Source organism: Salvia hispanica, chromosome 1, assembly GCF_029641045.1.
Source record: "Salvia hispanica isolate PSC_SH4W2 chromosome 1, Shi_PSC_v1, whole genome shotgun sequence".
NCBI classification, from domain to species: domain Eukaryota; kingdom Viridiplantae; phylum Streptophyta; class Magnoliopsida; order Lamiales; family Lamiaceae; genus Salvia; species Salvia hispanica.
Window position 1 is genome coordinate 24124041 of NC_142692.1, and position 71190 is coordinate 24195230.

The 71190-nt window shown below is 35.4% G+C and overlaps 7 protein-coding genes, 1 long non-coding RNA gene and 1 other non-coding gene across 14 annotated transcripts in view; 4 read left to right on the forward strand and 5 right to left on the reverse strand.

The window, feature by feature from the left end:
* LOC125220098 (trihelix transcription factor PTL-like) overlaps nt 1-2 on the forward strand; it is a 2106-nt gene extending 2104 nt beyond the window's left edge. For both annotated transcript variants that reach the window (XM_048122233.2, XM_089058050.1), the window contains one exon: nt 1-2. This exon is cut by the window's left edge and continues 1094 nt beyond it. The gene's annotated coding sequence lies outside the window, so the exon portion shown is untranslated.
* Nucleotides 3-5384: 5382 nt separating this feature from the next.
* LOC125221716 (fructose-bisphosphate aldolase 6, cytosolic-like) lies at nt 5385-7946 on the reverse strand. The gene is made up of 3 exons (XM_048123929.2): nt 7786-7946; nt 6605-6832; nt 5385-6491 (listed from the first exon to the last, which is right to left on the reverse strand). Exons 1-3 carry the CDS (start codon nt 7811-7813, stop codon nt 5671-5673), a joined length of 1077 nt encoding a protein of 358 aa, XP_047979886.1. The 5' UTR covers nt 7814-7946; the 3' UTR covers nt 5385-5670.
* Nucleotides 7947-18650: 10704 nt separating this feature from the next.
* LOC125223520 (D-mannose binding lectin protein with Apple-like carbohydrate-binding domain-containing protein) lies at nt 18651-20455 on the reverse strand. Its single transcript, XM_048126698.2, has one exon. The coding sequence runs from the start codon at nt 20227-20229 to the stop codon at nt 18793-18795; it is 1437 nt and encodes a 478-aa protein (XP_047982655.2). The 5' UTR covers nt 20230-20455; the 3' UTR covers nt 18651-18792.
* A 3044-nt stretch (nt 20456-23499) lies between these two features.
* On the reverse strand, nt 23500-23580 carry TRNAL-AAG (transfer RNA leucine (anticodon AAG)). The gene has a single exon. It is a non-coding gene; the product is annotated as a tRNA-Leu (tRNA).
* A 2213-nt stretch (nt 23581-25793) lies between these two features.
* Nucleotides 25794-28247, forward strand: LOC125219912 (Ribosomal RNA processing Brix domain protein). The gene is made up of 6 exons (XM_048122002.2): nt 25794-25982; nt 26070-26273; nt 26701-26946; nt 27030-27272; nt 27361-27426; nt 27907-28247. Exons 1-6 carry the CDS (start codon nt 25914-25916, stop codon nt 28033-28035), a joined length of 957 nt encoding a protein of 318 aa, XP_047977959.1. The 5' UTR covers nt 25794-25913; the 3' UTR covers nt 28036-28247.
* A 559-nt stretch (nt 28248-28806) lies between these two features.
* Nucleotides 28807-37846, reverse strand: LOC125219910 (serine/threonine-protein kinase CTR1-like). Of its 4 annotated transcripts, XM_048122001.2 has the most exons (17): nt 37274-37845; nt 36411-36712; nt 36189-36333; nt 35280-35383; nt 34635-34840; nt 32493-32876; nt 32304-32344; nt 31709-31777; nt 31534-31634; nt 31361-31445; nt 31171-31269; nt 30444-30512; nt 30219-30350; nt 29782-29876; nt 29301-29383; nt 29189-29215; nt 28807-28994 (listed from the first exon to the last, which is right to left on the reverse strand). In XM_048122001.2, the coding sequence occupies exons 1-16, from the start codon at nt 37655-37657 to the stop codon at nt 29190-29192; spliced, it is 2325 nt and encodes a 774-aa protein (XP_047977958.2). In that variant the 5' UTR covers nt 37658-37845; the 3' UTR covers nt 28807-28994; nt 29189. The 4 variants fall into 4 exon arrangements, with proteins under 4 accessions (XP_047977958.2, XP_088918608.1, XP_088918607.1 ...); XM_089062482.1 differs by having other exon boundaries at nt 29189-29383; nt 32493-32873; nt 37274-37846; XM_089062481.1 differs by having other exon boundaries at nt 29189-29383.
* A 7266-nt stretch (nt 37847-45112) lies between these two features.
* On the forward strand, nt 45113-45565 carry LOC125221010 (uncharacterized). The gene has a single exon (XM_048123135.1). It carries the CDS (start codon nt 45113-45115, stop codon nt 45563-45565), a length of 453 nt encoding a protein of 150 aa, XP_047979092.1.
* Nucleotides 45566-46615: 1050 nt separating this feature from the next.
* Nucleotides 46616-50298, forward strand: LOC125218859 (uncharacterized). Its single transcript, XR_007176038.2, has 3 exons — nt 46616-46885; nt 47096-47179; nt 48754-50298. It is a non-coding gene; the product is annotated as an uncharacterized LOC125218859 (long non-coding RNA).
* LOC125218860 (protein ROS1A-like) lies at nt 48331-58266 on the reverse strand. 2 transcript variants are annotated; one of them, XM_089062485.1, is made up of 21 exons: nt 58088-58266; nt 57980-57990; nt 56817-57668; nt 54667-56349; nt 54180-54581; nt 53338-53428; nt 51872-53252; nt 51694-51773; nt 51479-51563; nt 51311-51402; nt 51173-51241; nt 51039-51075; nt 50872-50954; nt 50070-50648; nt 49822-49858; nt 49685-49742; nt 49382-49521; nt 49140-49205; nt 48933-49047; nt 48805-48843; nt 48331-48671 (listed from the first exon to the last, which is right to left on the reverse strand). In XM_089062485.1, the coding sequence occupies exons 3-21, from the start codon at nt 57547-57549 to the stop codon at nt 48553-48555; spliced, it is 5889 nt and encodes a 1962-aa protein (XP_088918611.1). In that variant the 5' UTR covers nt 57550-57668; nt 57980-57990; nt 58088-58266; the 3' UTR covers nt 48331-48552. The 2 variants fall into 2 exon arrangements, with proteins under 2 accessions (XP_088918611.1, XP_088918610.1); XM_089062484.1 differs by lacking the exon at nt 57980-57990.
* Nucleotides 58267-71190: the final 12924 nt, after the last annotated feature.

Here is a 71190-nt window from a genome sequence, read left to right on the forward strand (position 1 = left end):
TATGTTTTCACTGTGTGACAGCTGCATATTAAGATGAATTTTAGGATTTATTTCTGTTTATGTACGGTGGATGGGATGCATGAAAACATTAATCTTTTTTCTTTTTTCTTTTTTCTAACTTTCGGTTACATTAAAAGCTGAGTCCTATACAAATTGAGTGATGGGGTGTTCATAGTATTATATAAAATTAATGTTAAACTTGGAAAAGAATTTTTAAGAAATCAAGCTTTTACTAATATTTTGTTTCATTATATTGTTATTATGTTTTGTTCCAAGTTCTAAGAAATTAATTACTATTGTACTATACTTTTTAGAAGAACTAGCCGTACAAAAATTTTTATTTTTGAGCACGATGCGTAAAATGTTTAAGTATTGAGTTATTTAATTCATCTTCCTGATCTTATGGCATGCAATCAACTAAATAACATACATATTTTTCGACTTCAAAGTGTCCTTATGCTGGAGGCATTCATATCAAGGAATAAAGAAAATTGAGTACTACTAATAGGCACGGTATTTTATTTTGGAACCGTGTCATGTAGAATTAATCCTAGATTATGAGTCACCGTCTATTACAAAGAGTTTATAATTTTGGATCAATTTAATCTGTATAACCAAACGCGCCATATATATTAATTGATTTTGCTTCAAAAATATATCATTTGATGGTAGATATACTAAAGAAAATGTTGTGAACTTGTGATCAAAATATAGTGGTTTGGGTTTCAAAATAGTTCGCATATTACATGCAAATTAAGTGTACTTTAGTAGAGGAAGATTTTTCTCAAATGTATTGCAACTGTATGTTTATATCATTCATGTAATCTGAAACAATATATGTACTTTAAAAGGCTTCTACGTACAATGCGACTTATTTCATGGAATGGATTTGCGCTCTCCATCCCATTGTTTGTACTAAGAATCTAACACTGGATTTAATAAGTGAAACTGATAAAGGGAGATTGCTACAATGTTTTCAAGAATTCACAAGAAATAGTAAATACAGTCTTTTATGAGTAAAAAGGTACAAAGATGTCTAATCTAACTAGTGTACCCAAATTTGATAGTTTCTCAAAAGTACCCAAAATAAAAACAATTTAATACAGGTGAAAAAGGCCCAAAATTATTTTAAAAACTACTCCTATTTCTCATGGAGTATATGGATTAATTTGTTTGTCCATCGTAAACAATTACTAATTACTAGCAGCTAGCCTTAACTAAATTCTCTCTGAACTCATAAGACTAGTTTCTCTTAAAATCCAATACCATGAAATACAGCACACTAGTTAAGTCATAACTTGGGACAAGTGTACGTGTATGATGTATCCTGTGTGCTTTGATGGGCATTCTACTGAATTTGATCATATATATTGGCATATTGCATTTAAACTGACATAGCTAATAATCAGGAATTCCTACACCACACATCAAGATATCGAAAATGCATACTTGACTGCACAAAAGTTGAGACGCAATCACTTGTGTTGGAATGTATTAAAAAATAACAACAATTTAGGACATAAAAGAAAGCTAAATTAAGTACTCCACAAATTAACTTAATCTTTTATTTTTAGGACTCTTCCATTTGCGTTCTCTAATTTTAATTGGGACACCAACAATAAGGACGTTTTTTGAAGCGTTGGTGATATATTTAGAAACACAAATTAGCGTCCTTGATTGAATTAAAAAATGTCCTTAACGGGTTTTTTGTTGTTGTAGTGCTTCATCAAACCTACTTGGTTTTTCATGTATAACTGGAGTATGTATAAGTACATTTCACAATATTCTTCAAACGAGATTAATGGCACAAATCTTATTCCAGTAATTTCATGCCTAAACATAAATACTGATACTCGAAATTATTCATATATATACAACTATATTCATTATTTGAATAGGATAAATTATTATCGTGCTGTATAGTCTGACTCTTTCTCGGTCATGTGACACTTTAAATGGACATGTTCTTATGCTAATTCAATCTTATGGGAACTTCCATTTCAATTTTTTTTTTTGTAAGTAAGAGTATATAATATCTCCAAAACAGAAGTTTCATTTAAAGAATGCAGTTGCTGATCAGTGCTGACTTTTTCTTCTGATGTTTTAGTACTTCACCAGCTCATTCAGATGAACAGTTTAGACTTTAGAGAGAGAAAAGATCAGTTTCTGGTGTACAACATGCACCTCTGATAATCTTGCTTCCTCGTTTTTCTTTCATTTAATATGGTCTGAAATAAATGTATTATACATATATACTTTGTTGCACACGCATAAATGTGTGTTTGTGCGTGTGATGGGAGGCTACGAATTGAGTTTGATTGAAATGACACCACATTTGGCATCGTTGATAAGAACATAAATTTAAATCAGGGAAAAAGGTTGGATTTCATCAACCTTTTCCAGATATTGTGTTTCTCCAATTAAAAAAATTGATTCTAATGGAATATTTATATCAATATGAATTAATTTTGATTTTTCAGTCGGCTTTCATAGCTGCAGCATATATTCATTTATACCAGCACACCATATAAAATGTAAGTAAAATTTCAAATTCAAATACATTAGAGATTTAATTAGCGTTACATGATTATCGAATCTTGTGACTCATCATCTATTTGACCAATGTTCTACAGTTAAATTTCACAAGCACGCGAGAATCTTAATCCTTATCGCTAATTAATAGGTTTAATTAGTACTTACTACTAATTAATTACATGAACAATATAGTTAGTTCTTGGCAACATGAATTTATAATATATCTAGTGTACTTTCTTCTGTACTAGGGTTGTCTTTTCATCCCAAAAATTGGTATTTTGTCCAATATTATTCCCTTCAAAAAAAGATACTGAGAAATCAGATCCTTTTTTATGAACAATTTGAACAGATTTAATAAGCTAATTACTGTGTCCTTTTTAATATCCTTACTAAATTCTCATGGCAGAAATGACTGTTCCATTTCATTTTCATGAGAATAACAGTTTTGCTTTTTCTTTTATTCCAATTTTTGAACTTTCAGGAATAACTTCATATATTATCTTCAATTATAAATAAAGAAAACGCTTTCTTGATTTTCCACATGTTTGTAAAACTCAGACTGACTACTATTTCAATTTTTGTACATCTAATTTGAAGTTTTATCGGTAAAAAAGAAATTATATAAGACGTACACCAGTATATATTTCCATTGTCATATTACTAATCTTTTATGAAAAAAATATTTTCCCAGATTATGTTAGTACTACATAAATCTACACCTATGTTGATTTTAGGTTGTTTTATTCGGTTTCCTTACCCATAAATGAAAAAACGTGTTTGTTCTTGAAAAAATAGTAAGTATTCTCATACTCCTAAAGTTTCTAAATATAAAGCAAATTCACAAACAAACTGTCGTGTATATATTGCAGCATTATTGCACTTTCTGTCGGTCACATCTCACTAACTACAAAGCAAATTATACATACAAAATCATCATTTACTAAACTTCTCATAATTAATACTAGTAGTACTTCAGTGATTGAGTTTCTCAAAATGAATAGTCGAACACCAAAGCAGTGCTTCTTTCACTTGATAAAAAAAATTTATAAGAAAATAATTAGTAAAATAGTACTGTTGTTCACAAATTTTGAAAGATTGTATTTTCGTATATATCAATGTTTATAATTTGTAATGTAACCCTAGAAAAGAATTGCAAATAAACAATATTGAAGGTCCCATCACATTTTGTTGCTTTCAAATGAGTCCAAATAATAATGGAGGGTTGATAGACAAATACCAGTGTCATAAATGGAAAAACTGAAGATGAGTCAGTTGGGAAAGAAATTTTTTTTAAAAAATCGCAGCAGCAAAAAGTGTACGGCAACAATTTAATTTTGTATGACTCCAATCTCCAAAATTTCACATATAATAAATCCTAACCTTCTGTGCAAAGGGGTTTGCCCACTGCTATACTCATCTCCAAATCCAGACAGTAAATTTCGGTAATCCATTTTCGTGAATATTATTTTCAGTGATACACCCAATGGAATTACTACATACCAAAGCAGACCAGACAGTTTAGGCATAGACAGTCAAATGAGTTTGTAGGTGTGTTAATCTCCCATCATTATTACAACTATATAACATTATTTTTTATTTTTTAGTGTGATTCCAATTTGATTTGACTAGCTACTGACATATCTGAAAAACTGTCTTGCCATTCCTAGAACTCACTCTTCTCAAATTCCCAATTTAGCAGTCTTGGTTTATTTTTTTTTATTTTGATTTAGTAACATTTGCATGGAGTGGTTGCAATCCAGCCTCTCCTCTTGTACATGTTTAGGGAAACGAATCTGCACGAAACGACTGTGGAATAGATTGGACCATGACATATGATTTTAAAGCCGGTTTTGCTTTCGTGTGACCTAAGCCATTCCGATTTTATTCAATCTACACCATAACAATTAGTTACTGCATATGTTTTCTGAATCAATTCACATGAAACATCTTTGGCATAGTCATAGTTAATTATATGAAACAAATAAGGCCGTGCATAATTGTCGATTGGGAGCCCATACTGGAATGCACAGGACATGGATGGGTCGCAACTTTTAGTAGTGTATATATATAAGCTGATAGATAGAGACAAAAAATAGAATTCTAGTCTTTATAAGCTTTCAAGGTAGTACTCTATAAAATGATATGGGCACAACAAACATAAGCTTCAAGACCCAAAGTTTCCTTCTATTATGTTATGTATGGATTTTGAACAATTGTACTGCCTCCGTCCCAAGGAATCCTTGGCCGCCACGAGATTTTATGCAATTTTATTTTGTGTTTTAGGTGGAGTGAATAAAATAAGAGAGGAATAAAATAGAGATAAAGAGGTTTCTATTTTAATAATGGATCATCTTGGATGTAACAAACTAAAAAGGAAAGTGAGTTATCTTCGGTGGTGGCACGGAGAAAGTACTAATTGGTGCATTAGAGTGGAATCCTCGGCCTAGAATCTAGATGGTAGTAGTATTATTTTGGCACATCCAGATTGACATTTTAAAAAGGGGGGAAACAAGATACATGACCAGAACAGAGTTATAGGAATTATCGCAAACATGTCAACTTTTCTTTTTTACTTTTGAATGGGCAGAATGCGTGTGAATTGTCCACCAATATTAGATATAAAATGCACCAAGAAGTTAGAGCTCAGCTGGCAAAGGTTAGGGTATGGCTGGACCAAGACTGCAGTGTTGGGCTAACTAAAATGTTGAATCAACATTGTAATGGGCCTACAGTAGAACATCAAATGGGCCACATGCATATTGCCCATTTCTACCCGATATTTTAGGAATCAAAACCAAAACAATAAATTCGGAATCAAATCATAACGACACTGGTTTGGCATCAAAGTATTTCAAAAACACTCCACAAATTCCTCTATTAACCGCAATAATGAGCAAATTAAGCTTTGCCAAACATTGGCAAAACAGTTTAAACGCAAAGAAGCAGCTGATAAAAATACAAAAGAAGCAGCAGCTGATAAAAGTACAAAAGAAGCAAACAACAATCGTCCATGCTCCTCGAAACCTTATTAAAGGAGTGTAGAAACCATGAAAATGAGTATAAAAATGCATAAAGTCAACAAACTAGTTATGCTCTCCTTTCAACCGAGAAAATCGAAGGGAAGTCATACTGAATCTAGTACTTGTAGTCCTTGACGTGGAGGCTCTCGGATGCATCCTGGCTCACATTGCTGTCACCCTGGTAGGTTCCAAGAGTGGCTTCTGAGTTGGCCTTGCACCTTGTAAGCAATGCAGCCTGAGCCTTTCCAACATTCTCCTCTTTGCCGGCCCACGCCTTCAGGGTGCTCTGCTGGAGTGCACGTCCGAACGAGAAAGAGAGGGTCCATGGCTTCTTTGTCTTGAGCTTGTTCATGGCATTTAAGTTCCGGGTGGCCTCTTCCTCACTCTGTCCACCAGACAAAAAGACAACAGCAGGAACAGCACAAGGCATTGTTCGTTGCAAAGCACGGACAGTGTACTCAGCAACCACCTCAGGGGCAACCTTGGGAGCATCAGAGCCGGGTGTAACCATGTTGGGCTTCAACAAGGTACCCTCCAACAAGACGTGGTGGTCGTTGAGGGCCTTGTAGCAAGCAGCCAGAACACGCTCTGTCACCTCAGCGCACTTGTTGATGTCGTGGGATCCATCAACAAGGATCTCTGGCTCAACAATTGGTACCAAGCCATTCTCCTGGCAGATGATGGCATAACGGGCCAGACCGTTGGCATTGTCATTGATGGCCAGCTGCGATGGCTCGTTGGGACCAATCTTAAGTACGGCTCTCCATTTAGCAAAACGAGCACCAGCAGCATAGTATTGTTGGCAACGTTGGGCAAGGCCATCAAGACCTTGAGTAGTGGTTTCACCGTTGGTTCCAGCAAGCTCAACGGTACCCTTGTCGACCTTGATACCAGGAAGAACACCTCCCTCATTCAACACATCGACAAAAGGCTTGCCTACAAGCACAGAGAAAACAAATGTAAGATCATTTATAAAATTATATTGTAACAGAAAAATACTAGTTAGAATTAGAATATGATTATTGATTATTAGGCAATAAAGCCAGTACCTGCAGCAGTTTTCTGGTACAGAGTTTCCTCAAAAAGGATCACACCACTCAGGTACTGAAGAGCACCAGGGGCACAGAAGAGAAGTTCACGAAGAGCCCTTCTGTTTGACTCAACATTCTCAACGTTGATGCTCGATAAACGCTTTCCAATTGTTCCAGTTGATTCATCAGCAGCAAGAATACCCTTTCCAGGAGTACCAATGTATGCAGCATTGGCAATTAGTTCATCTGCATATCAAGGATACATTTAAACAACGCAGTATATGAATATATGATAGTAAGTCAATAACATGAAGTAATAAGTAGCAAACATAAACTCACAACTGAATAAGATATTCCTATTCAAGCCTAGATCTCCGGATCAGATCCAAAATATATACACAATGAAAAAAATTATAAGCATGCAACTGAACTAGTAGCAACCAAAATGGGCATAGCAAAATTTAGCAGAATTACTTCAAAGAGAACACATCAGGCCTAGGAGTGTCACCAAATGTTTTCATCTCAGGAATCGCTTAACATAAAACGAGCCAACAAACAGATGAAGAGACAATCACATAACAGATTGTTTGTTAGAACTAATTAACAATTATAAAGCAAGCAAAAATCATCTGGAAAGCATCTCAAAAAAACATAACCAGGATAGCAGCCTCCATTTACATCAGCACAAACTTAGGAATGAAGAATGGAACAAGTACACAGCAACGAATATGAGATCAAAAGCAACTTTAACTAAAGAACAAATAATAAAAATTATCTGACAACTTTGGTTTATCATCAAAGCTTTGGATCGTCAAAAATCACTTGGTACAAAGCACAGTATAGCAACTAAAAACCATCAATCACCAATGAAAAGATCAAGACAATATTTTAACCAATTAGACTCGGATGCAATCGATATACGGTTTAATCCACTTCGCATCAAACACGCCATAAACAACACATGATTAACTACAACTAAACACTACATCCTATTAAACAGAGCAATATACTATCAGATTTACAGATTTAAACTCAGAAAACAGGCTAAATGAAGCGCATCATATCAGATCTGATGAATCAAGCAACAAAACAAATCAAATTAGCGTAATTCCCATAGATCCACTAATAAAAATCAAATAACAACTAAAACTACGGTTTAAAAAAGATAAAAAAGAATCCGAAGATGGCGTAAATCTTACCAGCGTACTTTCCGCGGTAGGCAGTCATGGTTGCAGCTTCAATATATTAGGAGAAGAAAAAGAGAGTGACGGAGAGTTCCAGACAGAGAAATGAGACTTTGGTAGAAGATGTGTAGAAATGGTGGCGAGTATGGTTTTTATAGCAAGGGTGGGGTTTTGGGGGTTGAATCATCGATATTTTCGCCCTGTGTTCAGCCCCTCCTTCAAGAAAACTCTTTTGTTTTCGTCTTTTACTATTTTGACCCTACCGTTCATGGATTCTGATTGTACTATTCTTGTAAATATAATTCTTTTGTTTGGAAAAATGTTATAATTTTGTTTTTGATTCAAATACACGACTATATACAATATAACATCTAAAATTATCATATCTAATAAATATAATCACTTTTTAAAATTAACTTCGTCAATTATTACTATTAAGCTAAATATAAATACTAAGTATATATCATTATTCTACAATTACTACAAGAATTAAGAGATGAGTAATTTTTTATATATTAAGAAATTTGATTAGTTTTTATAATTAAACACATAAATTTAATAATTAAAATTTAAAATTACTTTACATAATAATAATGGCCAAATAAACAAAGCCAAAAAGTTAATTTGAAGGTGGGACGGAATCACAGAGGAAGTATTATCTATATAAAAAATTAGAAATAAATATTATGCCTAAAAGAAACTCCTCTAATTATAATAGAAGAAGTATTATCTCCGTAAAAAATTGTACTTACAAAAGCAGGAGGACATCTCAAACTCTCAATCAATTTGTATCAAATGCAGATCACTCTTTTTTCACAAAAACAAGATATTGCGTCCTTATTTTGGACGGTGTGGAGTTATTCTCATGCTCTATCTTAAACAATTGGCACAAAATGTGATAATGAAGATTAGCTTTCCTAATCAAATTGGCATAAATAACAGTAAAATTGAAAATTGCCACTTTACAACTGACCCAATTCTGTGATTCGTGGTCATTTATGTAATTAAATATTAAAATGATGGGTAGATTATGATTGCATAAAGGCAGAGGTTGGTGAAAAAGGTGGGCTAACCTCACGAGGAGGTTTTAATTTTGCTAGATCCACCTACTAATCTGCTGCAAGAAGCTCATCCAAACACAATTATAATACTGACAATTATGCAATTCTTTTCGACCTTTGTAGTTTGTAATAACAATTTCACATATTGTATGATAATATGATCGTACTTCATTTATGTTTTGGGATGACAAAATTTTACCACAAATTAGAGTGATTCCAGAATAATCATAGTTTTTCAAAATAAATAAACAATTTAATTGCTCAACTAAAGTGATTCAAGAATAATAAAGTAAATAAATTACTTAAAATTCTAATTATTCATAGTGGGATAAATGATTCATTTTGCTTAGACACAAAATTATAAAATATAAAGAAAAACAGTTGGAAAAAATAGTAAAAAAATTAGTCCTACCTATTTACATTAATTTTATAATAAAATGTGAATAAAATAATCACATAAATATAATTTATTTATCAAAATTAATAAAATAAAATAAGGTATATTTAATTATAAACACAAAGCAATAGCTAAACTTGAGTATCTACTTTTATTCATTTCATTTTTATTTTTTTTGCAAACTTTTTGTCGAAAAAGGTACTAGTAATTTATCTAATTATTAAACCACTAGCTAAAGAGAAGAGAAGAAATTTTAAACCAAGTGCCACTCTTGAAAACGGGGTGTGGAGGACCATCTCCAACAATTTACACCAAACTCAAACTCATTTTTGAGTATATACGTCACACCAAAAAGTAGTTTTATTCCAATCATTTACAGCAAATTTAAAATTTACACCATTTTTAGGTTTTTGTCTCACAAAATTTTTGCAGTAACACCATATTTGGTTTTGTTTCACAAAAAACATCAAAAATGGGTTTGAGTTTGGTGTATGATTAGAAGATTTCTACACCAAAACTCATTTATGGAGTACGGTTAGAGATGGTCTAATCAAACAGCGCAACCCCCTTTATACGCACCAATAGCCACACTATTTCACATCGAAAAATCAGTGAAGTGATATTGCAGGATTTCTTAGCGATGCATTAAAAAATACTACTATTCCTTAATGAATTAGTATGTGGAGATAAAATCGTAACCAGTATGACTATAACTTATCATGAAAAGGAAAAATATTTCATTTTAAAATATTTTTTCTTATTTTTCTTAATAAACCTTTCAAGAATTACTAATATAATTGAGCGTCAGCAATTGGGACATAGTTCTCTAATATTTTAGCGCATTAATACATTTCCTAACTCCCAAGCCATGTTCAATGGCTCCATTTAGAATATATTCGAGATCTCAAATCTATATTTTTTAGTGATAAATTTATTCAGTTATTTCCAATAAGTAACCGCCGGTTTGATATAATATACGCATTATTGGGCTTAAAGTTATAAACAGCGTTTACTTATCGGCCTGCTAGCTCTAATATTTAATGGGGAAACATGATATATGCCGTAATCTTGAACATCAGAATCCATACTCACGAAGCGTATAAATTATTAATAAATTTAAAAAAGCATGCTCAACTTGTAAGTCAAATGCTGAGTAGTTATTGGTGATATAGTATATTTACAGGTGTTCTCCGTGTTTATTGCACTCGTCCCTTTGTAGTAGAGACGTTTTATTTCACTAGATCACTAGACCGATCGACTCGAAAGAAGATGCATGATCCATATTCGTGTAAACTAGCCTAAGTAAATTTAGTAGGGATTCACTCCCCACTAGACGATCACATAGGAAGCTCATCAAAATAAAATACGGCATGACACAACATATTTGCAAATTAGGTACTCCACCCATTCTATAGTAGTAGAATCATTTTGCCATTTTGGTACATTCCATAATAGTTGAGTCATTTTCCTTTTTAAAAAGTCAACACATTTCTTTTCATTTACTTTACTTTCTCTTACTCTATTCTCTTCATCCCTTTACCTTTTTTATTTCCTACTTTATTCTTCGTTTACTTAACTCACTTAGCACATTTTTTCTTAAATCGCGTGCCGAAAAGAAACGCCTCCACTACTGTGGAGCGGATGGAGTACATCATTCACACTTGAAAAGTATTGCGAAAATTTTAAAAGAAATCCCACAATAGTAGTGTAGAATAGAAAAGCCTGACTCAACAGTTTAGTCTTTCTCTTAATCAAACGTCTCGATCAAATCATTAAACAGCGTGAAAGGCAATCATTTTGAAAAAACAACTAACATACACATTAATCTCAAGAAACAATTAATATAGAATTCATGCGTCCTACGGTTCACTTATGTTTGCGTTCTCTCTTTAGAATTTAAGAACTCGTAATTTAATTATATCAATAGATTTAATTAATCGTGGTCCTTTCTTGGGCTTTGTTGAGTTGGATTATTCGCTGGCGGCGCCGGCCGGCCACTCGTGTCTTTGGAAACTCGTATCATCAGCTTCTTTGTTTTTCTTTTTTCTTCGGAATGCGTTCGAGAATTAAATAAATTAATTCAGGAATTAAACTAATTAATTCCAACATTTTGGCGTATAAACACTGTCTGGAGAAATACTCCTAATAAAACGCAATCCCAAAAAAAAAAAAAAAAAATTTGGGTCCAAGACATGTTATAACCATTAGTCCAACCATTTAATTTACTTGACCCAAAAGATTGAACCTAATACTCCTAATAAAACGCAATCCCAAAAAAAAAAAAAGAAATTAATTTGGGTCCAAGACATGTTATAACCATTAGTCCAACCATTTAATTTACTTGACCCAAAAGATTGAACCTAATACTCCTAATAAAACGCAATCCCAAAAAAAAAAAAAGAAATTAATTTGGGTCCAAGACATGTTATAACCATTAGTCCAACCATTTAATTTACTTGACCCAAAAGATTGAAATCAATATGGCCCAACACTCCACAAAATAAAATCGAAAGGCCCAACAAAACTCCTCGGCCCAACCTGATTTATTTATGTCCGATTAGTCATTAAGCAGAGGTCAAAACGTTTTGGTTTACGCAGAGCTGAATAGGAGTAAAGTCATTGGGCTGAAAACCTTTGTTCTTAAATCTATTTTATTCTTAGGTCTAAAATCTAGGAAAATCTTTTTAAAATATTTTATTTCATTAAATAATATTATTTTTAATAATATTTTTTAATTTAGGAATTAAATAATCATTAAAATATTCGTTTATCATTATCTCATCGTGCGAGGTATGCACGCACAACGAACGACCAGAATTCTTCGGCGAGAAGCTCGTCAGAACGGCGATTTCGCCGTCCAGCTTTCCCGGCGGACCGCGCGCTCTGCGCGCCACTTCCTCTTCCCTTCTTTCCCGGCGGAAAACCGCCGAGAAGAACCCTCCATCACCGTCGACCACGCAGTCACGGCCGCGCAGCTCCAGCGAGCTCCCACTGCTCTGACGGTCTTCGCGCGAACCAGCAGCCGCCGCGAACGGCGTGGCTGCTCTCGGTTGGCGACGTCAGGGCTGGGGTGATTAGTGTTTAGGGTCTAGGGTTAGGGTTTTCGGTGGAGTCTCGGCGTCTCGGCAACTCTCGGACAAGCCACCGTGCCTCGTCTCCTCCCCGCGACACAGCAGGTTCCGGCTAGGGCATGCGGTCTCGACCGGCGGCGTGCACGAGCCCATGCTCGTCAGCGCGTCGCCGCGTGATCGCTACCCCTCGGCTCCCACTCGATTCGACACCCTATTCCGACCGTACGTTGCGCGATTCGCTTCGGCGCAAGCGCCGACGAATCGCACGTCTCGTATGATCGAATAATTCAAGTTCTATTGATTCGAATGTTCTTGAGTCCAACATGCATAAAAATAAACAATAAAACACAATAACATGCTTCGTAATCAAATAACACAATCATACATGAAATTCGCGAAATTTAAATCCAAATAATCAGAGCCAAAGACTGGCTCTGATACCAATTGAAGGAACTGGCAGCGGGAGCGGTGCGACGGATTAACATAATTTAACAATTATTGATCGCACAAATAAATCACATAATAATCAGATCTATTTAGCGGATTATTTAGACAAAATCTATTCGCGTAATTCTCACATGTATCATGCTCAGAACTTGAATAAATCATACTTTAAGAATATTGAAACCTAAAACATGCTTTTCTACGGAGCAGAAATAATACCTAATTAATTCTCCAAAGAATTGAAGATGGCTAGCAGCTTCTCCACGTGACGCTTTGAATACTATACCACAGATCTTCTCTCTGGTTCCCGAACTGTACTCCGATATCAGTGTGAGCTAATCCCTTAAGTTCCTTTTGGGCCCAGACAGGGATCTATGGAAGGTTTTGGATTTGGGCTCATCCAATTTACTTTTTACTAAATAAATTGAACCCACAATTTAATATAAGCTTAATTGGAATATTACGAGCAACCACTACAGAAGGAATATTGAACTCTCCCCATCCAAATCCGAAATTATAAGTAATTCGGATTTCCGTTTTAACTTTCATTTCCCGCGCTTAAGATAAAAATGTTCATTAATTAATTAATGTCTACTATGGACTTAATTAATTAACTTCTTATTAATTCCAAGAGTGGACTTAGCATGAAACGCTTATTTATTATTCATAGAGTAATCAAACTTCAACTAGCTAGGTTACGAATAATAAAACCTTGTTTCGCGCTCCTCTTGAGGACATTATCAAATGAGACTCTCCTCGCGCACGACTCAATATAATAGCAATCCTAACACCGCTAGATATTAATCACCACTACCCAATATATCAGGCTTATTGGGTTACGAAAAACCCGCACCATTTGATAAGTCAAAGTAATGCATACTCAATACCGTATGCTCAATGCTAACCTACATTGATTAAGAAACAAATATTTATCAAGACCTCGCCTTTCAGTAGATAGCCTAAGGACAAGTCTTGCTGTTAGATCCGTTCAGTGTTATACCACACCAATGTCATCTTATTTCAGTAAGGCTTAGAAATATGCGGACTGACATTGCAACCTTTCTCGATGGATAGTCTAATTCCATCTAGGTTGTGAAATTCTTCTTTTTCTTTGTTTAGGACTGACCGTGTTACCTTAAAGTGGACGCCGCCCACAACCGGTCTACTAAAACAAAGACTTGGACCTTGTTAAGTTAACTTATACATTTAAACATGCAATTAACATCCATTAAATGTAAAACATAACAACATTATGACAAAAAATAATCTGTTTTATTCCTTGGAAAATAAAATAAGAGTTTTACAGTATTCAATCACTCGAAACGTGATTTCTAGTATACAAACTCTAACAGGCTACGTCCACGGGCAGAAACTGAGAACAAATTTTATTCAGAGTGTATTCAGACTATGGCTACAGATTGTGGCTATAGATTACAGATTAGCATGAATATTAAATGCCCTACTCCCATTAAATAGGCACACAAGAGATCCTATCATAATTAGGAAACATAATCTTATCCCAATTATGAAACATAATCTATATAGATTCAAGGCATACTAACAAATCTCCACCTTGACTTGAATTCTCTCTCGCAGATGCATCATTACAATGCCAGACGAACAAACGATCTCCCAGTGAATTTTTCGACCTTCATGTTCAGAGCAGGCATCTTGGTCGATTAACACAAAAACCCTAACAGATACGGAATTCAGAAACCCTAGTTCGAAAACCAGGCTATGATACCAGTTTGTTGTGACAGAATAGAGCAATTGTGTAATCGAGACAAACAGAAATGTAAAGAGACACGAAATTTACGTGGTTCACCAACATTGCGTTGGCTACGTCCACGGGCAGAAACGGAGAACATATTTTATTCAGAGTGTATTCAGACCATGGCTATAGATTGTGGATATAGATTACAGATTAGCAGGATTATTATGTGTCCTACTCCCATATAAATATGCACACAAGAGATCTTATCCTAATTAGGAAACATAATCCTATCCCAATTAAGAAACATAATTTATACAGATTCAAGGCATACTAGCAGTTAATTTCACCAAACTCAAATGTAAATATAGTAGTAATTGTATACTATCAAATTAAAGCGCCTTTGTGCCTGCTGCTTGTATTAGTGTTGTCATCAATTGGATTTAATCTTGTACTTGCCGGGAGATTGGTTTTCTTTGCTTGTTGCCTCTTATTTTGCGAACTGCAGAACCATCCAATGCATCATGTCGCAAAAGTAGGGAGGAAATAATTAGGCGCCAGAAGTAGGTGTTTCTATGGGATCATGCTAACTTTCCACTCACTCACGTATATATGAAACATGGGAAACTAATCTCCACTAATAAGAAGAAACGTGGGAAACCAACTAAGTAGGATTGTATATTTATTAGAATTAATTTCTGAATTTTATATTAATTACATTTACATCCCTTAGCATAAAATGATTATTCAAAACCTCCCAAAACTCCACCTTTATATATTGTATAAATTTGTCCCATATTAACTTGGTGATATTCCAAGTACTAAATTATAGTTCAAATTCTTTTTGCTCGATCAACAAAAGATACTAACACGAAAAATTTGAAAATCCTCAACTCATAACTAGACATGGTTGAATGATAATTTTTCAAACATCGTTTATTTCCACAAAACAAAATTCTCTTGATCGTCCATAAAAGTATAATTTTTTCTTTAACAAAAGAAAACAAACGTGAAATTCGTCTCGAACAAACAAGGTCCTTTCGAGTGCAATTAAACATATAGAAAAAAAGTCGAGACGTGACAGAATCTTCATTCATTAAATTTACTCCAATGAAATATTAATACAAAGTTATGTATATGCAAGTTTAACTTATTTATAACTTATTGTAAACTTTATTTTCAGATAGGTGCTTAGGAACAAGGGAGGACTAAAACAGTCAGCTTGGGAAAATGGAAACTACAACTTTGTGAACTAAAGATTATATATATTTTCTTGCTCAAAAAAAAAAAGATTATATATATTTTCCTTAAAGGCGCAAGTAATATTATTCAACAAAGATTAAAATTTAACATTACTGTTTTTTATTAGAATGAGTAGTAATATAAGATTCCATTAAATTTACTCCAATGAAATATCAATTTAAATTTATGTATTTGCAAGTTTAACTTATTTATTTATAACTAATTGTGAACTTTATTTTCATATAAAGGACCTAATTAAGGAGGGAGGAGTATTAGTGTATTACAGTCAGCTTTGGATAATGGAAACTACAATTTGTAGTTTAAAAAGTTAACATAAGAGACTCCGTACATAAAATAACATTTCCCTCCAAAAACAGCTCCAATGGCATTTCTAAAATATTTCAGACAAAAATCACTTTATATTAATAAGAGAGAACGTCTTTTTTAGTCCATTAACTTTGTCAAAGTATCATTTTAGATCCATGAATTTTGAAAATATCATTTGAAGTCCGCCAATAATGAGTTAATATCAATCGAAGTATTTTTTTACTATTTCCAAGTTTTTCTAGACGAAAATACCCTCAATATCTTGAAGGGTATGTATTTTTAATAATCTTATCATATACTAATATTTTTTATAAATATTTTTACTATATATTTTTGATGAATTTTCTTAATATAATTTTACCTTCTATATTATCACTTAATTTTGTGACATGCAAGAAAAGTTCCTTATTTAATTTTTTATTATTAAAGAATTTTAAAATATTTTTGAGGTATTACCGTATATCAATATTCAAGTATTGTCTATTGACTGCGACATTAATTTTTATGAGTATTCATACATCAAAATTATTTTCAAATTCTTTAATTATAAAACATTGAAGAAGGAACTTTACTTGCATGTCACAAAATTAAGTGATAATATTGAAGGTCAAATTATATCTAGAAAATTCGTCAAAAATATATAGGAAAAATATTTATAAACACTATGAGTATATGATAAGTTTATTAAAATATATCCCCTTTAAGGTATCGAGGGTATTTTCGTCCAGAAAAACTTGGAAATAGTAAAAAAGTACTTCGATTGATATTAACCCATAGTTGATGAACCTCAAATGATATTTTCCAAATTCACGGACTTAAAATGATACTTTGGCAAAGTTTGTGGACCAAAAAAGATGTTCCCTCTTATTAAAAATATATACTCTTAATGATATTGAGGGTATTTTCATTCAGAAAAACTTCGAAATAGTAAAAAAGTACTTCAATTGATATTAACTCATAGTTGTCAGACCTCAAATGATATTTTCAAAGTTCACGAACCTAAAATGATACTTTGGCAAAGTTCGTGGACCAAAAAAGATATTCCCTCTATTAATAAAGATGAGTAGAGATCATTAGTACTCCCTTCATTCCATAGTAGTAGAGTCATTTTGCCATTTTGATACGTTTTATAGGAGTGGAGTCATTTTCATTTATAGTAAAAGTCAACACATTTTTTTGCACTTACTTTACTTTATTTTACTTTATTCTCTCTTCACCTCTCTACATTTTTCATTTCCTATTTTATTATTCTTTTACTTAATTCACTTAACACAACTTTTTAATTCCAGTACTGAAAAAAAATGCTTCCACTGCTATGAAACAGAGGGTAGAACCTAGCTATAGAGTTGGGCAGCAATCAATTGATCATGATCCTAATTCGTTATAAAGTATAGAATTAAATTAATACATATATATGGAGTAGTATTTTAGTATAATTTGACTTCGTTTCTAGTTTACATCGACATTTTGATTATTTGATTGTACTTTACTTTTTATAGGTTGGGTGGTTAAAAAGATCTTATGAAACTTCACCAACATTTCTGTAAAGTCAGGCACGCGTACCCAAAATTTGAGAACAAAAATCTTGCTATTATAGAATAATCCATCCGCCCATAAAAATTGAGTACGTTTATCATTTTTGGCCGTTCACAAAAAATAAAACATATTTATTTATAAAAAAATTTCAACAAATAATAATTTTACACATAATTCAATTAACACCCGTTTTCACTTACTTTTTTCCTTCTCTCTTACTTTTTTTCTCTTTGGGGAGTGTTATATTGCTAACTCAAAGATTAATTGTTAACTACAACTCAATAATAGCCATTAGATATTCAAATTAAAGGCCTAGATCATCAACCACAAAATATCAATACGATCAACAAAAAATGTCAATAAGGCTATATGATTAATTCCAATAAAAATCAATAGGGGTATTAATGTCAAGTTAGTTATAGCTAACTTTTAAAAGAAATCTCAAAACTTTAAATTTATATAACATATATCAAATTAAAGATAATTTTATAAGTATTCCAACGATATACTACATGCATATGTTCCGACGCCAAAATTTGAAAATAATTTGAATTTTTTTTTGAATTTTTGTATTTTTTACGAACAGATTTATGTCAATACGCCTGACATAATATGTCAATATTATGCTTGTAAAATGTAAATATGAAAATGTGTTGACATTATTATATCTTTGTATTGATGTATTTCATATACTGTATTGGCATTGTATTAAACCCTAAATTTCTAAACCCTAAATTTGATGTATTTCATGGCAAATTGTAGACCACAAGATTTCTATGCTTATGATCTTAAATTAGTTGTAATTAGCAATTAGGGGATGAGTTAGCAATTGATCACTCCCCTCCTCTCTCTTACTTCATCAATTCTACATTAAAACTTGTGTCATACGCCAATTACTTTATTTCCAAAATTAAGTAAACTTTAGTTAGTGGAGTTTGAACCACAACGTGACGCTGTTTTCTCCCGATTTGAAAAACCAACTGTGCTAGAGTGAAAGGAGCTTTATATATTGACTATGTTTTATAGTGTCTCTATTCAGTTTATTCCACGCTAGCACCATGTAATTAAAATCCATCAACAAACAATCGGAGTGTTAAATATTCAAATATGGATAATAGGAGATGCGCCAAAATCTTGATTTTATACAAAGTGAATAATGGAAAATCAAGTGGATATTTATCCAAACAACCACTAAAACAAATAATGTTAGTCGTGTCGTCATCCCTTACGTCATCATCTCTCACATAATTGAATTGACCTAAAACTTGCTGCCCCCAAATCTTTGTAGGGCCCCACCCCCACCCCACCTTCATCCTCTCCATATCCTTTCACCCCTCTATTTCTCAACTTATACCACCACAGCCCCACAACTCCCGCTAATGCCAAAACTGCCCCAACAAGCAGCCCCACCCACGCCCCCACCTTCTTCTTCCCTGCACCCTCCCGCACCTTAAAATACCCCAGCTTTCCCTCATCCCTCACCGCCACCAGCGTCTCAATGGGATAATCTAGCATGTAGCAGAATCCAGACGAGTTACTGTACACCACTCCCCAGCACGTGCAGTTCCCTTCACACGACCCCTCGCACTCCTCAAACGACGCCGTTCTCTTGTAACCCATGAGTTCTTTATACGGCAATTCCACCCCGGTTCTTCTCAACACCCCGAACCGGTTATTCTCATACCCGCCGCAGAAGTCGCCGGATTTCTTAATATGCGGCGACACGCAGCCGCCGGAGCCGTGAATCGTCCGATTGTCGAGGCAGGAGCAGTCCTTGCCCGGTTCGCATAAACCGTATGACCCGCAAGCGCTGGGTAGGTCGCACGGTTCGGATATTGCTTGGTAATCCAGTACCCAACCCGACCCGGTCCAGTAGTAGCCTTTGAGGTTCCCATCCGGTTCGATCCTGACCCGGCGGATACCCGACACATTCTGCTGAAATGTGTTGAAGGACTGCACATCGACGGGCGGTAGTGACCCGTTTTGGTACATGCCCAAATAGCCGTCGGATTCGAGCACCATGTAAATGGGTCGACCCGGGACGACATCCGCTTTGGCCTGCAGCGCGGTGTGTTTCAAGTAAATCTGATCCGAATCGGAGAATTTGGCGAATAGGCCCATGTAATCGGGGCCCAATCGCATGGAGTAGAGCCCATTCGAAGAGATGAGCGCCATGGCGGTGGTGAAATTCTGATTCTCGACGAGTGTGTCGGAGGGGAAGTCGAAGCTCTGCCACAGCACCGCTGATGCGTCGTCGATTACGAGATTGGACGTGTTTGAGAGCCAGACGCGGTTGCCGGAGGTGTGTGTTGACCAATATACCCCTGTGTGGGGATCGGAGAGAACGAGGCTGCCGTTGAAGAGGAGGTGGGTCGGGTTGGCCCATCTGGGCGATCGGGTCGGGGCGGCCGACCAGAGGGGGACGGAGGACGCCACGTGGAGGATCGAGAGGCTGAGCTCGCCCTGGTTGACTCGGAGGAAACCCAGTGAGTAGGTGGCGGATGAATCGTTGAGCAGAGGCTGGAAATAGGAGACGTCCGGATTGGGAGAGGCTTTGAAATTGAGGCCAAGCCCAAGCGGTGGCGCATCGGCGGCACTTGAGGTCCACGCCAGAGATGTCAAAATGGCCACGAGGAGAAGCTCAATCGCTGATTCAATTTGTAGTTCCATGTCAAACTGATCATGGATATATAGTTTTGGACTGGTTGTGTATTTCCTACACAAAAATGGAGTATGTAGAGAAGCAATGGAGACGTGGTGAGTTTTATATATAGCTCTTATCTTAGCAGTAGCGCACTACTTTGATAAGATATTAAAATCATATTATTATTGTATTAGGCAGAATACAATTAAAGATGCATTGTTTTTTTATTGCATGGCGATGGCATATTACAGAGCAGATAATACTTATATAATTATATTAAATGTTAAATGTTGGAGGATTGGCAGATCCACCTAAAAATGGATAGTTTTATTGAATCAACGTAAATCTGCAAATGCAACTATAATTTCTACCAGTTTCTCCTTAAATCTGCTCCTATATTTTATTACTCCAATATGCCGCATTTTAATTATCTCCAACTTACCAATGCATTAGAATGTGCACTTATTTTTCATGAAAGGATGGTATTAAGAGCACATTTCCTATTGTACCACAACTTTGTTCAAAACTAGGCAGTATAGGTGGAAAATGAAAAGAAAAAAAATATGAATAAACTAGGAGAAAGAAATATAAAAGTATTTAAGTAATAAATTAAAATATTTTTATTATTTTTTTTTAATACGAGACTAGTTTTGGATAACGAATAAAAATGGAAGGATGAAACTATGTAGAACTCCCTCTGTTCTATATTAATAGAGACATTTATTTTCGGCACATATTAAGATAGATATTTAAGTATATAGAGATAATAAAGTAAGAAATACGAAAAGAGAATAAAGTACTCCTTCCGTCCCAATATATTAGACCCCTTTCTTTTGGGCACAAGAATTTATGAGATGTTATTTAGTAGGCTAAATGGAGTTGATAATAAAGTAAATTTTTATCATAAATAGAAATGGCTCAAGTATGTTGGGACATCCCAAAATAGTAATATGAGTTTAATATCTTGGGATGGAGGGAGTAAGAGATAGTATGAAACATTATGAGAGAGAGTGTATAGTGCTTTTCTCCCAATATAGAAATGATTATATTATGTTGGAACGTCTCAAAATGCAATACGGCTCTATTAACATGGAACGGATGGAGTATTTTGGTGGACAAATAACAAAGTAAAGATGAAATATGTACTATCCTTACTTCTCATAATAGAGGTTATACTTGGATGATGACAAAGGATTTTAGGGAATATAGTTTTATATGTTATGTGGAGAGAAAAATATAATTTAACATATTAATATGAGAAAATTCTTTAGAAAAATAATGACATCTTTTGTAGTACATACTAAAAGGAAAACATAACATCTACTTTGAGAATAACGGTGGGTAATATTATGATATTTTTATGGGATAAATTGAAAAGGAAAGTGTGACATATATTTTGTCACTGAAGGTAATACTCCCTCCGTCCTATAAGAGTATGCACTTTTGGTTGAGCACATGTTTTAATGCATAATTGATAAAATAAGAGAGATGTAAAAAGAAAAAATAATTAAAGTATTGTTAGTAGAGAATGCGTCGCGGCTTATTAAATACTCCCTCCGTCCCGCTTAAGATGACACGTTTTCCTTTTTAGTTTGTCCCAACTAAGATGACACATTTCCTTTTTTGGTAACTTTCTCTCTCCAATTAATACACTCAACCATTTTTTCTCACTCCTATTAAAATATCCATATTTCTTTATCTCTCTACTTTAATACTTACACTCACATTCTCTCTCCAATTAAACACTTTAACCAATAACTCCTAAAATCCTGTGCCGGCTAAGCAATGTGTCATTTTAGCCGGGACGGAGGGAGTATAAGAGAGTTTCCAAATTTATAAATTGCATACTTTTGTAGATCTAACTCAAAAAGGAAGGAGTGCATGCTCTTGTAGTACGGTGGAAGTATTATTTTAGTATAGTTTGTAAGACCTAGTGGGGGTAGGGGCTAGACGTTGTTTATACTATATGTAGTCGAAAGTCAACCTTGATGTCGAACAAAATTTACTACTACAACATTTAATTCGATATTATGATGTTTTCTGACTTTCATCTCATCTCCTCTCTATTAATAGTAGGGTAACAAAATGTCAACTCTTTAAGTTTCCCAACTGCTTGTATGAATAGCTACTACAAAATTAATTATGGTTGAAAACTCCATCTGTATGTGCTCATTCAGTTACAAGTGGTTATGAAATTGTACATCACAAGTTGCAGATATACTAGATGTAGAGTATTAATTATTAGGTGACGAACTCTGGGAAATCTCCTATGACCTCTCTATTGATCATTTCCCTTTTATGAAAAAAACTCATACTCCATTAGGTTTTGCTCTTACCTGCTATTACTGATTAGTCTGCTATATTTAGTTTGACATTACTTCAAAAAATTAAGTACTCTTATTTTTTAAGTATCGATCTACGGTGCTCATCTTAGAATCTAAAGGACTATTTTGATGAAAAATCATTAAACATTCAAACTCAATTATAGCTAGTCAAATCTGACCTCTCCAAGTTTTTCTATTTGCTATTTCTACTAGACTCGCTTTGTTAGTTTGAACTATGTTAATAAAGTAAATGGAGTTAGATGTGTCATCTAGATCCAACGGTGGGACACGTGAGTTGACTATTTATATGATAGTGGTCACATATAAATTTATAGTCTTATCACTTTTTGAATTCATCTACAATTAAGGAAAGTATAGGGCATAACATGATTAGTCAAAACCGAAAGAAACATGCCACATCTGAAAGCTCCATCTAACCAACTCTTTATATTTATATCATGCATTACAAGTACGTGGAATATAATACTTCATCGGTACATCACTTTACCAATTTTACATTAAAACTCGTCTTGAATTCAAAATGCATATTATTTAGGTACGAAGGGAGTAGTAATGTAAATTATCATTATTTTTTACGTAAAAAGTGCACTCGTTTTAGAAACATAATTTCAAATTGTACCTTTTCATCATGTGGTGTGAAATGAAAGAAAGGATTTAAATTCTGGACTCTAGTGTGAAATGAAAGAAAGGGTTTAAATTCCGGACTCTAAATACTCTCAATTTACATAAATATAGAGTAGTAGTATAATTCTTGTAACAAAATATGGAAGAGCTTAAGTAATTTTCAGACTATTCAATATTCCATTGTGAACAAAATATATTATGGGCCGAAAATATAACGTAATTGGGCTGACCTGCAAGTTGCAACTCATTGCAAGCCTAAATCCTTACATACAACTATTTAATAAATTTGAGTTGAAAATAAAATGTCGAAAATTTTAGAAAAATTTATGTTGAGAGTGGGATTTGAACCCATGCCCTTTCGGACCAGAACCTTAATCTGGCGCCTTAGACCAACTCGGCCATCTCAACACGACATATTCAAGCTGCTAAGTTATTTACAAGACCAAGAAATTCAACTAAGCACATCTGACATCTTCAAGTCCTGGATTAATTATGTTCTGTAGTTACTTAATTAGTAGGCTAGTATATTTTTTTAGTACGAATTAATTTATAGCAGTATTTTTAACAAAATCCCAACATCTATTTAAGCAGTAACAAACGTTGGCATGGAGCGAATAAAGATTTGAAGAAATTAATTATGCGAAAAGTTTAATTTTACAGAGGTAACAAGACTGTAGCTCCATCACCTAATGTCTGAAAATCTAACTATAGATTATATTACATGTGGATTGGAAGTAATAAACGCAATTTTTTTTTTAAATAGTAGTACTACTAAAATGTGTGTGGTGTTTTGATGAAACTGTAAAATCATGGGTGTTGGTGGTGTGTATAGATTCAATCCAAGTGAGTTTCAACAACATTCTTCATCTCTATCACTATATTTCTCCAATCCCATCAACTGAAAATTCACAACTCATATGCAAATATTTGATAAAATTAGAAGACAAGGTATATTAAATATAAAGGCACAAATATGAGAAGGTGTATGTAAAATGAGACGACACAATGAGGTCTGTTGCAAATTGCAAATATTATACCACAAAAAATTGTGAACTGTGAAACAGTGAGAAAACAAATAGTAGTGCAGATTGTGCTAATATTTTGGTGGGCCCAAATAAGGTGAGGCCGATTATGAATGTATGTAGTCAATCATTTTTAATGATGAAGTGATCGACATCCCAATTGCCCCTTTTTGGAATAATAATTATTTAATTAATTATATAACAGGGAATGTGCTTGATATTCTTTATCATATTGCATATAAAAATCAATGTATACACTATAGGGTAATTTATGTGGACATACATAATTAAATAATTAATTAATAATTAATTAATAATTAATTGATGACGATAATAATATTGATTGTATTTTTTTGTGTATATATGCATAAATAATCAAGTACTCCACTATTATAACAGCACCAGCAATGGGGGCCGATCGATCGGCCCCTCTATCGGCTCGGATAGGTCACCACTGTGGGGAGGGAGCCCATCTCCACCCCCAACGCCCCCTACCCTTGCAAGTGATCACCCAGCAGATGGCATATCAGCTCCGCATCGGCCTATGATGGGCCTCCATTGCGGGGGCTCGGGCCAATGATGGAGTCGATATCCACTTTTTTTTTATATATTTTTTAAATTTAATTCAATTTTTAATCTATTATATATACCCCATTCTCCATCAATTCACATTCATCCTTTTCCAAACTCAATTTCAATTTTATTATTATTCTCCACGGTGATATGAACTTCAGCAATTAAGGTGCCCGACATGGAGGGGAAGAAGAAGAAGACAGTCGGGGAGGCGTCTAAAGCTGGGCGGACGATGAGCACATACTCCATAGAGGAGTCAATTGCTCTTGTTCATTGTTGGACAGAGATTTCTGAGGACCCGATTGTAGCCAACAATTGCGAGGGCAGTTTTTGGGGGCATATCACGAAAAGATACGAACAAGTAAAGCCCGCAGGGGCCCCGACAGACCAGCTCGACGATCTACGCAAGCATTGGAAACGTCTGGTGTATGAGTGTGCTAAATTTCACGATTTCTACGATGGCAACGCGAGAGGGTTCAAGTACTGAGAAATATATCTGCAACTGAAGGATTGCCCCAAATTCATAGGGTTAATGGGTCGTGTGAGGACGAACCGAAACCTAAGTGCTTCTGAGCCTATGCTTCCGTTGTTTTTTATTATATTTTCTATCTTTATCTTCTTCTCTTTTGTTTTTATAATGTATTACGTTTTGTTTTATTTTATTTTTAATAAATTTATTTTTTGTCGTATATTATGTTGTCTTAAATTTACATAAATAATTACAAGTGAAATATATAAAAATAGTAATGATGTGAAAATAAGATGAGCTCTGAGATAGATTCTGAGATGGACCTGCTGATGTCACAAGAAAAAATAAAGATAGGCCCTGAGATAGGCTCTGAAGATAGGTCAGTATTGTTAATGCTCTAATATATTCATTAGAAGTTAAACCCAAATTAACTGGATATGGGCCAGAAATTTGAGCTTGAAGCATCTTCTTTTAAAAAGGGCCCAATCATTAACGCTAGATTTTTTTAAAAAAATTTAAATCTAAATTCTGTCGATTGTATAATGGAGTATTTAATTCTTGAACCCTAAAACCTTGAGCGGCCTCCTCACAATTCTCAGACCTGAAATCTCAGTGTTGGATCCGAAACGCAATCACTCTGAAGAATTTGTTGCATTGCTCTCCAAATTACAAGAGCAATGATGAGAATAAAAACCCCGAAAAATGGCAGAATCAAGAGGGAGCTTGAAAAACGCGCCCCCAAACTCGTTAGTCTTTGAATTTCCTCTTCATATGAAGCTCTGTTTGATGTAATTGTAACTTTTGCTTTGCTGAATCAAATTGGATCGTTGCAGGTGGAAACGGGGAAGAAGACGCTTATACTTCACGGAACTAAAACGAGCAGTGTTTTGAATTCAGTGTTAACAGAAATTCATCATTTGAAGAAGGATAATTCCATCAAGTACTCGAGAAGGAATGACAAAATTAGACCTTTTGAGAGTGGCGGCGAAACTTCTCTCGAGTTCTTCTCTCAAAAGACAGATTGCAGCCTCTTTTTGGTATGCTCTTATATTTTTTTTCACCCTCATATAGATTAGATTAAATTCGATTTTATGTTCTCAAGTTTTGTTCAATGATATTTAATTATTTGATATAACTTGGTCGTCTTGTCCATAGCAACTAGCTAATATCTAAATGTGACAGTTTAGTGTTGGAATATTAGTCCCTTTCTAGTCTGCTCTCTCTAATACTCAGATGTCATTCTTTCCCCTTTGGTTAAACTAATTATTTTGCGTATGAGTAAATTATGTTTATAATTTGCTTCCTTTGTTCATTTTCTGTTGGTTACTGTGACTTTTGTTTTGGATGAATTTGACTGTGGACATTTGTCTCCTATCCTTTTGTAATGGTCATACCGACTTTCGCCATACCCATAGGGCCATATATCTGGTTGTTTGTTTTAATCATGTTGCTTCTCTTCTGCAGTTTGCTTCTCACACTAAGAAGCGACCAAACAATCTCGTACTTGGACGATTCTATGACCACCATATATATGATCTTGTAGAGGTTGGCATTGAGAATTTCAGAAGCATGGGGTCTTTTTCGTATGATAAGAAGTTGGCTCCACAATTGGGGTCTAAGCCCTTTTTTGCTTTCATCGGAGAAGCTTTTGAGAGTGTCGATGAGCTCAAACACCTTAAAGAAGTCTTGCTTGATCTATTTCGTGGAGAAGTATGTCTTAATCATTAGTTCTGCTAGTTTTAATAATTGTCCTATGCTGTTATATTTACCGTTTCTGTGCTTTGCTCACCTAGGTAATCACAAACTTGAACCTGGCTGGACTAGATCGTGTTTATGTGTGCACAGCTTTGTCATCAAACAGAATATTTTTCTCTCATTTTGCTTTACGCCTTAAAAAATCTGGCACCAAAGTTCCAAGGATGGAGCTTGTTGAGGTTGGCCCCTCTATGGACATGGTTGTTCGTAGGCACCGTCAACCTGATGACAGCCTCAGAAAAGAAGCAATGAAAATGGCACCTGATTCGACAAAGAAAAAGGTTTCACTAGCTCAAACCTATCTTTGCTATCTCATAATCTCTATGCTATATGAATAAATCATTTCTTACTCTTGATTATTGCTTTCAGGAGAAGAACGTTGTCAAGGATGATATACTAGGGAAACTCGGAAAGATTTATATTCCAGACCAGAAGGTATAAAAAACATTTTCATTTTCCTTTTTAATCTTCAAAGAAACTAGCTCTGTCAAGTGACCATCTTTCTGAGTGACCAAATGTTAATCCCAATAACTAGGATTGTTAGTGAGGGGTTTTCATTTCTCATGTGCTGTATGGGATTTTAGGGTTTGTCATAATAATATTGGAGAATTGAAAAAGAAGAAAAAATCTTTAAAAAATTAAAAATCCCAAACTTGTAGTGCTGTTTCAACAGTTCTAAGCATTAAGACTTGTGTTTCTAAACTTTCTCCTGGGAGAAAATGTATTGCTGTTGTCAGAACTGTATCTTTAATACGTGCATGGTGAGCAGGTAATCCATATCTCGACTTCTGTTGGTATATCATTTTATCATTTGACAGGCCCAAATTAGTGTGCCTATTGTTCTAACTAGTGAGATTACTTGTTGAGACTTCCACTAATGTTTTGGCAATCCTTATATTTCTCTTGTTGTTGTAGGTTGGGAGTGTGCCACTTGCTGACAAATCAAAGGGAGTGAAGAGGGAGCGACGGGAAGCTAAGGCGGCGAAGGGTGACAGGGACAAACCTACTACACCGAAGAAGCAAAAGAAAGAGGATTCAGAATAATTTTGTTTTATTCTTTTACCAAGCATGCTACAGTTCTGATGAATGGGTTGTATCTTGTATGATTTGCGTGTGGAATCATTTTTGAGCCAGATATGATTTCATATAATATCAGGTTCTTAGTTAACTTTATTGTGGGATATTCCATGACTTTTTTGTACTATGTAGAGGGTTATGTTCTGATGACAAAATATGTTTTTGTTGCAGTTGTGTTACTTGATATTGTTAGCTTTTGTGACTTTTGTACGCAATGTTATCGATTCTTTTGAATTATATGGATACTCCCAACCAAAAAATTGGAGAAACAAACATCGTGAATTTCATGAAAAATGCATGCACTAAATCAGGAGCGAGGTGAGGTAGCAGAAGTATGTGTTTGTGAAACACCAGGAGCTCTACAAGACACCAGACTCTAACCCATCATCTTCGTAGAGAAGGGTGATGTTTATTGAACAAGATGGTGCTAACTGCTATTGATTCACCACTGTCATCTGCAGATGATGCACAGGATTTAGGATTTGGTTTGATGCAGCTTGAAGGAATAAGGGGCTGCATCATGTCGATGCTAGTATAAAAAATTAGTTGACCAAATAATCCCAACTTTTCACATATATTTCGATTCATCTATTGCTCCTTGTAACCCATATGAAACGAGAGTGGCTAAACGACCTTCATGTTTTTCCTTGCACAGGTGCCTGCAAAGTATAGCATTTCCGGTCCAATTGATATCCTTGTTTGTTGATATGATGATACTTTTTTGTACATATTAATCGATTGATAGCAACATATGATTTCTTATAACTAATGTTTTTCCAATTACACACACATATTTCCTTGATTTATAAACACATACATTTTCCAATGTGGCATTGCACAGCCGAAAAAGAAAATATAAATGACTTGCAAAACCTGATGCGGATTCTCATATTTTCAGATTCGTGATATTTACAGGGAGGCCTGACCTGCAAAATAAACCAAATTATTATCAGGTCACCTGAGAAAACTTTAGTGGTTCTATACTGTTTTCTTTTTCTTCTTTATATTTTTGGTTGGTGTGGGAGTGTTATGCTATCTTTGATGAAAACACTCAACACTAAAATGCTTTAGAAAGGGTTCACAGCCTTTGAATAAACCAAGAGGTTGTAGATAGACTAACCTTACTTAATATGGCCACTCTTCCAATCTGAAATCAAACAGAATGAGAAATAAAAGCGCCACTCTTCCTTGATTCACACAATTTCACGTGAGCCAAGGCATTTCAGCAGAACCTGGTTGAGTTGGTGGTGAATTCTTAATCAATGGTCTCAATGATTCCATGATACTGGAAAAGGAGGGCCTTTTCCAGGATTCCCTGCATATTTAGATAATTAAATATTAAAGTGAGTAAACATTATTCTGTTCAATTCTAGGAATGATCTACTTGTGTCAACACTAAAAAAGTAATTATTGGTCAAAAACTCTCGTGTATGAGAATGCATATACATTTTTAACAAAAGCTCATAGCACTTTGAAGTGAATAAAATGTGCATACAAGTAGTGAAAATGAATTTGAACATTGAAGTCTGAAAGAGTGGAATATAGATTGCAAACTAGAAACCAGTGAATGGAACATGTCTAGCCTAAATTCATTAACTTATTTGGATAATGAGTTGGGATACCGGAATAATCTCAGACACGCTAAATCCGCATGCCTCTATATAAACCCGAAAACATTCCCAACCAATATACTTCAACTGGGTAAAAACTCACTTGGCCAAGCAGGCCTCGATAATGGCTGCTATCTCAGGATTCACATCTCGAGGAATTTCCAACTTTTTTCCTTTAAAACCAACAGCTGCCACAACCTGTAGTGTTTAAAAAGCAAAGATATCAGCCTATAGTGTTTTAAAAGCTCACATAAATAATAGCAACAATAAACCATACGACAGTTGCATTAGGTGTTAGAACTGCAAAACAAGGTTTTATTCAAAAAGGATCAGAACCGTAAAACAAGTTGATACACAAGCAATCCCCAAGAAGAAAAATTCATCAGGAGAACAATTTAGGCAGTATCGGCAGTATGTGTGATGTCCAATTTGGGAAAAAGTACAAAACAGAATGTGGAACTATTTTTTGGATATTGCTTATGTGGATGTATTGTTTATCATGTGATTCTCTATCCCTGAATACAAACCAAGTTGACCAACCTGTGCAGGATTCAGGTTACCCCAAGGTTGCTGCAATGTTGCCAGCTCCCACAAAATAACACCAAAACTGTACACATCTGATTTTTCATTTGACGGTTCATCACGGAGCACTTCAGGTGCCATCCACTCAGGCTACAAGTGACATAAAAGAAGTTTCTTGTTAGACAATGAGATCAAAATGGTGAAAAAGGTATCTGAAGATTATATGAGAGCAACTAAACTTACAGTTCCAGCAGCAGACTTGGATGAAAGAAATGTGTTTGCTTTTAAACGGGAAAGACCAAAATCACAGACCTGATTAAGACAATGCAGGATCAAGGAGCTAAAAAAAGGAACTATAGAAAATAAAGAAGGCCATCTAATATAGTCAGCTAAATATAAGCAAGGTCATATACAATTTGAATACAACCAGATATAATCCAGAAATGCAACAGCTCTAGAGAGGAACAAAAAATAGTTTCATGTTCTGTTCGTTCATGCAAAGATGCTTGTTTTGTTAATGATGAATTAGTCAAGATCACAGATTTCTTTTGTCATTTTTACAGAGAAATATACTCAGACAGCTTAAACAGATGACAAGTTATGATCACAGAAATGCAACAGCTCTTGAGGGAACAAAAATAATTGCAAGCACTTTTATTTATGCAAAGATGCTTGGTTTTGCCATTGATGAATGATACCGGATCATGGCTTTTCTTTTGTCATTATTACAGAGAAATGTATTCAGACAGCTGCATAATGTGGGATCTGCTAATATTAATCTCTATCAACCACAAAAATAAGATTTTCCTACATCATGCAATGGAAAATAAATTACTCTTTTCCAGAACTAGAGAAATTTTAGCTTACTTGTCAGGAAACTGTACCACCAAAATAACAATAGCTTCATAAGATGAATATCTACCTCATAGACCAGACAAGGTGCATATAAATGCTGAAGATTTCCTCTTACCTTCACAGTATATTTTCTATCAACTAAAAGATTGGGAGATTTCAGGTCTCGATGAACAACTGGTGGATTGTGTTTGTGAAGATAGTTCATCCCTTTCGCCTGTACAGGAGGGTGATTCAAGAAATCAGCATGTTAATAGTACTACATAATTGGCCCCAAAAATAGCTCTGCGTAGGGCTTGGGTAAATACCACATCATAAGCCATGCTCAGACGGCGTTTTTCATCTAGTACCTCTCCTGCACCAGGTTTATGCAAAAGTCTGTACAGACTACCTCTGGAAGAAAAAGGTGAAAATAGACAGTTATATATTGCAGGGTGACTATGAGTCTATGATAAATGTTAAGGGGTGTTAGAAAGTATACCTTGATAGATATTCCGTAACTATAGACAAGTTAGGTGGTTCTGTTACAGCACCCATAAAAAGCACGATATTTGGATGCCTCAGTCGTTTCATAATTGCCACCTAACAGAAGCAATAAGATATCTAAAATAAGTAATGCAGTATAAGCCAAAGGATGATCGCAGAGGAAAACTTACCTCTCGTATAAACTCTTTGAATCGCTCTGCGTGAAAGTCTTGTTCCATGAGAATTTTTACAGCAACATCCTGAAAACGCATTGCATCTACTCTTGTAAGATTACAATATAAGGTAACTCAAAATATTTATACTACATTGATATGTGGTAAGAGGAGGCTTCTGAACTTTTTTATATTAAAAAGTCTATAACATCCAGTCTTCATCATCTAAAACTCAAGAGAACTGTCTCAAGATGCTTTTCTTTCTTAAGGCAGACTTCTTGCATGAGAGGCCAGGTCGCAAGATACCTCAGTCTCAGGGAAGTGTCTCGAGCCCCTAGACATGTATTTCAGTCAACTTGTCTCAAGATTCGAGAATCAATATTTCTCCTCATGTTAATGAAGGGGGACTGACGTAGTCCTTCCATTTATGGTCTTGGCTACTTCCCATCTAATGGATTTCTATGAAACCATTTGCAAATCCTAGTCTTCCCGAGAAAATAGTCTGGTCGGAAAGATAATTTATGTCTAATTGAGGTGGACAATGGCTCATTCAAGGTCAAGCTGACCAGAGACCTGTAACATATCAGAAAAAATAAAAAGATAGGTCACTTACACATCCATTCCACTCAGCACGATGAACTGTTCCAAATGAACCTGTAAAGAACATCAGGTATACAGATTGTCATGCTCATGCACATTATTTGAAGATCCAAGTTGCTAGTTACTCAAAAACACGACTATTAAACATTAGAGTATCGTAACCAGTATGAAAAAAAAAAAAAAAGAAAAAAAAAAACTCTACCTGCCCCAATTATCTCCTTTAAAACAAGGTCACTCCATGGAATGTTTAAATCATCCACATAGAAGGTATATTCACTTGATTCACATGGGACTAATTGACCTCCTTCACCAAACCTCGCATTTTTACTTCTTTCTATTCTTGGATTCGTGAAGGGAACAAATTGAGCAGTTTCATGCCCCATATGAGGAAGAAGCTTCAAAGGGATCGAGTGTTCGAATGTATATGAGGAGCCCATAATATTCTGAAAGTCAGATGGTCTGGAAAGCAGATGTTCTTGACCGTGAACTTTGATCCAAGAATTTGAAGCATATTGTGGTGTGATAGAAATTTTCTCCCGGTTACTTGAACTGGGCAGGCAGCTGGTTCTATCCATGTGGTTCCCTTCTGATTGTTTAGGATGCATGGAGTTGTCAGTACCTCCTTATTAACAATTATGGCTATCAAAAAATAAAACAATTTTTTTACTTAGAAGTTTCAAGTCAATGAAACCAAAGAGTAAAACTCCCTCCGCCCCACCATAAGCAGTGACGGACGAAGGATTTTGACATTGGGGGGTCCAAATTACTACTCAGTCTTATCTTTTCCGTCCATAAAAATAGTCTCATCTTTTCATTTTCATCCATCCACCAAAATAGTCTCATCTTATGAAATAAGTATTAGATAATGAACTACCGTCCACCAAAATAGTCACATCTTATGAAGTAAGTATTAGATAATGAACTAGATATGAAGTTATGTTATACTAAAAACCCATAATCTGGGGTCCAATTACTACTTCGTCTTATCTTTTCCATCCATAAAAAATAGTCTCATCTTTCCATTTTCATCCGTCAACCAAAATAGTCTCATTTTATGAAGTAAGTAGTATTAGATAATGAACTAGATACGAAAATCTGTTATACTAAAAAAAACCCAGAATATGAACTAGATATGAAAATCTATTATACTAAGAAAAACCCAGAATCTAGGGCAAGAGGGATTCGATCCCATGTACTCATGGTTCCCAGTCCACTTCCATGACCAACTGAGCAAGCAAATAATATGTAATGGATCATACGCATATATAATATATACTCGAAATGCAAATAGTTGGGGGTCCCAAGGATCCCCCATCCTATAACGTATGTCCGCCTCTGACCATAAGCAAGACGCTTCTTTTGAGCACGTAATTTAAGAAAGTGATATTTAAAGAGTTAAGTGGAGAGAGGGTAAAGTATGAGAGAGAATAAAGTAGAGTAGTGAAGGGAGAATAGAGTAGGTGAAAGAATAAAGTAAGAGAGAAGAAATATAGTATTATTTTTGCTAAAAAGGGAAATGACTCACTTATGGTGGGACACCCCAAAAAGGAACGTGACTCGCTTATGGTGGGATGGAGGGAGTAACATTTAAGCTACAAAGAAATAGTGATCGATAAGTGAAAAGGAGTGTCTCCACAGGCTTTGAACCAAAGAAAGCTACAAAAAGGGAAAGGGTGCATGAATTAGTTCTGCACCATGTTTGGAAAAAAAAAAGATAAGTAGTAAGGAAAACCTGAGAAATCAGGAAACAGCATATACGTGAACATATCTATGTAGGTCATATTTGTTTCCTAGTTAATCCAAAAACCATAACTGGATCATTCTGGGCATGACAATAAAATAGTACTCCCTCCGTTCCATAGTAATGGAGGCAAAACTTTTCGGCACGGAGATTAAGAAAAATTGTGTTAAGTGAGTTAAGTAAAGGGAGAATAAAGTGAAAAATGAAAAAAGGTAGAGAGATGAAGAGAGAAAAAAGTAAGAGAGAGTAAAGTAGATGTGGAAAAATGTGTTGACTTTTACTAAAAAAGGAAATGACTCTATTACTATGGAACATACCAAAATGGCAAAATGACTCTATTACTATGGAACGGAGGGAGTAGTACTTTAACATTTCGAGCACAAATTATTCAAAAAATAGTCTTTGGCAATCATGCCAACATTTAGAATCACATGAAAAACCTTGAGTAATTTGGTTATACAACAATATTTGGATCTGATATGGTTCTGATATATGATCCTGCTCTGAATGACCTACCCACCCAACTAGTGAAAGACAGGTAATTGACAGGAGGAAATGAACATGCACCAAAACTGGAGAAATCTCAATTTTACGGATAATCACCTGCTAACAAACCACCAAACTCAGAATTAAGAGACTGAATCTCCGAGATGAACTGTTTGGCCAGCAGCCTAAAATCAGTTGGAGGTTCCACCTGCGCCCGTGGAAAGCGTAAAGGTGATGAAATTGAGATAGTAGAAGGACCATTCAGTAAGGAATCTGGCTCATATAAGCATCCTGGTTTCTCAATCAAATCGACAAGATACTCCCTGTGCATTGGAACCAAAATTGATGGTTAGCATAGCCATGTATAAAATGTAAGAAGTACAGTATTGACCATATTTTCTATTTGTTCCTGGAAATAAAGAACAATGTAAGGCCAAAAGGGCTATGAGGGACTCCAACCAAACTCAAAATAATTTACATCTAAAAATCAATCTATGTAGACTATAGAATGTCATCTTCTTCTATCCTAGAATCAGAATAGAAGGATAAACTACTGCAATTTAAGATTAAGATATTATATTACCTATAGGCTATAGGTCCTATACTAGATTATATTTTTACTAATCTTCAATTGATGGTAGTTTCAATTGATTCAGATCAATTAACAATAATATGTTTTCATTATCTTGATTTTACACATGTTGAATAATGGAATTAGTGTACGGACAATGTGTGAGTGATGGAAACCTACATAACATATACCTGTCAAACCCAAAGCGAACAAGGCACGACGAAGCATTTTCTCTGGTACAATATTTACACCCCCTTGCAATTCGACATGGTAAGCCAATATCATCAGCTAGAACCTGGCAAACAAAGCATCTTAATTCTACATCAGGAAACAAACTTTTTCTAAAGTGCACCCTTAAGCAAAAGAGAACAATGCCATGAGAGAGTACATTCAAAAGGCTGCTTTTTGCTTAAGTTGAAAGTGTACCAAACAGAAAAGGATTAGATTCAAAGGTGGGGCGTCTGAAACTAAGATGTTTCTCTTCTCACGTTCTCTATTTTATTGGGGAAGAGACTAGAAGGATCAAGGAAAGACGAGTTGCTTTCTAAATTCTAACATTTCCAACGCTTGAAGAGCAAAAGAAGCTGCAACTGTTCCATAATTAAGGATTCCTTACAGGTACACGCAGTATAAAGAGTATTCTCAGCTTTCCTTGTTCATCTATTTTTGTATGTGATCTATTACCACAGCCAGTGAACACATCAGGATATTCCTGATAATTAGAGCCACCAGATTCATTTAAGTCTTCACTGAATCGTTTGATTGGGACAAGTTTGGCCCTCAGAACAAGTTTAATGTTCTTTTTTTCCCGAGCTGGAAGGGTGAGGATAAAAAATGGTGTATGAATGATTTTATTGCCTCACCAATGGCTGGATATCACATGTCAGTGTGGGTTTGCTGGGATTTTCTATCCTCCTACCATTAGAAGATCGGCAGCCAAGGAGACCATACCCCACCTAGAGAGAGATGTCCAACTCTATATTGTAGCAAGAACTGCTCGGATTCGCTTTATGCAACCTCCATAATGATTCAGAACTTCATCACAGTGTGTATGAACGCAATCTACCAAATAATTTCAAATAAAAGGAATAAACACATACTTTGAATAGCAGTGTGCGGTGTCGGCAAAGGCCAATCGTCAGACTGCCGATCGGGAGAACTACTGAACCCAGGCAATCTTCTAACTCATAACTGCACTCTTTCCAAGGGGTGACCAAGTTATCTTCCCCATTACACGCTGCATTCCTACAGAAAGGCAAAAGAATAAGATTAGATTAGACAAAATGTCACGCAAATGCTGGAGAAGGAGCTTCTAGGCTCACCCCATATGATTACAAACTAGCTTTGCTAGCTGTTCAACAACTTCCTTTGTGGTGATGCAACTAGAAGACAAGTTGTTAGTTCGATTCTGCAGTTCTTTCAAGCTAGGATCACCTCGTCGATCTACTGAAATAACTTCAACTGAAGAAACAAAGGCAGGATCAACGGTCCTTAACGATTCAAGGGAAGGAATGAGGCCACTTTCCCGGTGATCAGAGCACACAGTCCAAACATATGGATTCATTCCATGAATCATGTAAAATCCATCAGGTACTCGGTCAAAATATGACAAGCAACCATTTCTCTGAGAGAAACCAATGAATGCATTCAATAAGATGGAGAACTTTCTAATTACAAATTAACAAAAGATAAGAAACCTATATAATTCATACATCTTGGTATACGAAAGTGCCAAGATATTATGTTGATATCTCATCAATCAGTTTCAACATAAATATGGTTTACTTGCTCTTCTGTATCATATAACACGATTGACTGCCCTACAGAGTCTCATTGAGCAGATATATTTCAGTTTTTCATACTTGGCTACTGAAGAGAGACGGAGACCCCAAATAAGAAGCAGAACTGATTATGTGAAGATCACTATTCATCATCTAACAGGCACTCAATAAATTGATTTCCAAGGAGTAGCTGATAATAATCTTAACCTCGGCAAAAGGTGGGAATAAGTCACTGCCAGTATTGCCTCTCAACAAGTACTAATCTAATTTAATTTTCAGCTGAAGAGAAAGAGTGATGATGCAAAGAGGCATATAGATCATTTTATTTAGATTGCATAGTGTTGGTATTCTGTTTAAGATAGATAGGTCAAGGCGTTGTAATTGTTGTCTAAAGAGAGTGTTACCCAATATCGATGAGAAATGGCCTCCGCAGAGGCAGGTGAGGAAGAAGCAATGGACGCCGCTTGGTCAGGCACGGGATCCAAAAAATTAGGATCGTCAGCACATGTAGCCTCCGAGGAGAGTCGAATAGCCAAAGCCAACTGCAGCTGGTAGCTCTCCTCCGTCTGCTGAGCCCAGCTTTTCGAAGACGACCAGCCGCAGAATTCACTCAAATTACTACTAATATCGAGCGAGCTCTCACCGAAGCTACTCCCACTCTGCGCCTGATTAATTCGATCAAACTTCAAATTAGTCTTCTCGCCGGAGTAAAGAGGCCGTTGAGCCACTGGTTCGTCGGGATTCTGACTTAATAGAGCGTAATTAGATCGCCTTCCAGGCATTTCCATCGAATTGTATGCAATTCATAAAACCCGACGCGCCACCATTGTCGGAGGACTTCAATTATTTCCCTCTGTATTTCGTCACGTTTCTCTTCCTTATAATATTAGCTCAAATCGTGGAAAGAGGGAATGTTTTAGGAGTATATTTTATCATCGAATTCTCATGATATTTTAGCTGTTACGAGTGGCTAAGTTGCCAAGTTAACGACTTTCTGCATACTATCACAATATTATTAATGTTTGGTTGGTCGGCACTATTCCGAAAAAGGAAATAAATGCATTTAGTAGTGCTTCGAGAGGAAAAACAAACCATGGGCGATTTTCTGGTTTTAGTGTCTGGGTTTAAAATTATTGGTTGTTTTTGAAAAATTAAGAATCAATCAGTATTGTTTAATAGTACTAGCAGTATTTGATAAATCTATATTTAGCTTACATGAAAATCAAATTGAAAAGTATTCTACACTTTTCCTAACAATGAATTATGTAATCGTACGGATGTGTTGTTATCGGATCAACATGAGAAGGGAGAACAATCCAATCTTAACTTGATCCTAATGTATTAAGGATTGGGTTGATCCGATAACGACTCAACCTAACAAGGCCCAACCGAAATCCAATTTATTAAGAAAATTCTCAATCTGAACATGAACCGACATGCTACCTTCAAATTCGAACATAGCTCACACCCAACAGCAAGGGCAGACGTAGAAATCATCACTAATAAGGGATATTATGTAAAAATTTACATAAAATTTATATAGATTTTAAAAAACTAAAAAAAAAATTAGTTTATGTTTTTAGGGGCTTAAGCCCCTAGACCATCCTATGTGTGTCCGCCTATGCCCGACAGCACACTAAGTTACGGGTTGACATGACACAAACCCGGTTTACATAATTAATACTCTCTCCGTCCCACTTTAGGAGTCCCGATTATCATTTTTGGATGTCCCACTTTAGGAGTCCCGGTTGGAATATTCTATAAATGGTATTAGGTCCCACATTCTACTAACATTTTTCCACTCACATTTTATTATAAAAATAATATAAAAAAGTAGGACCCACATTCCACTATCTTTTTTCACCAACTTTTCTTTACATTTCTTAAAATCCGTGCCGAACTCAATCGGAACTCTTAAAGTGGGACGGAGGGAGTATATGATACTATACCGCGATTAAACCCAATTTACATGATTGGACCTAATTTTTAATATAACTTACACGATAAAAAATTGATTCAAACGTGATTTACATGAACCTAGAGGTTAAAATTAAAGTATATTTTTATTAAAAATAATAGAAATAATCAAGTTAGTTATTATATTTTGTCATGTTACCTGAACCTAAACCAAAATTATTGGACTCATAACATGTCAATTCAATAACGACACAATTCCAATAAAACTCGACCAAAATTCATTTATTGTTGGTGTTAGTGTTAGGGTAGAAAATTGTCAGTCGTGATTGAATATCCATCTATTTTTTTAAATAATATAAAAATATTTATTATTTGACGAAGATAGCATGTCAAGAAATGATGTTAATCAACCCTCTACAGATTTATGTAAATCTAGAAAAGAAGAATAAAAAGAATTTTGTTTGCCTCGAATATTTTAGATGAAATAAAAAAAAGTATGATTAATGACTCGCCGCCACACTCTAGCTTCCCCGCTCCTCTGTCACAACTCCATAGCCGGCAGGACGAGAAGAAGGTTGGGAAGCACGATGGGTATTGGCAGGAACGGGTGCGAGTAAAAGGCTGTGGTGCAGGAGGTGAAGCTTGAGGTTGTGGAGAGATAAGTAACAAAAGAAGAAAAAAGCGAATAGAAATAATTGAAAAATGAAATGATCTAAAAGAATTGAAATAAGTACTTCCTCCATCCCATTCAAGATGACCACGTTCTTGAGTGGCATGAGATTTTAGAATGAGTTGTTAGATGAAATAAAGTAGAGATAAAAAAAAGGTAGTTGAATATTTTAATAAAGAGAGATGAGAGAGAAGGTATTTCTAAAATTAAAAAATGGTCATCTTAATTGGAAAAAAAAATAAGAAAAAGTGGACAGTTGAATGAGAGGGAGGGTGGTTTGCTTCTATGTAGTTGTTTCAACTACACACATATTTATACCTAGTAACCCTACTTTTTAACTATCATATTTTACATGGGAATAATTATTATTTTTGTCTATATTTTATTTTATCAATTAATTGTTGTTAATTCTTAATATATATAGATTGTCATTATTGCAGATTGCTATCAATTAGTACTTTTTTAGTTGTTATTTAGATTATTGGATGTTTTGTTATTGTTATAGACATAGAATTTTGATTATGACTATTTCTAATGCAAAATTAAATATGATTGAAGACTAGTAATAAAAATATTGATATTCGGACAATCGAACTTAACCAATTGAAATATTAAATTTAGTTTATTTTAATAAAATAATTTCAACTCAAATTTCATTTTTCAGTTTTTGAAGAATTTAGATTGGATGGCTTGGCTTTTAAAAGGAAAAAGAAAAAACAGAACAAGAGTAAGTACAAAAGTTTCATCAATATTTCAAACTCATACAAAATCTTTAATCAATGTTTTAAATTATAACAAAAGTTTCAAGATTACATAAATAATCTATACATATATAAAATGCGAGTTTTGGAAGGTTTTGAATAACTATTTTGTGCAAGGGATGTAAATGCAATAAATAAAAACTGCAAAAGTAAATTTTGATTAAATAAATTTAGCTGTGAAAATACTTTAATGTACTAGCAGTTATAATGATTATTTTCATTAATTGCTTTTAATTCATTTCATTCGTAATACAATATTCTTTATAATTATGAAATAATTAATTGAGCCGTTTATTCTTCTATTGAAATTTATCATTTTTACACTATACAACAACACATTGGACATGTTGAATACATTGGATTACGTAATTTAATCACAGTTGATATTTGGCTACTACAGTCATAATTTCAATTAATGTGAATTACACTAAAGATAAATTTTCGATTACAGTAATTAAAAAATGAAACTGCCACCAATCAAATGTGAGTTACACATAATAAATTTCAATATGAATACTATTAAGAAAAGCCTCTATATATATGCCCTATATTATCTCACAACTCCAAATATTCACACATCATACATTATACTTCCTCCCACAGTAATCAACTTCCCCAAAATTTGGCAAAATTTCATGTATCCAAAGGTATGGTATCATTTCTAGCTTATGGAGTAATTCCTTTCCTCATCGCATTCTCTATACATGTTGCATCACTGAATTTTTTCTATAAAAAAATTGTGATTATTTATCTATTTTAAGCACTATTTTTGTGCAATTATTATGTTCCTAATATGTGATCTTATCAGCAAAAAATGAAATTTTGGGATTTACCTTTCTCGATGATCTACATCCTAACAATACTTCTGAGTCATTAAAAGACCCGTGAAAGACGAAGGACATGGGGTGTTGTGACTACAATAAAGAGTGAGTAAGGCTAAAATGGAAGATATTGACGTTGACAACGAGCTGATAGCGGCAACTACTAGCAAGAAATCTTCAAGAAACAAGGATGTAAATGGTGTAAATGGTTAAAATTGGCACGAGGGAGAAACAAGGATAGAGAATTTCTAAAAATTTGTGTAAATTTTTCTAATTGGATTTTTCTCTTTTCTCTTTGCATTAAGTAAATATATGTAACCTATAACATGTTTTCTAAATTTCCATACCTAACTAAAATATGTTTGCACACCTCAACTTTCAAATAAATAAATTTAATTAAAAGTTTTAATATCACACTTTATTCATACTCCCAAGTTATATATATTTATGATTTTATATTTCATGTCATAATACTTATCACAAAATACGAAGTTAATATAAAGAAAAATTAATGAGTCGTGCAACACCGGGTTGATACTAGGGTTTAGGGTTTAGCTAATAATAATCAATTAAGATTATGGATTGAATATGATTATACATGATTTCTAATGCTTTTTATTTATATCATAAAGTAATATGTTTTAATTACTATTTATAGGTAGATAAATGTTCTTTCATTTTTTGTGATGTATAGTTGCATTTGAAAGGTTTTAGAAATTGTTGGTGATCTTTGTCTATAAATACATGTTCTATCATTGTGGAAACCGTAAATGAGGCGGAGCAGGTGTCATATGAGAGAGTGAAAGACGAAGAACAAAAGACGTGAGTCGGAGATAGTGGAGAGAGAGTTGTGCAAAAGATGGTAAAAGGCAAAGAGCACTTTTAAATCCTTTTTGAAGATCATTCTATTTTAGTGATATTATTTCATATCTAAGTATTTTCTTCATGTTAATTTTTTTTAATTTTTTCGTCTAGGCTACAGTATTTTGTTTTTTACAAATAAAGAAATCACATAAGTTGTTGACTATCTATAATATTTTGAAGCTACAGCTTTACACATTCGTCGCCAACTTCGTCACTTCCATAATTTTCATGCAAAGAAAAATACCTAACAACGAAATGGCTAAAGGAAGCAAAGAAGACAAAAATCATAAATATCACATTTGCATTTGCACATACGCATAAATCATCAATTTAGAGATTAAGGAGAAAAATAAGGCTGAAGAAGAGTCGTGATAGATGTGGTTTGTGTTTTTTGTTTGTTTTGTTATTCATTATTTATTTTTTTATGGCGATATTATTGTCTTAATTATATTTTGTAGTGGTATATTAAATAATTATACCAATTGAATATTATTAGTAATTTAATATTAAAGTATGTTGTATTAAGGATGGTAATTTTCTTTGTTGTAAAGACCTATATAAGTGTTGTAATTAATAAATATTTCATGTTGATTTAATTTAAACTTATTTAATTTTATATCGTTAATCCATATTGTGATTATAATGTATTACATTTTATTTTTTAATCTTATGTAATGATGTTATTTTTTATTTTATGTTACTTATTCACAATGTCTAATTAATAAAACAAAAATATTTTATGTCGCGCATAGCGCGTGGGCTAAAACTAGTGATATTAAATGGCTAAAATGAAGACTAAGAAATTAGGATACAATGTAGTACTATTAATTTAAAACATTAATAAACCTTTTGTGCTCCTCCGTCCTACGTCTTGAGCACTCATTTTGAAAAATAATACTCCATCCGCTCTAAAAAAGTTGAGTCATATACCTTTTTAGTCCGTCCCAACAGAGTCGAGTCATTTCCTTTTTTAACAAAAGACAAAACATCTAATCACTCTTTTTCTATTCCATCATTTACTTTACTCTCTCTTATCTTTCATACATTTTTTCATCTCTCATATTTATTTAATATAAATTCTTAACCTCCGTACCCAAAAGTTTTGTCTCAACTTTTATGGGACGGAGATAGTAAATAGTTAAAGCAGGGAGAGAGTAAGTAAGAGAGATAATAATGTTAAATGAAGAGTAAAGTAAATATCTCTTACTTTACTCTCTCTCCATTTTAACTATTCCCTCCGTCCCAACTAAGTTGAGTTACAACTTTTGGGCATGGAGATTAAGAATTGTGTTGAAAAGGAAGAAAGATAAAGAGAGAGTAAAGTAAATGATGAAATAAAGTAAAAATAATTAGATATTTTATATTTTGTCAAAAAAGGAAATGATTCAACTTAATTCCAACTCAGAGCCGATGGCTAGCAGCTGATTCAATTTATCTTGGGCAACTCTACCAGGAATGAGAAAAAAAGTTGAAAATATTTGTGATTAAGAATGTCATACTATAGCCGAGTTTGAATATATCATGTTATGTATGCTTGTAGCTAGAGGTGCCCACGGTTTAGGAACCAGCAGTTACGGTTCGGAACCACCGGTTCCGGTTTTGGAAATTGTTGAACCGGAACCGAACCGCGAGGGTGTTTCGCGGTTACGGTTTCGGTTTCGGTTTCGAACCGATAGTTTTTCGACGGTTTTTTACGGTTCCGAACCACCGGTTTTTTGCGGTTCCGGCTTGGTTTCACAGTTTTCTAGCGGTTTTTCGCGGTTCCGGTTTGGAACCGCCTGGAACCGGCGGTCCCGGCACGGTTTCGATTCAAAAATTTTTGAACCTGAACCGAACCACGGTTTAAAAATTGACGGTTTCAGTTCGGATAAATTCTCACGGTTTTGGTTCGGAACCGTAACCGGTGGTTACAGTTTTAGTTTTAACCGCCGGTTCGGTAAACCTTGGGCAGGTCTACTCGTAGCCCAAATTTAGTGATCACCTCATTATGTTTGTCTATGTAGAGGTTGTTAGAGCATCCTTAACGCTGTTGGGCCGGGCCGCAACTCGCGAGTCCCGGCCCGAATTTAGCGTTGGAGGGCGGAGAGTCACGGCTCGGGACGGTCCCGAGGACGCAGTTCCTGGGCCGCTCCCGAGTCCCATCCCGACCTAGGGTTAAATGTTACGGGCCGTGCCGCAAAGAGTCCCAGCCCGGTGTTATTTGGGGTTCGGGCCGGACCGGGACTCGACTTCATAATTTTTATTTTTTTAAAAAAATGTGAAAATTTATATATAAATACCACTCTTCCATCCGTTTTCATATTACTTCAACTTCATTTCTCTCACTCTTACACTAAAATTCAAAAAATGCCTCCTCGCCGTGAAGGTCAACGAGCAATCGAAGCTCAAATGGCTCAAATGTTAGAGACGGCGGTGCCCGCAATCCAAGAAGAAATCAACAACGAGGTGGAACGCTATCAAGCTGCTATTCAAGCGCGGAACGAGCAACACGTCCGAGTACCACATACTCGGATGTATATCCATCGAGACCGTGAACAAGCTGGTTTGCGGCTTTTCATGGATTATTTCGTTGCAGATCCTCGATGGAGTGATTAGATGTTCCATCGCCGGTTCCGGATGCGGAGGCATGTGTTCCTGCGCATTGTCAACGCAGTTGTAGCTCGTGACTCGTACTTCATGCAAACCGTTGATGCTTTTGGGCGGCAAAGTATATCGACTTTGTAGAAATGCACATCCGCCCTACGCCAACTTGCTTACGGAACAACTGCAGATATGTTTGATGAGTACCTCCATGTGAGCGAGCATAGTGGACGCGATTGCCTAGCTATATTCTGTCGGGCAGTGGTCGAAGCATTCAAGGACACATACTTGAGAAAGCCAACGACCGACGATGTTCGCAGATTGGTGCGCATGCACGAGGACACCCACGGCTTCCCGGAGATGCTAGGCAGCATCGACTGTATGCACTGGCAGTGGAAGAATTGCCCAATGGCTTGGAGAGGAGCATACACTAGCGGGCACAAGGGCACACATCCAACGATTGTGTTGGAGGCCATTGCCGACCAATGGTTGTGGATCTGGCATGCCTACTTTGGAGTCGCTGGGTCGAACAACGACCTCAATGTGTTGAACGAGTCTCCATTGTTCAACGACTTGTGTGCCGGGCGAGCGCCTACCGTAGAGTTCACGACCAACCACCGTCGGTACACTATGGGGTACTATCTGGCAGACGAGATCTACCCTCGATGGCCCGTGTTCGTGAAGACCATCACATGTCCGACAACGAACATGAGGAAGTTGTTTGCCAAAAAGCAAGAGGCGGCTCGGAAAGATATGGAGCGCGCATTCAGAGTCCTCCAATCACGTTGGGCTATAGTGAAGGGTGCGGCCCGTGGTTGGCATTGTCCAATAATCGTCGACATCATGTATGCATATATCATAATGCATAACATGATCGTTGAGTACGAGGAAGAAAACGTCACTTTCTGGAGCGACAATCCGCTCGCCAGCACCAGCAGTAGCTACATTGTCACCGACCCGCCCGTGCAAGGTGTTCCTCCCGACGTGCGCAATGTCATGGCCTGTTCAGCGGCGATGCGCCAAGAAGAACTACACACACGCCTCCAAGCGGATCTAATTGAAGAAATTTGGAACCGCAATTGACTTATGTTGTAATTTTCTATTTTTCGATTGAACAATGAATTTTCCCGATTTTAATTGTTCAACGTATTCTATTTTACGATTAAAATATGTTGTAGTTGTGAATAGTGCAAATGAATAGTTGTGGTCCGAGTTGTGGCTTGCGGGGTTAATGGAGTTATGGCCTGGAACCCCAAATTTGGGGGAATGATGACGTGGAGGGGACTTGCGACCCAAATCCGGGATGGGGTTAAGGATGCCCTTAGGCTTGCAAGATTATATCTTATGATTAAATGTGTAGTGTTTAATTTATGAGATTAAATCCCATAAATTAATTTTAATAGATAATCATGTGATAACTATTTATAGCTAACCCTTTCAACCAAAATTATCTCGCAGGTTAATCATAGATTATAATTTACCATAAAAATAGATCATATTTTCTTTTTTCGTCCGTCCCATAGAAATAGTCCATATCCATTTATGGTAACTTTTTTTTTCTTCTTCTCTTTTACTTTATTATTTATGGTCCACCACCTACTTCACAATTTCAACTACTTTTTCACCTTCTCTTTTACTTTACTAATTATACATTAAAATCCATACCAATCCTAAAACGTTTATTTCTATGAGGGACAAAGAGAATATATTTTATCTAAGAAATTGAACATCGTAGTACATTTTTCAATCACGTTTTTAACAAACCCGCGACGAATTTATCTTATGTTAACAAAAGGTATCACTTTATGACGGTTCGATGATCAGGACATCAGTTCAATCGAGATAAAATATTATTGGGGAAACTCTTTATTGGTTGTACTCACATGTAAATAATTAATTTACCTGTACTCACATGTAAATAATTAATTCATAAATCAATCGATATAGAAGCGTTTCGTAACTGTCTCTGTTAAAAGTAATGGTTTCGTTATCGTAGTTATTTATTGATAAAGTTGTTTAATCAAACTTTTAATTATTAATTATTCCTTAAAAAGAACTTTATTTAGATCTTTCATTGCATATATAGAAAATGGTGCTTTGGGTCATAAATTAGTTGCTAACAATAGTTGGGCTTTAGATCTACATCGGCGAACCAAGTATCCCTAACCATCAACTCTTCAACAATGCGATTCAAATCTCAAACGCCGAAACGAAAAAAAGGAGGGAACTCCATAATCTGCAAGGCGGCAAAACTTAACCACAAACACCTCTCTCTCTCTCCAAGAGTCAAGGACTACAGACGTTGCGCGGAAGTATTATCGGAAGAGGCAGTCGCTTCTAATCTACCGTCTGCTTCCGATTCATCGCCGGGAGACCTCAGGCTGGATTCCGTGCTGTCAAACGGTACGCACAAATATTAACTTTCTCCGTCGGTTACATACGCATTTACGAACTCTATTGGTGTGATATGGTCATAGACTCATAGTTGGTTGATTCGATCTTAATCTCGAAAAAGCAGAGTGATGAGTTTTTCTCACAAACCTTATTTGAATGACGATAACGTTTTCTGCCTGTAAATTTAAAGTTCTCCCCCTTGCGTTTTCTACTTTGTAGGTTTTTTTTGTTGAGATTAGTTTGCGCATGCGAAGTAGTAGTTCCAGAGAGTACAACTATACAAACGCAGTTCCGTTGTCACAGGTATCGGCTGCGGTGTTAAAATGTGTGTTTCCGCATCTTCATGTTGAGCTCTGCTTTAGAGTATTTGCAATATGGCCTCTTATAACACAACGAGAGATTCTAAGTAGTAATCAGCAAAATATTTTGATAAGAGGTTTATTTGCATTAAAATTAGAAGATTGCAAAAGATCGCTCTGATATCTATGCATTCAGGCGGATTCATTCGAATTTTCGCATTACTAGTTGAATCACTTTTCCAATTACTAGCCTGGTGTTGCAATTGGGATTAGGGAATTGAGTTGTCCTCTAGCCTGAAGATCATGATAGGAATGAAGCACTTTTGAACACATCTTATTTTCCCCATCCTTTTTGAAAATGCTGAAAGATTTGTTTGGAAATGAACATCTGGTACAATAAGAAATGCATGCGATACTCGAGCATGTATGCACATCGTTTTACTTGTGAACATTGAGTAATGATGTTGTGCATAACTAATCTCTGGGATATGGTGTAAGAGAAGTAATGCTACACGCTGCTTCTCCGTGGAAGATGGTACTTTCTCTAACGTCCTTGGGTTTGTCAAGGCACTTGCTGTCTATATGTCTAATAATGCCCTAATTTCTTTTAAGTCTCCTTTTATTCTCTAGATATAGTAATAAAAGTTTAACTAATTCTGGATCGTTTCAATGAAGTGTTATGTTTATGCCTGGAAAATGTGTCTTTAATTCCACTCTTATGTAAAATCATGGTTTTCTTGATAAATTGGACAGAGTGTAGATCATGGACAGTTTATGATATTTGTATTTTGCACATATGTTTTTCTAATGTAACTGTGCCCTTGAATGGTATATGGTAAAACTATGCCCTTCTAATGTAACTATGTCATAGAGATTATACTGTTTATACTTTATACAGGTTGACTTCACTTGATTGAAAACAATACTTTCTTCCATTTACCAAGGATTGAAGTGATATATAATCAATTTTCTATTCCCTTTACCAAGTGTTGAAGTGCTATATAATCAATTCTCTCTATATTTAAAAATGTCCCTAGTGATTCTCTCAGCCATCCAGAAGGATCTCATCTCATAAATATCATTTTGTCTCTAGCAAGATCTACCTTAATCATTGATAATGACAATACAGTGCATCTTATCAAAGTTATACAACTATTGTTCAAATCGCAATTAATCTTATTTCAAGCAACAAATGAAATGAAATGGCAGTTCCTAGATCCCTACAAGATGCCAAGATTCAGTAGTTGGTAATAAAATGAGATAATTTGCAATGTGTACAACCTAGATATTCATTTATATGATACAGGAAAATCCACCATGCTATTTGCTCTTAGCTGCTCACTGTTCAACCATGGCCTAACTAACTGCTGTCTATGCCTAGCTCTCATCTGTCTTCCCTTTCCCTTTGGCTAGCTTGCTGGCGGGGAAGTGCAATCTGGCAATCAGGGGACGAGGAGCTCTAGTTTTCCTGTCAAAGCCCCTAACACAGACAAACCCTGAAACAAGAAACATCAGCTAATTATGACATACAGGTTGTAAAATGGTTGCTCTTATGCTGTCTTATGTTTTTTCTACAAGGTTCTAGTGCATGGAGCTTAGATGAGAACATCATTCAATATCCAGACATACCTCTCCAGAAGCAGTACTGGATTCCCTCCGTGGACAGACCTGATGAACAAAAACAATACTAGGTATTGTTAAACTTTCTGAAACCAAACCTCCATGTCTAGTTATTAAACTGTATCTTCCTCTGTTACCTTTAAAAATAGTCGGTATTGATGTTCCAAAGTACACTGTTCGCCTTGGCAAGTTCCATAACCACTTTCTTGGTATATCCATTGGGGATAGGCTGCTTTCATGGTCAGAAAATACCTACAAGTGTCGAATCATGTATATAAAAGCAGTGCAATAGTATCTTTAGTACGCAAAATATTAATTTGAATGAAAGAATTTGTCCTACTGACCTCATTTACTTGAAAATATGTTCCATTTAGTGGAAAGCTTCCTCGCATGGCTGTTCTGCATGGTATCTGTGATGTTGTTGATTGTTAGATTTGTTAGCTGAGAAATCAAGTCTACTGGTACTGCGATCAGCAGCATAACCATAAAAGTCTAATTTAAACAGAACGCAAATAGGATCAGGGAAGATGTGTATTAGTATTGCTCCTTAAACACAATTTCATTGCTACTATGATAGTATCTATACCAGAAGAGTTCCCCTAACAGTTTGAGAATTTGCTTCTCGTGTGCAATTGCATGATGCACAGGTTTCATCTGTGCAGAGCTTCTCGAGTTCTTGGGAGCTGCATCTTCTCTCGGGTGGTTCAATAGAATCCATTGTTTCACCTGGCACAGAGCATTTATCAGAGCTGGATATTCTTAAAATAACTGAGTCAAATGGTGATTCCATTTTCTGTCTTTAAGATCTTTTGATACAGTTTTCACTGTTTCGAGCAATGGGTAGTTTACTTCATTGTTTTAGGTATTTTTAGGGTATGTGTTTTCATACCTGGGGTCCATATAGCAAGAAGGTAGGGACAAGGATCGTCAGGTTCCCGTTTATCCATCTGCATTTTAAAAATTTGTTGGAGTCTGAAAAACACCTTATGCCATTATGCATGTTTGTTGTAAGATAGAATCACTAACCCCTTCTAGCAGTGGATGCGAATCTGGAAGCTCATAGCTGTACAAAGAGAAAATGGTCATAAGATGCTCCAGATTATCAAACATGTCATGTCTAGACTACCTAAACTTCATTCTTAGTTTGAATTATATGGAATCCTTTGAGCTAGCTTACTTCTATTAGGAGCATTGTCATGCTCAATATTTGCTGTTTAACAACTGCATTAGTTGTGTGACTTCCCAAACTTAAGATGTTAGGATTGTCTACTTACACATGATGCTCTGTTCTGAGTCGGCTAACATTTTTAAGCTTTGGTACTGGTATTGAAGCAGCTTCTGAAGTTAAAGCTACTAAGGCCTTCGACATCTCTCCTTCCTGCAGTTCTGAATTTTGCTGCATGATTGTCTGCAGATTGTGAGTGAACTCTTCCATGTTCAGTTGGATGGTGGGGATCTCATCAGGATCTTCACCAAAAGCACTCTCAATATCACATTCTGGATCTTGCGTATAATCTGGTTCTGGTGTGGTGGGAACTTCGATTATAGGCTCTGGTGTTTGTGGCTCTTCAATGATGGGCATAGAGTTGCTTACTCTAGATCTAGGATCCATTTCTTCAGTTTGAGGAGATGTCAACTGCAAGTTTCCTACTCTAGATTTAGGATCCATTTCTTCAGTTTGAGGAGATGTCAACTGCAAGTTGCCTACTCTAGATTTAGGATCCACTTCTTCAGTTTGAGGAGATGGCAATTGCAAGGTATCCATACTTCTGATTGGATTTTGATCAGCTTTCTTGTTTTCAGTTGCACACACAATACTTTTGTCCGGTGGTGCTGGGAGAGCAAGTCTTGCACTACAAGCACATTCATAAGATTCCATAAATCAATAGCGTGGTTTACTCATGTCACTGTCTCAAGGAAATCAACTCATTATTGATCTAAAACTTTATATATATTGTTGATGTAGCTTCACGAATGCATTTCTAGTCTCGTTCTTAATAGATTGATTTGATACAGGTGTAACAGAAATACTAATCCAGAATTTTGAAAGGGAGTTCAGTAGTGTATGACACAAACCTTGCATATGCACTTGCAAAGTGCCTGCATTCTCCCCTCATTGGACATGCATTGCAATTTGGCCTGCTCTTTGTGCAAAATACCTGACAATAATATTTTGTATTATGTTTTAAATTTTACAGGGTGTCTTGGGATATTTATGAGACTCTCAGATAATCATGCCACACCTTTCCAAAAGTGATCATTTGATAATGTAGTTCATATCTGTAATGAGAGAGAGAGCATGAAAAGTCAATGAAGGGTAATTTGTATTGTAATGTCAAATATTAAGCATCAATCTGAAGAAGAAAATATTAATTACAGTGTTTTTTGATCAAGCTTGCAGAGCCTGGGCCACAGATATTTCTGAATTGACTCCAATATAGGGTACCTAAACAAAAAATCAGCTGTCTAGTTGTACATTGTCATGGGAAAATATGTCGTGTGTGCAAATACTCACAGTTCTAGTAGATGTAGCTGAAGTGACTCAGGCAATGGCTGAAGAGGTACCCATCCTAATCGTACTGCTATACGGCCAACATTGGTGTCGACCTTTTCAATTGTTGCAGATACAGTTAATAAATTTCTCTATCTTTAAGTAAGACATTGTAAGTGAGGTTTGACTTACTGGAAAGGCTAGGTGATGAAGAGTCAAAAGCCGTACACACTCCACACTCTTCAAACCCAAACCTCTTACACTCAATAGGTACTCTCTGGACATTGAGAGGCAACAATTAGGTGCTTTACTTATGCTGTTTTGGATCTATGGACATAGCTCACATAAAACAAACTCCTATTTTTCTTCTTTTTTTTTGTTCTGAGAAAATGATAATGCAAACTTACTTTGCTTTGTCTGGTGGAACATCCCTAAGCCATTCCAGATCAATACTTCCATGGTCTCTAACTAGGCGGTTGAGGAAATCCTGCACAGTTGTTCAACAGATGGTCAGCTATAAATGGGAGCTTTCTAGCTACCTTTGCAATAAATAGTAATGAGATTCCACAACTATCTGTTGGATACCTTGATTCTTTCTGCCAGCATATTGTTCATTCCCCTTTCTTTAATAGTTTGAGCGATCTCGTTAACATCTGCACATCGAATGGCATCCCAATCCACCGAGTCCAAGGTACAGTCTGTTCTTTCTCTTTTTCGTCCACCAAAGAGTGCCTGCTTTCTCAATTGATCCCAATCAACTTTGGTCTCCTTCTCTTTATTGATTCTTCCTCTTGATTTGGGTCCATTAATCGTCTGCTCAGTATGGCTATTGAGGTCATTCTTATTTGAGTTTACTTCCTTATGCTCTGATTTTTTTAAATTGTCAATGTTGCTACTACTACCTGTAGCATCCATCAGATTTTGATAGGTGGTTTTTTCTGAACCTCCCTGCATCTTGTTCTTTGCTGGTGCTTGTCCTCTTTGATTGTCAACTTTCATTTGATTTATCCCAATTTTCTCGTTGCTGCTTGAGTGAGCAATTGTATTGGGAAGATTTGGAACCCCAAAACTTATAGTGGACTTCTGTGATGTTGTTCCTGATGCAGATTCTGAAGACAGGTCACTTATTTCAGCCCCACAAAGTTCTTTCTCGCTAGAACTATCTGTGAACTTGCTGTTTTTCTGATGCATGTCAAAGTCTGGTGATTTTGCTCCCAAATCTGGCACATGACACAAAGACGTCTTGCTATAGGATGCAACAGTTTTAGCAAGCACTGTAGGATTTTCGAAATGATCACCATTCTGCAAGCTGCAAGGCAAGCTTTCTGATGGTATATAGCATCTTTCATCAGGCTTTCTTTTGTCACTGCCTTCTCCATGATTCCCATGTAATACATTGTCTGCAATCTTTAGAAGCTTTACGAATGATGTGTGGCTAGTCAACCAATTTGGTTTAACCCCAGCTTCCGGCTCTTCTTCAGTGGTGCTCAATAAGCAAGAATCACTTTTTCCATTGGTTTGTGCGATTGGCGAAACTGCAGAGTTCTGAGATGAAATCTCTGGAGTCTGAGAAGAAAGCGTGTCTTCTGTGTCTCTGCCATCCTCGTTCGAACTCGTGGATCTGTTTGCTATAATTTCACAGGAAATAATGGGAGCAATAGAAGTATCTGTCGATTGACCTCTGAAGTTGCCTTGTAGAAAACTGTCACTGCCGGAAGCATTCTCAGAGGGCTTCATACTGTTCGATTCTCTAATACTGCTGTCTTTCAAATCTTGAAGCGTTTTAGTATTGCCGCTGCAATCTGTCTCATTTAAGATCTCTTTGGTCAGAATAAAGGTCTCATCAGAATCAAGCGCACAGACTTCAGGGTCATTGGTTGCAGCATCTGATCTTTCACCGTGTAGTTCTGCAGAGTGGATGCTTGGCCTGGCAGGGAATCTAGCAGCAAGTGACATAAAGGCAGAGCTGCAAGCATAATGCAGATAGTGAATTTGTTATCTTCAGTTCAGAACCTGGGCATAAGTACATAGCAAGTTGACAGTAAACTGACCTGGAAAGATGATCTGAAACATTCTGAGTGAGGAAAACACCAACTACTGAGTCAAGAACTGATCCCTTCCATGGAGAAAAACGTCTGTCTCCTGTGGAGGAAATCACCGTGTTTAGGGTTAAAGATTTCAATGATACGAAAATAGATATTATGGGAAAAAGTTCCAAATGCAGCAAAGTACAATCTTTTGACGACAACTAAAGTGTATGTTAATTTATTCATCGTCCACTTCAGTGAAAAACCAAACCAATACTGACAGTTACTATGTTATAAGGTGCTCGATACATGTATAGTGCATACCTTTGTGTTATTCAGTCAACCTAATACTTACCTCTAGGTTCTGCTGTGCTTCTAGGAAGCAATCATGTTTTTATTCTGTCGATAGAGATTTCTTAACTAGAATATAGTTAAATATATGAAATCTGAGAGGGATGGTGTATAGAAAATACTAGGTGATTTTGCCATTATTACTTTAGGTTTTGGCATCTTGTTGAAGAGGTCTCCGTGCGTTGAGCTCATACAGTTTGCAGAAGAGGGGGGAGGAGGGGTGAGGTGGTGGAGGGGACGTGAATTGATGACTCATGCTGCAGTGTGCACAGTACGCGTGTGCACATGAGTCTTTGTCTTTGTTGAGATACCGAGGATTGTAATATGGATAATATGGAGCAAGATTTCTTTTGAGTGCACAACTTATTGTTATTGTCACATCTTGGCTCTAAGCATAGTTAAACATGTAAATAAATAGTATAATCAATAATACTTATTTCTCCAATTCTATCTTAGTTATTGTGTAGTGAGTCAAAGAAGAGCATTGAATAGGTAGTATATGATTGCGTGATCACCTTGTACAAGATGCATGCGAGCAATGAATGAGTCTGCTCTTCCAATGAACACTCGTCGTTCTTCTTCCCACCATTTTGTATTTTCCTCAGTGGTCCCATCAATGCCTTCACTGTTTATATTTTCTAACAAAAGTTTCCACACTCTTGTTGTCTCATCATCAAGTTCAACCTTAGGCCTTGGTTTTCTTCTTCTCACTTGATCAAATGAAGCATCAAAAGGGACAACAGCTCCAGAATTTTGATATGGAACAAGGGCATAATTCTCGTTATAATATTTTCCGAGAAATGCATTATACTTTTCTCGTGTTATTCTGCTTTCGGCATTTAGATCTAGTCGTCTGAGTTTATCAGTGATTGAATCAACTAGAGATATGCTTTTCCATGTTAGAGCCAGTGGTGGTCCTGCATCATAAGTTGAAAGTCAGTCAAGCATATCTAAATTGTAAGGTTGTTTTATTGATATTAGTATCACAAGCTTTATCAGTACCCATTGAAGTGCGAGCAAAGTTCTGGTGATTATACAAATTTTGCACTGTTGAATTAATATGCATGCTTCTCTTTGAGCGCTTCTTGGTTGCCATTGTTGATCGGGTTTCAGCTACAAGAGCTTCGATGCATGTAAGTGGTTCTTTGAGACTTTCAATATTTTGTTGAGTTCTGGAAACTGTTGCAGATCTGCTCGGAAAATTTGGCCATTGTTTACACTTTTCCATCAGTGAAGCTACATTCCTCTGTCGGGTAGGGGCTTTTGATCTTCTTCTCTTCAATTTTTGCATGCACCCTAAAGCTAACAGATCTTCAAAGACCTGCTTTCCATTTTGATTGCCTTCAGTTGCATATTTGGTTGTTTGAAGATTAATACCCTGACTTTGGGCACCATAAGATCCCTGATTAGCCTGCGACATAAACAGATTTTTTGCAAGTTTCGCACCATTGTCTGGGTACGATGTAATCTGCATGCTGGATGTTACTGTACTGTATACCTTCTCTGTCCTCTTTTTTTTATAGATAGCTGGAAAACACAATCCAGGTATGCCACCATCTGCACTCTGTGTATAAGAAGAAAGGTACGCCTGCAGAGAATTATACAATATTCCCGATTCATTTCTAATGCCAAGTGCTGCTTCCTCAGGTTTATCCATGTTTTGTCTTTTTAAACATGTGCTGCTGTTGATGGAGTCACTGGGGCTTTTTGGTGTCAATTGGCCATCAGGATTCATGCTCACTCTAACAGTATTAGCCTCTTTATCATGTGTAACGTCTGAGAATACTATTTGGCATTTCCCTATGGTAGACAAACTTTGATCTGTGGGCATGAGGTTTTCATTTAATGTGTCCGGCAATGGGTTCTGGGGACGCTTCTCTGTTTCTGGTCGGTCTTTTGGGCCAAAGTTCCTAGCTCGCAATTCCCTTTCACAATTTGAAGTGGGGCAATCTGGGGAGATAGCATCTCTTACTGGGTCGTCCGAGTTGAAATTCAGAGATCTCCGGCAGGATCTTCGAGTACGCTGGGCCCCCTGTGTTTCTGTAGCTTCGGTGGTTTCCATATCTGTATCATCTTCAGAGTTGCTGTTTCCTTTTCTTCTTCTGTGCTTTCTCTTTCTTACTGGAGTTTCGTTAGAACTAGGAGTTTTATTAATAGGCTCTGTTCCATTGGTTTCCCCTCCTAAGGGACCGGTAACTACATTTTTCCGAACATACTTCCTCTTGACTCTCGTGGTGTCCTGAGGAACACTAGTTTTCTGCACACTTGATTTAGGAGTTCTCTTTTTTTGACCTTCAATTATGACCTTTGGTCTGTGCTTTTTCCTCCTAGTCTTCTGCTGAGGGGTTTTGAGCAAATAAGTTTCATCCATGCCTCCCTTGTCAGGCTTGTGATTCTCCTGCAACTCTGTTGACGTGACTTCACTCAATTGATCGTTCACATGAGGGGACATTCCTTTCTCATGTAGTCGCATCCCTTCTTCCCTGATGATGTTGTTTTCTCCCATAGGTGCTTCATCTATGGTTGAATGTTTCATTGCAGACTCCTGCTGGACATCTCTGTTTGTCTTCTCTGGTGTTATAGGTGCAAACTGGCACAGAGTACTCTTTCTCATAGCTGCATCAGTAATCATTCTGGGTGGTGAATTAAGATCGAGTAAGTTCCGAGAGGGGATTGAACCGCTATCTGTTAGACACAAGATGAGATTCAGATTTAGTAGAGGAGATAAAATATAGCATGCATAGAGAAGCAATCCTTAAGATGAGTGCCCTTCAGCTAACTTCTCTTTGGCTGTTACTTTGGTTTTCTACACCAAGGAATGCTTTTTGCCACTTTGATACACAATGTTGCATGATACATTAATGCAAACATTTTAGCTGGGCGTTCATAATTAATCCTTGCACTAAATCTTTTGTCTGTTAGGATAATGTGAAGTGGCATTTTCTTCTCATATTTCAAACTCACATTTTAGCAGGGCTTCAGGCTTTTACAACTTTGTAAAAATAACTTGGCAAATCAGGGAGTTTCAAGTTTTATTTAATGGGTTGAGGGACTGATTCATGGCTAATGTTTCTTTACTAGTGAATAGTAGAACAGAAACAAATCAATGTAGTTTTTTGTGATAATACAATTTGATCAAATGGTGAACTTACCAGTGACAGTGTTTGCTATTCTCCATTCAGCATCAAAATTTGCTCCAAGCATGGTGTGTTGCATGGAGGTACTTCCAGAGCTCATAGTGAACTGCCTTCTCTCAACTCCCGGGTGAAAACTGGAAGTTGAAACCCCACTCCTGTCAAGTGGTTCTAGCAAACTATGCTCAAACTGAGGGTGAAAAAAGGCACTACTGCTTGTGGCAAAATTACTTTGCTTGAGGGCATTCCCCTTTTCGGCATTCTCGCCAATCACCTTCATGAGACTCCCAAAGGAGACATTTGACCATTGGTCTGGGTCATTCATAGTTGTAGAGAGGTTGTCATACGTGCTAGAACCTTTTCCAAAGAGGTGCGAATTGGCAGCATCTCCGGCTGCCCAACTCTCGAAAGCAATCAAATTATCCTTGTAAACTTGGGAATTGGTCATGCTCGCGTGCCAGTTGGCAACTGTACTTGCATTGTTAACACCCATTGAAGCATAATATGAAGGGTCTATCTGGCTTTGTGTGTGTTGCACAAATTCTTCTGACCCAAGGACACTTGATTGAGCCGCTTGAGTAGTGGAAGCTGATCTTTCCCCCTCTAGGCAATTCGCCTGCTCAGTCTGATTTTCTCCCCAATTTGTGCAGATCGGTGTCAAAGTGGCTTTAGCTGGGGTTGCCGGAATCCATGAAGAACCGATCTGAAGCTCATCTGGTTTTGAAGCTGTATCTTCTCGCCTAACTGACATCCTGCTGTAGCAGGACTGGTAAAAATCCTATCTTGGCTTCTTCAGCTGCAATTTTAGGATTTCTTTTGCTCTCTTAAAAAATTGCAACTGCTCAACTACATTTCATGTCATTAAATTCCCTGCAAATTTCCAGTAAAAAAGAATCAGGAATAGCCAAAAAATTGGTTCCATGCAGCAAATTATACAAGAATACTTTCCCTCACAATACCAAATCCTAGATGACAGATCTCGTAAAATAAAAATTCAGGAATGTGAAGCTTGTTTCTATGATAGAGATGTACATAAACAGGGAGTAGAGGACATAGGAAGCTCAGTTGGCTGTATATAAAATCACACCGAAAGCAAATTGTTTGTAAGATGAAGATATGCAGTAGGAATAAATTTGGGAAATGGGGATAATCTGCTGTTAATTCGTAAATGCCATTCTTACCAATTCTGTTCCTGGTAAAAAAAAAAAAGAAATGAAGAGAAAAGGCATTAGAAAGCTACAAGAGGCCGTATATACTGTTGAATTGGAAAGCCTTGGCATAGAACTCACCTAAAATTCGATCTCAGATGAAGATCTCCAAGCGATTGTCAATCGAAAGAGGAATTGAGAGCACAGCAAATTCGCAGATGGGTAGAGAGAGGGAGAAACAGACAAGTAGAAAGACCAGGGCTTCCTATTAGAGAGAGAGAACCTTGAAACTGATAAATCCTTTTTCTTTTCTTTTTTTTTTATTTTTTATCTTGGTAACCACTTTGATAGGTGATTCATTATGATATCGGTTCCGTTTTCTTCATGTCATGCGACGCGCGAGATTCAGCGTTATCGGACTGAGGATATAATAAAATAATAATATTTTGAATTTCATTGATCAAAATAGTTTTGATGTTGGCAAAATAAATAGATACGACTGAAATATCTTATATTGCACTTATAGTATAAAAGATATTGAGAATATTGTAATTTTCAGTACGACAATGATGTACTGAAAATTTAGTATATACTGCATTTTAAATTTATACCGTAAATTTATGGTATATATCAAATTTTTGGTATATTTTGATACTAATATACACCAATAATGTGGTACTAGTATATAGTAGTAATAAATATTCACAACATGCATAGTATATATAACAACATGAAATAAGTATAATGATATTTTGGTATGTCGAGTTGACATCTAAGTATACTGTAAAAATATAAATACGATTTTGATATAATGATATTCTGGTATATCAAGTTGGTATATTGTAAAAATATGGTATTCTCTTCGTCCTACTATTTTTTTCATTTTAGTTTCTCCCAACCAAGATAATCTATTAGTACTAAAAATGGACACACCTTTATCTCTATTTTATTCACTTTCTTTTACTTTATTCTTTTCACTCAATACATAAAATTTAATTGCATGAAATCTCGTGTTGCACAAGGATTGTGTCGTCTTCATTGGGACGGAAGGAGTAGTACTATACTAGTATAATAAAATTAGGGTATAACAGGATGAGCTTAGAATTTAACATACTGTATATGAGATGCTATATAAATCAAAGTTAGCTGAATTGTTTACATAAAGCTGGAGTATATTATGGGCAGTTAAGATTATCTTGCTATATTCTAGGGTAATCGTATCTTATCATTTTAATAATAACTAATTTATTATCGTCAATGAAGGCTTAAGATTAAAACTTACCTTACGGTGACATCTTGGGTAGAAATAGGAGACATGAAGATGATCCAATAAAATACTAGTAGTAATTTATTAAAATTACCACAGTAATTAAATAACTTTATTTTTTGTAGTTTTTGAAGTGAGTTAGTTAATCATAAATATATGCAAAAAAGATATACTACATCATATTATGTACTAGTAAAATTTATAGTACTAATATTTTTAATAAAAGAGCTAAGTCCCAAAGTGTTAATTGCCGAACAACATAACGAATAAATTAAGAAGAACAAAGTAACTACCACCCGAAAGTTAGATGCCACTTACTTTTAATTAGTACTACTACTCCTATTTAATTTCATGTTTTAATAGAGAAAAGCTATCTGATTATAATATCACCAATAAACATAATCATAATTTGAAAATTAAATAAATAATAAATTTAATCTTTTGAACAATATAATCATATAGCACTAGTACAGTACTGTTTTTACAAAAATGCAGTGGCCTATACTCGGGAAATGTAAACCATGAGTGGGACCAGGTGTTTTAACAGAATTTGAGTAATTTAATTATTGAAATCAGATTAGAGGGCTCAACGAAGTCAGAAGTGACTTTTATAGTTACATGGTACTGTCTCACACAGCTAGCTAACCTTTTTTAGTAAAATATTCGCATTTTAATTTTTCTTATTAATTCTCTTTCTTACTTACATTATTACATCCTTTTAATTAAGTTACATTTCTTTTGACCATGTAAATTAAAAAAGTTATACTAGTATTAAACAATCGGGTAGTGATAAACGTGCATAAGTACGTACATAACTTGAATTTTTTTTAACATTTTACATTAAAAATTATTTTATAAACATTAACTGATTTAAAATAAATTTCATACTAATCATTTTGCAACACTTCAAAAAAATAAAAATAAATTTTTACTTAAATATTTGTATATTTAAGCAACATATACAAATATTCAAGTAAAAATTTTGCTTAAATATACAATAACTTTCTTAATTAAAAATTTAAATTTTATTTACTTAATTAATTCGAAATCATGTTACAATTCGGCATAAAATTTCTATATCACTTCTTTCTTATCGCTACATATAATACAATAAATATTAACACTAATTTTTAATTAAATTTACTTAAATTTAAAAATTTAAGGATATTATGTACTTATACAATATATGTATATTTATCTTTTCTCTAAACGAATTAAATGAAGATAGAGTAATATGAGAGAAAAAAAAGTACGAGAAGTAATAAAAAGTAAAATAACAAAGAAAATAAAGTAAAATAATTAGATACTTACTATTTTATTAAGAATAACTTATTTTAATTAGGACCTCCAAAAAAAAATTTACTGACTCAACTTAATTACAAAAAGTAAAATAACAAAGAAAATAAAGTAAAATAATTAGATACTTACTATTTTATTAAGAATAACTTATTTTAATTAGGACCTCCAGAAAAAAATTTACTGACTCAACTTAATTACAGTGAGGTGAGTATATTTTTATTTTCACTCTCTTTACTTTACTAAATACTCATTTCTTAACCGGTTATCTGAGTACCGTCGTCCTCTTCCTTGCTACGCCCCTATTATATCCTATATGTGATGTGCTTTTTCAGTTTTAACTAGATGTCAAATTTCTCATTTGTTTTCTATGAGATTGGTAACCTTCTTTTTTTTGTCGTCTATTTCGTTTGTGTACGTTTTAACAATTTAAAAAATAAATCATAATTTATAAAATAAATTTATGTATGAGAAAAAAAGGAACTAGTTTTAGTAAGGATGCAAACTCATTATTAGTACGTAACAATTAAATCAACAATAAATATTCATGTCAAATCTTGTATAAGTATAATTATATAATCCCTCTATTCCATCAGAAATAAAACATTTGATTTTCGGCACAAGATTTTATGTAGTGTTATTTTGTGAGTTAATGAGGAGGGAATAAAGTAAGAGATAAAAAAAAATAAAGATGATGTTTTTATTTTATGAACCGTTTCATTTTTAATGGGACAACCCCAGAAAAGAAAAAGGTTTCACTTTTAATAGAGGTAGTACTATTTTACAGCATTTTTAGAAAAATATTGATTTTTTTTAAAACACTCACTTTCAATCAGAACATGTGAAAATATACCCAAACGACAATCAAATATTGTACTATATGGTCTTCATCAGGGATGTCAATCGGATAAATTCTGTAAGTTTTGACCCATTTCAGGTTAGAAATGTTTAATCTTACCCCAAAAGTTTGAATTTCATACTGAGGAATAAAATTAACATTATCAATTCAATCTACAATAATAAAGTAATAGTCCTGTTTATAGAATGTAAAATATTTATTTATGAAAATATATGTTTGAACTCAAACCTAATTAAATGCTAAAAGTGTAAAAAAAATATGTCATAAGATAATAATGATGTTTGATAGTTTTAAGTTACTAAAAGTTTTAATATAAGTTATGAGGGATCAGTATATTGAACATCTAATTTATGATTTGTAAAATTAAAATGAAGCATAAACACATATCGAGAAACTTTAAACTATACTATGGAATTCAAAATATTTTTTTTTATCATGAATTTGAATTTTCCATTTCATTTATAAATTACTTGGTCTCACGATAATTAAGTTATACGTACTTCTGTTTGGGTTGTTCCATTGTAGTTGAGTCGTTTCTGTTCTTTTGGCAAAATTTTTATTCTTTCCTCTACTTTATTCTTATTTTTTTTTTTACTTTATTCTTTCTCCATTTAATTTGTAACACTCATTTCTTAATTTTCATGCAAAAAACTAAGCTTGGACAAAGAGAGTATTATATTATACCAATAAAAAGTCTAATGTATATTTTATTAATAAAATAAAAGAGCGATCTTTTGGTATTTATTTGTATTATAAAAGTCATCACTGAAGTGATGAATTAATCGTCAATAAGATGAAAGAACAAATAATAGTATACCTAGATTCTAATCAGATTTTAAGTTTTTTTAGTTAGAAATTTCTAAACCTAATATTTAAATGTAATGAGCTATTCGGACAAATTTACAAGATATTTCTAATTTTTATTACTTCTTCGTATTACCTAAATTGAGTTGTATTCTTTTTTGGGATGTTTCAACAAGTAGAGTCATTTTTTTTTATAAAATACAGAACATCCAATTACTCTTACTTTATTCCATCAGCTGTTCTATTATTTTTTTTATCTTTCTTATTTTATTCATCTCTCATATTTATTAATATAATTTATTAAATATATATTTTCAAAAATAACTCAATTTGAATGAGATAAACTGATTAATAAACAAATGACATAAGAGCATGAATAACCCTGGCCCGGATTTGGGCCGCAAGTCCCCTCCACGTCATCATTCCCTCAAATTAGGGGTTCCAGGCCACAACTCCATTAACACCGCAGGCCACAACTCGGGCCACAACTATTCATTTCACAACATATTTTAATCGTAAAATAGAATACGTTGAACAATTAAAACCGGGAAAATTCATTGTTCAGTCAGAAAATAGGAAAAGAAAATTACAAATCCTAGAAATTTTTTTTTACCAATACTAGAGAAAGAAAATTACCAAACCTAGAAAAAAGAAAATTACCAAACCTAGAAAAAAGAAAATTACAAATCCTAGAAAAAAGAACTACTTTTTCTTCATTTGTGCGCGAAGGTATTCGATCATCTCACGGTGCAATTCGAGCTCGTACTCCGACATTCTCGAGGTATCCCTCAATGTCAACTCCGTCAGCTGGCCCATCCGCAACGTAATACTCATATCTGACATAGAGTCTGATATCTTGTCCAAGGAAGGATTGGGTGGCGGCGGCGGCATAGCGGAGTAGCTCGCAGTTGCCTTCCCCTTGCTTTCCTCTTTGCCGCCTTTGTGCCCATCGGACGACTTTCAGTACCAGGAGATGAGAGGAAGAAGTCATCGTCTGTCACGTTGAGGTCGATTGGCGGACCTCCTTCGCTTGAAGTGTAGTGTCCGGCGGCGACTTTGGTTCTCTTCGCCGCCGCTTCAGCCCCACCAGTGTACTTCGGGCTCTTCTCGACAAGCTTCCAAACGTCGAAGTACTTGAAGTGCTTCTTCCCGTCAGCGAAGTAATCTGCCTTGGCCTTGTCCACAAGGTCCATCTCGCTGTGCCCGCTCAGCCACATCCGGACTACGTTAGTCCACTTGCCATCCCACTTGTTAATCTCCTTCTGCACCCGACCCCAATGCTTGCGTAGCTTCACGTAGGTACGCTCGAACGAGCCTTCGGGTCGACCAGCGTTGTATTTATCCGCAATCCGCTGCCAGAACGCTTTGCCGCTTTGCTGGTTGCCGAACACAGCGTCCTCGGAGACGTCGACGTAGTTCTTGGCCAGCCACATTGTCTCCTGCGGACTGTACTTCTTCGGCCCATCCTCATCGGCAACCTTGCCCTTGCCCCTCCGTGGAGCTGGCTCCATATCGCTGATATCGTACTCATCAGTGCTAACCGGCGATTCCATGTCTACATTGGTAGGCGGCCCGGGACTAGGTGTTGCATCTGGATCGGGTGTCGGCGGCACTTGCCAGTTCTGGGAGTTCACGAAATCGTCCATCTGGCGTTGGTCGCTGTTAAACCAATCCATAGAACTCAAAAAGTCTTGAAATGCTAGAGGATTGAGAGTGAAGTGAGAGTTTGTGTGGAAGAGTTACAAAAAATGAGCAAATATAGTGTATAAATAGAAAAAAAAAAAAAATGAAATTTGGTGGGGACTTGCGGCCCGGGCCGAATGCAATTAACGCCGGGACGGGCCGCAACCGATGCGGCCCGGGCACGCATAACGCCGGCCGGGACGTGACTCGGGAGCGGCCCCGGGACGCAACTGCGTCCTCGGGACCGTCCCGGGCCGAGCCGCAACCTCCTCCAACGCTGTTCTCGGGCCGGGACTCGCGATTTGCGGCCCGGCCCGCCTGCGTTATTCATGCCCTAAAGACTTAGAAGTCAACTAGTCATCGGCAAAATAATCGTCCACATCATTGCTCAATAGTTGGTAACCAGTGCAAGACTAGCTAGGCCGTAAAACTAAACAAAATAAAAATATAAACCTATAAGTTAACTAACTCTGAACAAGTACCAACGTTTCACTGATACTTGAGCACTCCTACCATGATACATATTTCTTTTAAAAGTATTCCAACTAAATTGAGTTATTTTTCTTTAACAAAATTTAAATATTAAATTATTTTTATTTTATTCAATCACCTATCTCACTCTTTTTATTTTTGCAACAATATTTCTCTCTCCTACTTTTTAAAATAATTTTTTAATATTTATAACCAAAATTTTTGACTCAACTTAATTAAAACGGAGAAAAAATATATTATTATTATTATTATTATTATTATTATTATTATTATTATTATTTTCTCTCTCTAATCATAATAAGCTCATATGTTTTTATTTGTTTTTCCTCTTATTAGATATGAGGAAGTGCAGGATGTAGCAAAGAAAGGGATTCTGGAAGCATATGGAAACAGTTACAAGATTTCTCTATGTTTGACAAGGAAGTGCAAGATGTGGCAAAGAAAGGGATTCAATTAAAAGTCTGCAATGGGGCTTCCACTAGATTTTGGCTTGATAACTGGACCGGAGGTGACACTCTAAAGAAGGTCACTGCTTTCCTAGGCTCTTTTTGATTTCTACGCAGCAGAATGACTTCATTGGAGACATGGGATATGAGAGAACAATAAATGGGTGTGGAAGTTTATGTGGAGAAGAAGGTCGTTTGTCTGGGATGTAGAATTGGTCAAGAGCCTATATTTAGCCATGGATCACACTACCCTCAGTGAGAGTGAGAGTGATAAGACAGTTTAAGCCTTTGATAATTCTAAGCCTTTCTTTGTTTCTGACTTTTATTTGCAGGTTATCTGTTTGAGCGGGATGGTGAGCAATCGGATTGGTCAAAGAAGACTAGCATGGAGGAAAGTTGCTCCACCATGTGCACAACTCCTAGTGTGGTTTATTCTCCAAGGACGGCTCAATACAAAGGAGTGATTATTCAGATTTGGGCTCCCTGGGATTGAAGATATCTTATGTGTCTTTTGCAAAGAAGAGCCAGAGACTGTTGATCATGTCATTTTCGAGTGCAAGTGTCTAGTAGGTTATGGTATTTCTGCTGCAGCTGTTGGAATTTATCTCTTTGTTTTCCAAAGATCCGGTCTCGTGCTTCCTCAGCTGGATGGACGCTCCTTTCATCAAATTTGATAAAAAAAAGCTATGGTGCTCCCTCTTCTATGTGACAGCGTGGTCCATTTGGTGGCTTAGGAATAAAATTGTTTTCGAGAAGATTGTCCCAAGTTGGGAAACTGAGAAGATACTCTTACTGTGGAAGCTATGTTCATGGGCTAAAGGATGGTGTCCAAAGTTTTCATTTTTATCGGAGCAAATTTATGAGGAGTTGAGCCGGGTTAGAAGATGGACTGACATCAAGCATAAGGCTAAGGTTGCAATCAAAGACTACTAAAGAGGTTTGTCTTGCCCTTGGTTCGATGTAAAGCTTTGTTAGCCTTGCTTGCATGGTGGCTAGTTGCTTGTGGTGTGACCTTTGGTATACTTATTTTTACTTTTGGTTTAATGTTGGTACTTAGTTTTTTCGTTAGTCTTGGTTGGTTTGTATTTTTATTGAGATGTTGTTGTTGAAATCTTGCTCACCATCTTTTGGTTTGAGCTTTTTTACATTAAAAAAATATGAGGGTCATCTTTAATATTTTGGTCTTTAGTCTATTTAAACGAGAAGATTAAATAAAAAAATAATCAATTTCTTCATTTCTTATTAGTGGAGTTAAGGAAAAAATATTGTGATTTGATTATGTTTCCAATAAAGTACATGTCTAATTGTACGAATATTTTTTTAAGAGGATGGTATCTTTATCTTTTCCTATATTCTTAGACAAGGCAAATATCAAAAAAAAAATTCTGAAGTTTGGTCAAATTTTGGTTTGTTCCATAACTCTGAGAAATGGTTATATCATAACTATGGCATTTTTTTTTTAATTTTTTCATAGTCAATGATTTGGGAAAAATTATATATGCTTTTGACAAACAAAAAATATTATGCGAACAAAATATTCGGCTATTTAAACGACGTCTTTAATACATTTAGTCAATTATGTTTTAAATTTTTACATATGTACTCATTACGTCGATAAATTAAAAAACGTAGTAGCATGATGAAATTTTTTGCAATGGGACGATCGAGAAAAAGATCAAAATTATGATATGATTGGTCACTTTTTAAGGTTGTGAGGCCAAAATTTGATCAAATTTCAAGATTTTTTTAGCCATTTACCTTTTTTTTAGGAAATATGATCAATAAAAGTTGTGGGGGCCGCCAAAGCGACGAAATCGCCTTTTGCTGCAATGATCGATAGACGTTAATTAAAACCCTATAGTAAAACAAGAACAACACCCACATTCAAATTATTAGTATGACCTTATTTCATCAATATTACTTCCCTAATCCTCTGTTCCAAAAAGAAAGAGTAAGAAATTCTCTTTCCTTTTTGCAAAGACTAGAAGATTGGATATAGCGGTAAGGATCATCTTCTACGAGAAGCAGACACTTTGGCACCCGATTTGGAGTGGAGAAAGATATCGAAATACAAAAATATCACACTTATCATACTGAAAAACACCGAAAATGCCGGTTTTTTGGTATATCACAAAATCTTTCGGTACGGCAACGGTATCAATTTTTCTATACCGCGGTATACCGAATATTTGGTACATACCGTAGATTCAGTGTGCCACGGTATACCAAATCCTTGGTGCATACTGAAAAAGCGGTATATGTTGAAATAATATATAAATATTATATTATATATAATATATTTATATATAAAATACTTTAAAATAATTGTGTATAAAATATATTTTTTTTGCATAACGGTATTAAGGTATATTGTAAAAGTGCGATGTCCATAATACGGTAAGGTAACAGTATCAGAAATTAACCATACCCAATATTTGGCATACCGGATTGCAGTATACTGAAATTTCGGTATGGTATCGATATGATGGTTTGTCATACCGCAGTTTTTGGTACGGTATGACGTTTTTGGTACGACTGACCACCCCTAATCCTGATGGGTTCACTTTTTTATGTTCTTATTTCATTTTTTAGCATTTGGGTCATCATAGGATGAGACTACAAAGATAAATGTAGAATCATTATTGATTACGTTAAGCTAACAAAAATAGGCTCATTGCCGGTCGACACTAGGTTGCAACAAAATATTTTTAGGCTCGGTCCAAGTTTCTTTGATCTCAAGTGTTGAGAAGTCTAGTGAGCTCAACCCTGCCTATCCCGGCAAGAAAACTATACTAAGCCTAGTGGGCCCGGGCCGGATTGGGCTTTCACTTTTTCTCGACCCAATGATTTTTCAGATCGGGCTTGTTTCGGTGAATTAAGTCTGGAGGGCTCAAACTTGATTTTATCAGCTATAGTATTAGTTTGCATTTTTCTAACATATGATGATCAATCATTCTATCTTTCATATGAAAAGTTTTTTTTGTCACTTTTGTATGGTTACTATCATTTCTCTTTAATTTTAAAGTGAACTAATGCGTGTTTAGTCCCCAGGGTTTGCGGTATATGCTAGAGTTCCATTTTTGTCAGTCCCATAGGAATAGTCAATATATATTTGTGGATATCTTTTACCATTCTCTTTTACTTCATCATTTATGGCCTCCGCCATCCACTATACTATCTCAACTAATTTTTCTCATTCTCTCTGACTTTATCAATTACGTATTAAAATCTGTGTCAACCCCGCCAGCCTATGGGACAGAAATAAAAGTATGGTTAGCCCTTATAAATCAAGAATTGACTGGAATCTCGCAAGAGAAAGCATTCCCTGAAAGATTGTTGTTGGAATCGTGACTGGTCAAAGGTTTTGACCAAGTCATAATTGTGAGAACATTTATATTTTTGAAATTAAATGATATAGTGTCGATCAGCGTTCGGAATAGATGTCCTAGTATATTCATTTTCTTTGAACCAATTCTTAGTGAGTGAAAAATAATGAAAAGTTGGTCACAATTACGAGTAATAAATGAGTTATGAGATGAAACCAAGAGATCAACTAGGAGTGTTATTTATCTCATATTGGTTGTTAAAGACTTATTAAACATGTATTTAATGCAAAGTTATTACTTGTAAAAGTGGACTAATATGGGTCGCAGAGCCCACACGCGCCTACTGTCGCGAGCTGCAGGTCTTGGCCCCGTGCTCCATGCACCGTACCCCGCGTTCCGCGTACCGTGCCCCACGTTCCATGCTCTGTGTGCACTGTGCCTGTGCCCCGTGTGTCGCTGCCGTGGGCGAGTGTGGGTGCATGGACGTGGGCTTGGGCAGGGACGAGGGAGTGGTCGTGTGCGAGCCAACGTGTCGTAGAGAAGTAGACGTGGCTGACACGCAACGATGTCCACGTCGTGATCAAACCTTGACGCATGTCGTGTCTCGATATGCATATCAGTCAAGTATCAAGAAAAAAGTAATTCCATCAAATTTTAAATGGGTAGCATGATCTTTTTTTTTTTTTTTTTTTATCATTAACGATTGGGCATGCATATACGTGAGCCAATGTTTTTGTATAGTAAGACATACTAAATCCTATTGTCACCTTATATGTCATGAACACTGACTATTTTCTCGTGACGCAGGTGGTGTGGAAGGGCTAGTCACGATGTTGCAGATTATGTGTTAAGAAATTTCCATAATGCATAAATATGTATTACAATAAATAATACTCCATCCGTTTTTGAAAAGTATGAACTATTTCTATGTTTTAGTACGTCTGGGAAAAGTATGTACTCCCTCTGTCCCATTAGAAATGAAACGTTTCCCTTTTTGGTCTGTCCCATTAAAAATGAAATTTTTTAAAAATGGAAACAATACCCTTTCTACTTTTTCTTCTCTCTTACTTTACTCTTTCTTCATTTATTCACAAAACAACACTACATAAAATCTTGTGCCGAAAAACAAATGTTGCATAGTTAATGGGACGGGGGAAGTATTTTCTAAATTCTGAAAACTCTTTTTTTTCTTATGAGGTGAGACTTATTCTCCACTAATAGTATTTTAATTAATTTTGTTTTCATATCTATTCATTTCAAACTAAACGTTTATACTTTTCAACTGCGCAGAGACTATGGTATTATAGAAAGATTGAGATATATACGGGACATAATAATTGCCCTAGTCCCTATATATGGATTTACACTAATAATCAATCTTTTATGGAGTATTAAAAATAATGATATTCAAAAGTTTCATGTGGCGTCTTCGTCTTCCTGTAACATTAGATCTTGAAATCTAGTGGTCATTAATTGACAATTTTTTTTATCATAGTTATTATTTAATTACATCTCCATATATGGTAGGATTAGAATGAAACCACGTCCTAAACACGTAACTAAAGTCAAATGTGATTCGTTAGATAAAAACTGGATGATGTAGATTTTATTAATTCTGTGTGTATTATATGTGCACAAATATAGCTTTACAGCGATAAAAATGTCTGACTTATATATACATTTGCAATTCAAAAACACACTTATATAGTACTCGTCCGTCCCATCTAATATAATACACTTTCGTTTTTAATTTATCCCAATAAAGATGACACATTTCTATTTTTAGTAACTTTTTCTCCAATTAATACACCCAATCATTTTTCTCTCTCTCATTCTATTTCCATTTAATACTTACATACTCTCCTGTCCCTAATAATTTATCACCATTTGAATCGACACTAGTTTTAAGAAATGTAATAGAAAGTGAATTGAAAAAATTAGTGGTACGTGTTAAACGTTTCTTTCCACGTATCACCATCTATTTAATCTTTTCCTTTCTCCTTATCTTAATCTTATTTTCTATTTTTCTAATATAAAGCATATAAACACCCACTATAATTATAACTCTAATTCTAACTTCCAAAAAGTAAGGGATATTATTACAATATGAGTCCTATTTTTATACATTAGTTTTATAATAAAACGTGAGTGAAAATGAGTTTGTGGAATATGAGATTTCACTATAAAAAATGGTAAAAATGATAGGTGACAAATTTTTATAGACGGACAAAATGGAAAGAACTGAAAAATTTCCAGGGACGGAAGAGTGCACTCTTTGTCTCTCCAATTAACCACATTAACCAACAATTTCTAAAACTTAGTGCTGATTAAGAAATAGGAGTATGTTATCTTAGTTGGGGAAGGGAGTATTTTTTCGGTATTATCTATATTGCACCTAGTTTTTTATATACATTGTTGCACTTGGGTCATTATTCCATTGCAACGAGCTTCACTATATACAAATTGTTGGAATATGACAATCGTCATTATAGAAATTAGAAAATACTCTTCCATATTTAATTTTTGGCATTACATACATCTATGCCATTGTAGAAATTAAACAAGGACATCATAACAGTAAAATGAAGAGCATTATATATAGTTATATATTACATCAATGGTGGACCCATGAATTTTTACACTGGGTGTTCTAAACAACTATTAACAATTGTTGCGGATTTTAATGTCGACGATGCCAGAAATATCTCAACATATTTTGTAGCTGCGAGAAAGATAGATGAGGAGACACAAATAATTTAAGAATGAGCAATATAAATTAAAGACACATACGATAACAATGTTGACGTTAAAATAATACTACCTCCGTCCCCCAAAATTTGCTACACTTTGACCCGACACGGGTTTTAAGAAATGTAATGAAAAGTGAGTCGAAAAAGTTGGTGGGATGTGGGTCCTACTTTTAAAGTATTAGTTTTATAATAAAATGTGAGTAGGAATGAGTTAGTGGAATATGAGGTCCACTACCAAAAATGGTAAAAGTGAAGTGTATCAAATTTTCAGGGACAGACCAAAATAGTAAACTGTATCAAATTTTCAGGGACGGAGGTAGT

Bases quoted from the DNA above. Each gene is read 5' to 3' on its own strand.
- LOC125221716 (XM_048123929.2), bottom strand. From the start codon at position 7,813: ATGACTGCCTACCGCGGAAAGTACGCTG. The intron at 6,833-7,785 runs GTAAGATTTACG...CTTGATATGCAG, and splicing joins CTACCGCGGAAAGTACGCTG to ATGAACTAATTGCCAATGCT. The intron at 6,492-6,604 runs GTACTGGCTTTA...CTGTGCTTGTAG, and splicing joins GTACCAGAAAACTGCTGCAG to GCAAGCCTTTTGTCGATGTG.
- LOC125223520 (XM_048126698.2), bottom strand. From the start codon at position 20,229: ATGGAACTACAAATTGAATCAGCGATTGAGCTTCTCCTCGTGGCCATT.
- LOC125219912 (XM_048122002.2), top strand. From the start codon at position 25,914: ATGATGAGAATAAAAACCCCGAAAAATGGCAGAATCAAGAGGGAGCTT. The intron at 26,274-26,700 runs GTATGCTCTTAT...TCTCTTCTGCAG, and splicing joins CAGATTGCAGCCTCTTTTTG to TTTGCTTCTCACACTAAGAA. The intron at 26,947-27,029 runs GTATGTCTTAAT...TTGCTCACCTAG, and splicing joins TTGATCTATTTCGTGGAGAA to GTAATCACAAACTTGAACCT.
- LOC125219910 (XM_089062481.1), bottom strand. From the start codon at position 37,657: ATGGAAATGCCTGGAAGGCGATCTAATTACGCTCTATTAAGTCAGAAT. The intron at 36,713-37,273 runs GTAACACTCTCT...GGTTTCTCTCAG, and splicing joins CCATTTCTCATCGATATTGG to AGAAATGGTTGCTTGTCATA. The intron at 35,384-36,188 runs GTATGTGTTTAT...TTTGTTTGCCAG, and splicing joins ACCGCACACTGCTATTCAAA to GTTCTAGCTGATGATATTGG.
- LOC125221010 (XM_048123135.1), top strand. From the start codon at position 45,113: ATGGGGTACTATCTGGCAGACGAGATCTACCCTCGATGGCCCGTGTTC.
- LOC125218860 (XM_089062484.1), bottom strand. From the start codon at position 57,549: ATGTCAGTTAGGCGAGAAGATACAGCTTCAAAACCAGATGAGCTTCAG. The intron at 50,955-51,038 runs GTGTGGCATGAT...TATTATTGTCAG, and splicing joins AAATGATCACTTTTGGAAAG to GTATTTTGCACAAAGAGCAG. The intron at 50,649-50,871 runs GTTTGTGTCATA...ATGTGCTTGTAG, and splicing joins TTTGCAAGTGCATATGCAAG to TGCAAGACTTGCTCTCCCAG.